General features: G+C 43.8%; 2 protein-coding genes across 2 annotated transcripts; one reads left to right on the top strand and one right to left on the bottom strand.

The window, feature by feature from the left end:
• Positions 1 to 29,765: 29,765 nt before the first annotated feature.
• Positions 29,766 to 37,353, top strand: LOC123144865 (casein kinase 1). The gene is made up of 14 exons (XM_044564117.1): positions 29,766 to 30,206; positions 30,318 to 30,358; positions 31,455 to 31,524; positions 31,631 to 31,779; positions 31,932 to 32,027; positions 32,831 to 32,901; positions 35,089 to 35,150; positions 35,433 to 35,496; positions 35,655 to 35,739; positions 35,845 to 35,971; positions 36,046 to 36,113; positions 36,199 to 36,259; positions 36,355 to 36,488; positions 36,709 to 37,353. Exons 1-14 carry the CDS (start codon positions 30,131 to 30,133, stop codon positions 37,003 to 37,005), a joined length of 1,401 nt encoding a protein of 466 aa, XP_044420052.1. The 5' UTR covers positions 29,766 to 30,130; the 3' UTR covers positions 37,006 to 37,353.
• A 2,042-nt stretch (positions 37,354 to 39,395) lies between these two features.
• On the bottom strand, positions 39,396 to 40,749 carry LOC123144864 (phosphatidylinositol N-acetylglucosaminyltransferase subunit C). The gene has a single exon (XM_044564116.1). The coding sequence runs from the start codon at positions 40,442 to 40,444 to the stop codon at positions 39,539 to 39,541; it is 906 nt and encodes a 301-aa protein (XP_044420051.1). The 5' UTR covers positions 40,445 to 40,749; the 3' UTR covers positions 39,396 to 39,538.
• Positions 40,750 to 72,089: the final 31,340 nt, after the last annotated feature.

Below are 72,089 nucleotides of genomic sequence, written 5' to 3'. Positions count from 1 at the left end.
GTCACTGCAAGCATGTACCACGACACTTGGGGGCTAATGCAAGTTGCTTTTCATCACATTCTCAACAGACCCGGTTATCTCAGGGAGATGAGCCGGCCTTCCATCATTTTCTAAGTCCCAACCCAGTATTATCTTACTGAGTCGACCCTTGGGGGCTACACATTGCTCTTCAAGTATATATAATCAGATCTGCAAAAGTCCCTGCTCATTATTGCATAATGACCCGGCCCTTGGGGGCTACACTAGCTGAAATTTTATAAGCATAAGATAGTTACAAGTCCCAGGTTGTTGTAGGCAAGACAACCCGACACTTGGGGGCTACACATGTGAAGTACAAAATGTTCAGACTGGTGACTTAATTAGATGAACAAACCAGATTTCTCCAAGGTTGCAGCATTTATATTTAAGCAAGTCTTAAGCTATCACTTTGTTCTACTCAAGACTTGGGGGCTACGGGTCAGGGAGAACACCTTCAAAAAATTTAGTGTTGAGCAAACCAGGTCTCATATTTTTTGGTGGAAAAATTTGCAAAGATTATCTCCTCCAAGCTATTCGGACAAGTCAGTCCAACATCATTTGGATTTATTCTTTATCAAAGTTTGAAGCATTGAAAGTTGGTTCAACATCAGGCAAATTTCTCTATTTATCAAACCAAGGTGTTTTTAAGACAATTCAAGATATCATATGCGTTGTTTTTTCTGCACGGAATTACCATTGGCATATTGATATGAGACCCAGATTTTCACGAGCCGGTTCACTACTTGTTCCTATTTCAAGAAGCTTGGCATGAATGCACGACAAGCCTGTATTCAAGCATAACTTGGGGCAAATGTCGGGGGAATTACCCGCGGTTAAACCATCATGACGTTAAGTCATCTCTGGACTTAACCCGACAGATTGTAACCCGGCAGATCCTAATCGACAGATTGTAACTCGGCAGATGGTAACCCGGATCCTAACCCGGCATCTACTTAGCCATGAAACTGAGTCGCCTGGAGATAGGAAGCCCAGGTGTCAAGAAGCCCACGTTAAGAAGCCCAGGGTTAAGAAGCCCGCGAGAAGAAGCCAAAAACAGGCTAAGTCCTAATCCTACTAGGACTCTACATGTAACCTGCCCCTTCAACTTATATAAGGAGGGGCAGGGCACCCCAAGAGGGTCAGGTTTTACAAGGATAGACAGGGCTTAGACAGACAAGTCTTAGACAAGATCAAAGTAGATGCTCTCGAGAGAGGAGTAACGAGACATCGCCCTTGTAATTGTGAGTATCATCATCATCAATATAATCAAGCAGGATGTAGGCTCTTACCTCCACCGTGAGTGCCCGAACTGAAGGAAATATTCCCTAGAGGCAATAATAAAGTTGTTATTTATATTTCCTTATATCATGATAAATGTTTATTATTCATGCTAGAATTGTATTAACCAGAAACTTGATACATGTGTGGATACATAGACAAAATGGTGTCCCTAGTAAGCCTCTACTAGACTAGCTCATTAATCAAAGATGGTTAAGTTTCCTAACCATAGACATGTGTTGTCATTTGATGAACGGGATCACATCATTAGGAGAATGATGTGATGGACAAGACCCGTCCGTTAGCTTAGCATAATGACTGTTAAGTTTTATTGCTATTGCTTTCTTCATGACTTATACATATTCCTTTGACTATGAGATTATGCAACTCCCGAATGCCGGAGGAATACCTTGTGTGCTATCAAATGACACAACGTAACTGGGTGATTATAAAGATGCTCTACAGGTATCTCCGAAGGTGTTTGTTGGGTTGGCATAGATCGAGATTAGGATTTGTGCTACCTCTTGAGCACTGCGTTGGTTTTCCCTTGAGGAGGAAAGGGTGATGCAGTAAAGTAGCGTAAGTATTTCCCTCAGTTTTTGAGAACCAAGGTATCAATCCAGTAGGAGACCACGCTCAAGTCGCACGCACCTACACAAACAAATAAGAACCTTGCAACCAACGCGATAAAGGGGTTGTCAATCCCTTCACGGCCACTTGCAAAAGTGAGATCTGATAGAGATGATAAGATAATATTTTTAGTATTTTTATGATAAAGAGTAAAAGTAAAGAAAGCAAAATAAAAGGTAATAGAAATAGCTTGTTGACGGGAGATTAATATGATTGAGAATAGATCCGGGGCCATAGGTTTCACTAGTGGCTTCTCTCAAGATAGCATAAGTATTACGGTGGGTAAACAAATTACTGTCGAGCAATTGATAGAACTGAGCATAGTTGTGAGAATATCTAGGTATGATCATGTATATAGGCATCACGTCCGTGACAAGTAGACCGACTCCTGCCTGCATCTACTACTATTACTCCACACATCGACCACTATCCAGCATGCATCTAGAGTATTAAGTTCATAAGAACAGAGTAACGCTTTAAGCAACATGACATGATGTACAGGGATAAACTCATGCAATATCATATAAACCCCATCTTTTTATCCTCGATGGCAATAATACAATACGTGTCGTTTCCCCTACTGTCACTGGGATCGAGCACCGCAAGATTGAACCCAAAGCTAAGCACTTCTCCCATTGCAAGAAAGATCAATCTAGTAGGCCAAACCAAACTGATAATTTGAAGAGACTTGCAAAGATAACCAATCATACATAAAAGAATTCAGAGGAGATTCAAATATTGTTCATAGATAATCTTGATCATAAACCCACAATTCATCGGATCTCGACAAACACACCGCAAAACAAGATTACATCGAATAGATCTCCAAGAGAATCGAGGAGAACTTTGTATTGAGATCCAAAGAGAGAGAAGAAGCCATCTAGCTAATAATTATGGACCCGAAGGTCTGAGTTAAACTACTCACACATCATCGGAGAGGCTATGGTGTTGATGTAGAAGCCCTCCATGATCAATGCCCCCCTCCGGCGGAGCGCCGGAAAAGGCCCCAAGATGGGATCTCACGGGTACAGAAGGTTGCGGTGGTGGAAATAGGGTTTTTGCTCCTCTTCTGATGTTTTCGGGGTACGTAGGTATATATAGGAGAAAGAAGTAGGTTGGTGGAGCTAGGAGGGGCCCACGAGGGTGGAGGGCGCGCCTAGGGGGTAGGCGCGCCCCCTGCCTCGTGGCCTCCTTGTTGATTGCTTGACATCCACTCCAAGTCCTCTGGATCACGTTTGTTCAGAAAATCACGTTCCCGAAGGTTTCATTCCGTTTGGACTCTGTTTGATATTCCTTTCCTTCGAAACACTGAAATAGGCAAAAAAACAGCAATTTGGGCTGAGCCTCCGGTTAATAGGATAGTCCCAAAAATAATATAAAAGTGTATAATAAAGCCCATTGAACATCCAAAACAGATAATATAATAGCATGGAACAATCAAAAATTATTGATACGTTGGAGACGTATCAATTTGTCACTCCGAGTATCGGAGAGGTATCTCTGGGCCCTCTCAGTAATGCACATCATAATAAGCCTTGCAAGCAATGTGACTAATGAGTTAGTTACGGGATGATGCATTACGGAACGAGTAAAGAGACTTGCCGGTAACGAGATTGAACTAGGTATGAAGATACCAACGATCGAATCTCAGGCAAGTAACATACCGATGAAAAAGGGAATAACGTATGTGATATGTCTCCGTCGTAACTACTTTTCCAAACACTTTTGCCCTTGTTTTGGACTCTGACTTGCATGATTTGAATGGAACTAACCCGGACTGACGCTGTTTTCAGCAGACTTTCCATGGTGTTATTTATGTGCAGAAACAAAAGTTCTCGGAATGACCTGAAACTCCACGGAACATCTTTTTGGAAAATATTAAAAATACCAGAAGAAAAATCCACGTCAGGGGGCCCACACCCTGTCCACGAGGGTGGGGGCGCGCGTGCGCCCCTGCCTCGTGGGCCCCCTGACGCTCCATCGACCTCAACTCCAACTCCATATGTTCACTTTCGGGGAGAAAAAATCAGAGAGAAGGATTCATCGCGTTTTACGATACGGAGCCGCCGCCAAGCCCTAAAACCTCTCGGGAGGGTTGATCTGGAGTCCGTTCGGGGCTCCGGAGAGGGGGATTCGTCACCGTCGTCATCATCAACCATCCTCCATCACCAATTTCATGATGCTCACCGCCGTGCGTGAGTAATTCCATCGTAGGCTTGTTGGACGGTGACGGGTTGGATGAGATCTATCATGTAATCGAGTTAGTTTTGTTAGGGTTTGATCCCTAGTATCCACTATGTTCTGAGATTGATGTTGCTATGACTTTGCTATGCTTAATGCTTGTCACTAGGGCCCGAGTGCCATGATTTCAGATCTGAACCTATTATGTTTTCATGAATATATGTGAGTTCTTGATCCTATCTTGCAAGTCTATAGTCACCTACTATGTGTTATGATCCGGCAACCCCGAAGTGACAATAATCGGGACCACTCCCGGTGATGGCCATAGTTTGAGGAGTTCATGTATTCACTATGTGTTAATGCTTTGGTCCGGTACTCTATTAAAAGGAGGCCTTAATATCCCTTAGTTTCCATTAGGACCCCGCTGCCACGGGAGGGTAGGACAAAAGATGTCATGCAAGTTCTTTTCCATAAGCATGTATGACTATATTCGGAATACATGCCTACATTACATTGATGAATTGGAGCTAGTTCTGTGTCACCCTATGTTATGACTGTTACATGATGAACCGCATCCGACATAATTCTCCATCACCGATCCAATGCCTACGAGCTTTTCATATATTGTTCTTCGCTTATTTACTTTTCCGCTGCTACTGTTACAATCACTACAAAACACCAAAAATATTACTTTTGCTACCGTTACTTTTGTTACCGTTACCACCACTATCATATTAGTTTGCTACTAAATACTTTGCTGCAGATACTAAGTTATCCAAGTGTGGCTGAATTGACAACTCAGTTGCTAATACTTGAGAATATTCTTTGGCTCCCCTTGTACCGAATCAATAAATTTGGGTTGAATACTCTACCCTCGAAAACTGTTGTGATCACTATACTTGTGGGTTATCAAAACTATTTTATGGCGCCGTTGCCGGGGAGCATAGCTCTATTCTTTGAGTCACTTGGGATTTATATCTGCTGGTCACTATGAAGAACTTGAAAGACGCTAAAACAACAATTTATCCCTCAACTACGAGGGGAGCTAAGGAACTGCCATCTAGCTCTGCACTTGATTCACCTTCTGTTTTGAGTAAGCTTGCGACGCCTAAACCTGCTTCTGCTATTCATTCTAATATGTCGCATGTTATTGATGATGCCACCTCTGCTATGCATGATACTCATGATGAAACTACTTCTATGCTTGATACTACTGTGCCACTTGGTGAATTTCTTGATGAATAACTTGCTAGGGTTAGAGAGAATGAAATTATTGAAACTGATAACATTGATGAAAGTGATGAAGACTCTCCCCCTAATAAATATGAATTACCTGTTGTGCCCGAGGGCTATGTTATGGATGAAGCAATTGCTAAAGAAATTTTTGCTTGCAAAGATAGATATGATGTTAAGAAATTATTAGCTAAATGGAAGCAGCAATCTCTTAATGCTAAAATGAAACCTGATCCTGCTTTTTCTACTTCACCTATCTGTGTTACTGATAAGGATTATGAATTCTCTGTTGATCCTGATAATTTTACTTTGGTTGAATCTGATCCTTTTCATGGCTATGAATCTGAAACTATTGTGGCACATCTTACTAAATTAAATGATATAGCCACCCTGTTCACTAATGATGAGAAATCTCGCTACCTATATATCCTTAAAATATTTCCGTTCTCATTAACGGGTGATGCTAAGATATGGTTTAATTCTCTTGATCCTGGTTGTGTGCGTAGTCCCCAGGATATGATTTATTACTTCTCTGCTAAATATTTCCCTGCTCATAAGAAACAAGCCACTTTAAGGAACATATATAATTTTGTGCAAATTGAAGAAGAGAGTCTCCCACAAGCTTGGGGGAGGCTTCTCCAATTACTTAATGCTTTGCCTGATCACCCTCTTAAGAAAAATGAAATATTTGAAATCTTTTATAATGGACTAACCGATGCTTCCAGAGATTACCTGGATAGTTGTGCCGGTTCTGTTTTCAGGGAAAGAACACCGGATGAAGCTGAAATTCTATTGAATAATATGTTGACAAATGAAAATAATTGGACACTTCCGGAGCCAGCTCCTGACCCAATTCCTAAACCAACTCCGAAGAAAAGAGGTGTTCTATTTCTCAGCCCTGAAGATATGCAAGAGGCAAAGAAATCTATGAAAGAAAAGGGTATTAAAGCTGAAGATGTTAAGAATTTACCTCCTATTGAAGAAATTCATGGTCTTAATTTACCGCCTGATGAAGAAGTATATGATCTTAATCCATCACCTATTGAAGAAACTCATGGTCCTGATAACCCGACACAGGTAGTAAAGGTAAATTCTCTCTATAGATATGATAAAGCTGAAATCCCTCCTACTAAGTTTGCTAGCCAATGTTTGGATGAGTTCGATAACTTTATGGTTAGGCAAGAAGATTTCAATGCTTATTTTGGTAGACAATTAAAAGAAAATGCTTATATGATTGAACACTTGGGTGATTATATGTCTAGAGTTAAAGGTGAACTTAAACTCATTAGTAAACATGCTTCTATGGTTACCACTCAAGTAGAACAAGTACTTAAGGCTCAAAATGATTTGCTCAATGAATTGAATAGTAAGAATAATGATTATGATTTTAGAGTGGCTACTAGAACTGGTAGAATGACTCAGGAACCTTTGTATCCTGAAGGCCACCCTAAGAGAATTGAGCAAGATTCTCAGAGAAATAATATAGATGCACCTAGTCCTTCTAAAGGAAGAAAAAGAAAAATGATAGGACTTTGCATGCTTCTAGTGAACCTATTGCTGAACCACTTGAGAATCCCAATGATATATCTATTTCTGATGTTGAAACACAATCTGGTAATGAACATGAACCTAATGAAAATGTTAATGATGATGTTCATGATGATGCTCAACCTAGCAATGATAATGATGTAGAAATTGAACCTGTTGTTGATCTTGATAACCCACAATCAAAGAATCAACGTTGTGATAAGAGAGACTTTGTTGCTAGGAAACATGGTAAAGAAAGAGAACCTTGGGTTCAGAAACCCATGCCTTTTCCTCCCAAACCATCCAAGAAAAAGGATGATGAGGATTTTGAGCGCTTTGCTGAAATGATTAGACCTATCTTCTTGCGTATGCGTTTGACTGATATGCTCAAAATGAATCCTTATGCTAAGTATATGAAAGAAATTGTCACTAATAAAAGAAAAATACCGGAAGCTGAGATTTCCACCATGCTTGCTAATTATATTTAAGGGTGGAATACCAAAGAAACTTGGAGATCCAGGAGTACCTACTATACCATGCTCTATTAAAAGAAACTATGTTAAAACTGCTTTATGTGATCTTGGAGCCGGTGTTAGTGTTATGCCTCTCTCTTTATATCGTAGACTTGACTTGAATAATTTGACACCTACTGAAATATCTTTGCAAATGGCTGATAAATCAACTGCTATACCTGTCGGTATTTGTGAGGATGTGCCTGTTGTGGTTGCAAACGTTACTATTTTAATGGACTTTGTTATTCTTGATATTCCCGAGGATGATAGTATGTCTATTATTCTTGGAAGACCTTTTTGAATACTGCAGGGGCTGTTATTGATTGCAACAAAGGCAATGTCACTTTTCATGTTAATGGCAATGAGCATACGGTACACTTTCCAAGGAAACAACCTCAAGTTCACAGCATCAACTCTATTGGAAAAATTCCATCTATTATTTTTGGAGGTTTTGAATTTCCTCTTCCTACTGTCAAGAAGAAATATGATATTCTTATTATTGGGGATGTGCATATCCCCATTGAGGTAACATAGTGTTATTCAAAATTTCTCCGGTTCCATGTTATTCGGAATGAGTTCGTTAACAAGACTTGATCAACCTTGTTAGTGGATTCCTTTTGATGAGCATGACATGGATGAAACTAGAAGGCACAAACTTCTATACCCTCTTTCTACTTTCTGTTATTTAGTTGAAATAAAGTAAAAATAGTATTTTTCTGTCTGTTTTCTGATTTATCCGTGCAATATAAAAATACCCCGAAAATAAAAGTTCTCCAAATGCCCTGAAAATGGAATATGATTTTTTCTAGAATATTTGAGAATATCTGGCACTGAGAACACAGCAGGGGGAGCAAGCACCTGGCCACGAGGGTCCAGGGCGCGCCCCTGCCTCGTGGGCCCATGGTGGCTCCCCTCCACTTATTCCTGCGCCCACACACCTCTTCTTCCTCCCAAAAAAAATCACCATCCAGCTCAAGCACGAGTTCCAGCTCATTTTGCTGCGATTTTCGATCTCCTTGCTCAAAGCACTTCTCACAAAACTGCTTGGAGGATTGTTCCTTGGTATGTGACTCCTCCATTGGTCCAATTAGTTTTTGTTCTAGTGCTTTATTCATTGCAAATTTGTGCTGCCTAAGTGACCATGTTCTTGAGCTTGCATGAAAAATTTATATGGTTCCAAGTAGTTCTAGTGCATTATATAGGCTCTAGGCACTTGTAGAAGTAGTTGCTATCAATTTTGTTGAGCTTGGTTTACTTTTATTTGAAGTTACTAAAAATTTCAGAATTTTTCAGAAAATAATGAAGAGATTTTTGAGGGGCTCATCGAGCCGAAGCTCGAAGGAAAAGCAAAGTGAAGAAGCACAGAGGCCCAAATATAATCTGCCTCACACCGCAGAGGCCTCACTGACTTCCTCCGGACCAACGCAAACAGTCCGTATCTCATTCCGTTGGCGGCCATTCACGCCTACCGGAACCCTACACCAGCCACGGAGCCGGAACCACAATTTGAACCTCCACGACAGTCTAATTACCAGTGGGATCCGGAGATGATTTCTAACTAGTGGTAATCAGAGTCTTCTTCATCTCAGTACGACCCCGGCTACAACTATGGATATCCGCCAGGCCATCCGTGGCAATAAACCAACTTAGGCCAAAAAGCCTAAGCTTGGGGGAGTACGTATTTCTCACCGACATTACATTTATGTTCACACACTCATTGCTAGATGTCGGTGCTCATACTTTTTCACTGTAATATCCATGCTAGTTTATTTTCTTTTCTTGCTTTCTTCTTGTATGTTTAATAAACCTTAAGAAAACCAAAAAAATAGTAGTAGTTTTTAGTTAGTTTACTTTCTTGCTGTAGTAGTAATAATTAAAAAGAAAACCCAAAAAGATTTCCTGTTCTTCTTTTGCTTGTTGGGAGCTTTCCCGTGTAAATAGTTTTATTTCTTTTCTTTTCTTTGGGGGTCGATAGGAGAAGACCATAATGAAATTGTTGAAGTGGCTATTATATGCATTATTGTTGATTTAACCAAGAGCCCATATTGCCTTTTCTTCTCCTGTTTATTGAATGCTCGCAGATTCCAGCTTAGTCCAATGCACGTGCACTCTTATTATTATTCACATCGTTCGGTCGTGCAAGTGAAAGGCAATTATGATGATATATGATGGACTGACTGAGATGAGAGAAGCTGGTATGAACTCGACCTCTCTTGTTTTTGTAAATATGATTAGTTCATCGTTCCTGGTTCAGCCTATTATGAATAAACATGTTTGCAATGACAATTAGAGATTATAGTTGCTCGTGCCATGCTTGATTAGCTATGAGTTATAATGGTTTACCTTGCGTGCCAACATGCTATTAAAATGGTTGTGATGTGGTATAGTGGGGTGGTATCCTCCTTTGAATGATTTAAGTGACTCGACTTGGCACATGTTCACGCATGTAGTTGAAACAAATCAACATAGCCTTTACGATATTTATGTTCATGGTGGATTATATCCTACTCATGCTTGCACTCAATGTTTGTTAATTTTAATGCATGTTCATGACTGTTGTCGCTCTCTAGTTGGTCGCTTCCTAGTCTTTTGCTAGCCTTCACTTGTACTAAGCGGGAATACTGCTTGTGCATCCAATCCCTTAAATCCCAAAGTTATTCCATATGAGTCCACTATACCCTCCTATATGCGGTATCTACCTGCCGTTCCAAGTAGATTTGTATGTGCCAAACTCTAAACCTTCAAATGAAATTCTGTTTTGTATGCTCGAATAGCTCATGTATCAACTAGGGTTGTCCGTATCTTCCATGTTAGGCGGGTTATTCTCAAGAGGAGTGGACTCCGCTCCTCATTCACGAGAAAATGGCTGGTCACCGGGATGCCCAGTCCCATGCTTTATGCAAACTAAATCAAAATAATTGCAAACAAAACTCCCCCTAGGACTGTTGCTAGTTGGAGGCACTCGTTGTTTCGAGCAAGCCATGGATTGATGCTTGTTGGTGGAGAGGAGTATAAACTTTACCATTCTGTTTGGGAACCGCCTATAATGTGTGTAGCATGGAAGATATCGCCATCTCTTGGTTGTTATGTTGATAATGAAAGTATGCCGCTCAAAATATTATTTATCTCTATTTCAAAACCGAGCTCTGGCACCTCTACAAATCTCTGCTTCCCTCTGCGAAGGGCCTATCTATTTACTTTCATGTTGAGTCATCGCCCTCTTATTAAAAAGCACTAGCTAGAGAGCGCCGCTATCATTTGCATCCATTACTATTAATTTATATTGGGTATGACTATGACTGGATCTCTTTTACCATGAATTACAATGTCTAGTCAGTCCTTGATCTTTAAAGGTGCTCTGCATTTATGTTTTGCGGTCTCAGAAAGGGCTAGCGAGATACCATCTTATTATATCATATCATGATTGTTTTGAGAAAGTGTTGTCATCCGAGTTTTATTATTATCGCTCGCTAGTTCATTATGCCATTGACATGAGTAAACATGAGACCTAAGAGTTATTGCGAATGTGGTTAGTCCTAATCTTTGCTGAAAACTTGAATGCTGGCTTTACATATTTACAACAACAAGAGCAAACAGAGTTTGTAAAAGTTTTTCTTTATCACTTTCAGTTTATCAACTGAATTGCTTGAGGACAAGCAAAGGTTTAAGCTTGGGGGAGTTGATACGTCTCCATCGCATCTACTTTTCCAAACACTTTTGCCCTTGTTTTGGACTCTAACTTGCATGATTTGAATGGAACTAACCCGGACTGACGCTGTTTTCAGCAGACTTTCCATGGTGTTATTTATGTGCAGAAACAAAAGTTCTAGGAATGACCTGAAACTCCACGGAACATCTTTTTGGAAAATATTAAAAATACCGGAAGAAAAATCTACGTCAGGGGGCCCACACCCTTTCCACGAGGGTGCGGGGCGCACCTGCCCCCCTGGGCGCGCCCCCCTGCCTCGTGGGCCCCCTGACGTTCCACCGACCTCAACTCCAACTCCATATATTCACTTTTGGGGAGAAAAAATCAGAGAGAAGGATTCATCGCGTTTTACGATACGGAGCCGCCGCCAAGCCCTAAAACCTCTCGGGAGGGCTAATCTGGAGTCCGTTCGGGGCTCCGGAGAGGGGGATTCATCGCCGTCATCATCATCAACCATCCTCCATCACCAATTTCATGATGCTCACCGCCGTGCGTGAGTAATTCCATCGTAGGCTTGCTGGACGGTGACGGGTTGGATGAGATCTATCATGTAATCGAGTTAGTTTTGTTAGGGTTTGATCCCTAGTATCCACTATGTTCTGAGATTGATGTTGCTATGACTTTGCTATGCTTAATGCTTGTCACTAGGGCCCGAGTGCCATGATTTCAGATCTGAACCTATTATGTTTTCATGAATATATGTGAGTTCTTGATCCTATCTTGCAAGTCTATAGTCAACTACTATGTGTTATGATCCGGCAACCCCGAAGTGACAATAATCGGGACCACTCCCGGTGATGACCATAGTTTGAGGAGTTCATGTATTCACTATGTGTTAATGCTTTGGTCCGGTACTCTATTAAAAGGATGCCTTAATATCCCTTAGTTTCCATTAGGACCCCGCTGCCATGGGAGGGTAGGACAAAAGATGTCATGCAAGTTCTTTTCCATAAGCATGTATGACTATATTCGGAATACATGCCTACATTACATTGATGAATTGGAGCTAGTTCTGTGTCACCCTATGTTATGACTGTTACATGATGAACCGCATCCGGCATAATTCTCCATCACCGATCCAATGCCTACGAGCTTTTCATATATTGTTCTTCGCTTATTTACTTTTCTGCTGCTACTGTTACAATCACTACAAAACACCAAAAATATTACTTTTGCTACCGTTACTTTTGTTACCGTTACCACCACTATCATATTACTTTGCTACTAAATACTTTGCTGCAGATACTAAGTTATCCAGGTGTGGCTGAATTGACAACTCAGTTGCTAATACTTGAGAATATTCTTTGGCTCCCCTTGTACCGAATCAATAAATTTGGGTTGAATACTCTACCCTCGAAAACTGTTGCGATCCCCTATACTTGTGGGTTATCAGTATGTTGTCATTACGGTACGACCGATAAAGATCTTCGTAGAATATGTGGGAACCAATATGACATCCAGGTTCCGCTATTGGTTATTGACCGGAGAGGTGTCTCGGTCATGTCTACATGTTCTCGAACCCGTAGGGTCCGCATGCTTAACGTTCGATGGCGATTTTGTATTATATGAGTTATGTGATTTGGTGACCGAATGTAGTTCGGGGTCCCAGATGAGATCACAAATATGACGAGGAGTCTCAAAATGGTCAAGAGGTAAAGATTCATATATTGGACGATGATATTCGGACACCGGAAGTGTTCCAGGGGTACCGGGTGCATATCGGGTCACTGGAAGGGGTTCCGGGCATCCCCCCGGCAACTACATGGGCCTTAATGGGCCAAGAGGGGGACAGACCAGCCCCTAAGGGGCTGGTGCGCCCCTCCCATATGGGCTGGCCAAATTGGAGTAGAAAAGGGAAAGGAGGAAAGGAAAAAGGGAATAGGATTCCCCCTTCCCCCTCTTCCCTTCCTACTTCGAATATGAATAGGAAAGGGGGGAGGCCGAATTGGGAGGACCCCAAGTAGGATTCCTCCTACTTGGGGCGCCCCCTTGGCTGCCTCTCCTCCCCTCCAACCTATATATATGAAGGGGGCACCGCTAGAACACACAACAAACATTGTTAGCCGTGTGCGGCGCCCCCCTCCATAGTTTACGCCTCCGGTCATATTCACGAAGTGCTTAGGCGAAGCCCTACGCGGATCACTTCACCATCACCGTCACCACGCCGTCATGCTGACGAAACTCTCCCTCGACACTTTGCTAGATCAAGAGTTCAAGGGACGTCATTGAGCTGAACGTGTGTAGAACTCTGAGGTGTCGTACGTTCGGTGCTTGATCTGTCGGAACAAGAAGTTTGACTACATCAACCGCATTGTCAAACGCTTCCGCTTTCGGACTACGAGGGTACGTGGACACACTCTCCCCCTCTCGTTGCTATGCATCTCCAAGATAGATCTTGCGTGAGCGTAGAATTTTTTTGAAATTGCATGCTATGTTCCCCAACAGTGGCATCCGAGCCAGGTCTATGCGTAGATGATATGCACGAGTAGAACACAAAGAGTTGTGGGCGGTGATCGTCATACTGCTTACCACCAATGTCTTATTTTGGTTCGGCGGTATTGTTGGATGAAGCGGCCCGGACCAACCTTACATGACCACGTTCATGAGACCGGTTCCACCGACAGACATGCAACTAGTTTTGCATAAAGGTGGCTGGCGGGTGTCTGTTTCTCCAACTTTAGTTGATTCGAATTTGACTACGGCCTGTCCTTGTTGAAGGTTAAAACAGCAAACTTGATAAATCACCGTTGTGGTTTTGATGCGTAGGTAAGAACGGTTCTTACTAGAAGCCCGTAGCAGCCACGTAAAACTTGCAACAACAAAGTAGAGGACGTCTAACTTGTTTTTGCAGGGCATGTTGTGATGTGATATGGTCAAGACATGATGTGATATACGTTATTGTATGAGATGATCATGTTTTGTGAAAGTTATCGGCAACTGGCAGGAGCCTTATGGTTGTCGCTTTATTGTATGAAATGCAAACGCCATGTAATTGCTTTACTTTATCACTATGCGTTAGCGATAGTTGTAGAAGCAATAGTTGGTGAGACGACAACGACGCTACGATGGAGATCAAGGTGTCAAGCCGGCGACGATGGAAATCATGACGGTGCTTTGGAGATGGAGATCAAAGGCACAAGATGATGATGGACATATCATGTCACATATTTTGATTGCATGTGATGTTTATCTTTTATGCATCTTATTTTGCTTAGTACGGCGGTAGCATTATAAGATTATCCCTCACTAAAATTTCAAGGTATAAGTGTTCTCCCTGAGTATGCACCGTTGCGACAGTTCATCGTGTAGAGACACCACGTGATAATCGGGTGTGATAAGCTCTACGTTCACATACAACGGGTGCAAGACAATTTTGCACATGCGGAATACTCAGGTTAAACTTGTCGAGCCTAGCATGTACAGACATGGCCTTGGAACACTAGAGACCGAAAGGTCGAACGGTAATCATATAGTAGATATGACCAACATAGAGATGTTCACCATTGAAGACTACTCCATCTCACGTGATGATCGGACATGGTTTAGTTGATTTGGATCACGTGATCATTTAGATGACTCGAGGGATGTCTATCTAAGTGGGAGTTCTTAAGTAATATGATTAATTGAACTTAATTTATCATGAACTTAGTCCTGATATTATTTGCATATCTATGTTGTAGATCAATAGCTCGCGTATAGCTCCCCTATTTTATTTTGATATGATCCTAGAGAAAACTAAGTTGAAAGATGATAGTAGCAATGATGTGGACTAGATCCGTGATCTGAGGATTATCCTCATTCCTGCACTGAAGTATTATGTCCTTGATGCACCGCTAGGTGACAGACCTATTGCAGGAGCAGATGCAGACGTTATGAACGCTTGACAAGCTCGGTATGATGACTACTTGATAGTTTAGTGCACCATGCTTTACGACTTAGAACCGGGACTTCAAAAATGTTTTGGACGCCATGGAGCATATGAGATGTTCCAAGAGCTGAAAATGATATTCCAGACTCATGCCCGTGTTGAGAGGTATGAGACCTCTGACAAGCACTTTGCCTACAAGATGGAGGAGAATAGCTCAGCTAGTGAGCATGTGCTCAGAATGTCTGGGTACTACAATCGTTTGAATCAAGTGGGAGTTAATCTTCCAGATAAGATAGTGATTGACAGAATTCTCTAGTCACTATCACCAAGTTACTAGAACTTCGTGATGAACTATAATATGCAAGGGATAAACAAAAACGATTCCCAAGCTCTTCGCGATGCTGAAATCGGCGAAGGTAGAAATCAAGAAATAGCATCAAGTGTTGATGGTTAACAAGACCACTAGTTTCAAGAAAAAGGGCAAGGGAAAGAAAGGGAACTTCAAGAAGAATGGCAAGCAAGTTTCCACACCGTGAAGAAGCCCAAAGCTAGACCCAAGCCTGAAACTTAGTGCTTCTACTGCAAAGGAAATGGTCACTGGAAGTGGAACGGCCCCAGATACTTGGCGGATAAGAAGGATGGCAAAGTGAACAAAGGTATATTTTTATATACATGTTATTGATGTGTACTTTACTAGTGTTTATAGCAACCGCTCGGTATTTGATACTGGTTCAGTTGCTAAGAGTAGTAACTCGAAATAGGAGTTGCAAAATAAACAAAGACTAGTTAAGGACGAGGTGATGATGTGTGTTGGAAGTAATTCCAAGGTTGATACGATCACCATCACAAACTCCCTCTACCTTCGGGATTAGTGTTGAACCTAAATAAAAGTTATTTGGTGTTTGTGTTGAGCATTGATATGATTAGATCATGTTTATTGCAATACGGTTATTCATTTAAGTCAGAGAATAATTGTTGTTCTGTTTATATGAATAAAACCTTCTATGGTCATACACCCAATGTAAATGGTTTATTGAATCTCGATCATAATGATACACATATTCATAATATTGATGCCAAAAGATGCAAAGTTGATAATGATAGTGCAACATATTTGTGGCACTGCCGTTTAGGTCATATTGGTGTAAAGCACATGAAGAAACTCCATGCAGATGGGCTTTTGGAATCACTTGATTATGAATCATTTGATGCTTGCGAACCATGCCTCGTGGGCAAGATGACTAAAACTCCGTTCTCCGGAACAATGGAGCGAGCCACTGACTTATTGGAAATAATACATGCCGATGTATGCGGTCCGATGAGTATTGAGGCTCGCGGCGGGTATCGTTATTTTCTGACCTTCACAGATGATTTGAGCAGATATGGGTATATCTACTTAATGAAACACAAGTCTAAAACATTTGAAAAGTTCAAAGAATTTCAGAGTGAAGTAGAGAATCATCGTAACAAGAAAATAAAGTTTCTACGATCTGATCGCGGAGGCGAATATTTGAGTTACGAGTTTGGCCTTCATTTAAAAACAATGTGGAATAGTTTCACAACTCACGCCACCTGGAACACCATAACGTAATGGTATGTCCGAACGTCGTAACCGTACTTTATTAGATATGGTATGATCTATGATGTCTCTTACCGATTTACCACTATCGTTTTGGGGTTATGCATTAGAGACAGCTGCATTCACATTAAATAGGGCACCGTCTAAATCCGTTGAGACGACACCGTATGAACTGTGGTTTGATAAGAAACATAAGCTGTCGTTTCTTAAAGTTTGGGGTTGCGATTCTTATGTGAAAAAGCTTCAGCCTGATAAGCTCGAACCCAAATCAGAGAAGTGCATCTTCATAGGATACCCAAAAGAAACTGTTGGGTACACCTTCTATCACAGATCCGAAAGGCAAGATCTTTGTTGCTAAGAATGGATCCTTTCTAGAGAAGAAGTTTCTCTCGAAAGAAGTGAGTGGGAGGAAAGTAGAACTTGATGAGGTAACTGTTCCCGTGATGCCTACACCAATTAGAGAGGAAGCTAATGATAATGCTCATGAAACTTCAAATCAAGTTACTACCGAACCTCGTAGGTCAACCAGAGCAAGTTCCGCACCAGAGTGGTACGGTAATCCTATTCTGGAAGTCATGTTACTAGACCATGACAAACCTACGAACTATGAGGAAGCGATGATGAGCCCAGATTCCGATAAAAGGCTTGAGGCCAAGAAATCTGAGATAGGATCCATGTATGAGAACAAAGTGTGGACTTTGGTGGACTTGCCCGATGATCGGCAAGCCATTGAGAATAAATGGATCTTCAAGAGGAAGCCGGACGTTGATGGTAGTGTTACTACCTACAAAGCTCGACTTGTCGCAAAAGGTTTTCGACAAGTTCAAGGTGTTGGATACGATGAGATTTTTAGCGATACTTAAGTCTGTCCGAATCATGTTAGCAATTGCCACATTTTATGAAATCTGGCAAATGGATGTCAAAACTGCATTCCTTAATGGATTTCTTGAAGAAGAGTTGTATATGATGCAACCAAAAAGGTTTTGTCGATCCTAAAGGTGCTAAGAAAGTGTGCAAACTACAGCGATCCATTTATGGACTGGTGCAAGCATCTCGAAGTTGGAAGATACGCTTTGATCGTGTGATCAAAGCATATGGTTTTATACAGACTTTCGGAGAAGCTTGTATTTACAAGAAAGTGAGTGGGAGCTCTGTAGCATTTCTAATATTATATGTGGATGACATATTGTTAATTGGAAATGATATAAAATTTCTGGATAGCATAAAAGGATACTTAATAAGAGTTTTTTGATGAAAGACCTCGGTGAAGCTACTTATATATTGGGCATCAAGATCTATAGGGATAGACCAAGACGCTTAATAGAACTTTCACAAAACACATACCTTGAAAAGATTTTGAAGAAAATTCAAAATGGATCAGTTAAAGAAATGGTTCTTGATTGTATTACAAGGTTTGAAGTTGAGTAAGACTCAAAGCCCGACCACGACAGCAGATAGAGAGAGAATGAAAGTCATTGCCTATGCCTCAGCCATAGGTTCTATACGATATGCCATGCTGTGTACCAGACCTATTGTGTACTTTTCCATGAGTTTGGTAAGGGGGTACAACAGTGATCCATGAGTAGACCACTGGACAGCGGTCAAAATTATCCTTAGAGGACTAAGAAAATATTTCTCGGTTATGGAGGTGATAAAGAGTTTGTCGTAAAGAGTTATGTCGATGCAAGCTTTTACAACGATCCAGATGACTCTGAGTCTCAATCTGGATACATATTGAAAGTGGGAGCAATTAGCTAGAGTAGCTCCATGGAGAGCATTGTAGACATAGAAATTTGCAAAATACATACGGATCTGAATGTGGCAGACCCGTTGACTAAACTTCTCTCACAAGCAAAACATGATCACACCTTAGTACTCTTTGGGTGTTAATCACATAGCGATGTGAACTAGATTATTAACTCTAGTAAACCCTTTGGGTGTTGGTCACATGGCGATGTGAACTATGGGTGTTAATCACATAAAGATGTGAACTATTGGTGTTAATCACATGGCGATGTGAACTAGATTATTGACTCTAGTGCAAGTGGGAGATTGAAGGAAATATGCCCTAGAGGCAATAATAAAATTGTTATTTATATTTCCTTATATCATGATAAATGTTTATTATTCATGCTAGAATTGTATTAACCGGAAACTTGATACATGTGTGGATACATAGACAAAAACACAATGTCCCTAGTAAGCCTCTACTAGACTAGCTCATTAATCAAAGATGGTTAAGTTTCCTAACCATAGACATGTGTTGTCATTTGATGAATGGGATCACATCATTAGGAGAATGATGTGATGGACAAGACCCATATGTTAGCTTAGCATAATTATCGTTAAGTTTTATTGCTATTGCTTTCTTCATGACTTATACATATTCCTTTGACTATGAGATTATGCAACTCCCGAATACCAGAGGAATACCTTGTGTGCTATCAAACATCACAACGTAACTGGGTGATTATAAAGATGCTCTACAGGTATCTCCGAAGGTGTTTGTTGGGTTGGCATAGATCGAGGTTAGGATTTGTCACTCCGAGTATCGGAGAGGTATCTCTGGGCCCTCTCGGTAATGCACATCATAATAAGCCTTGCAAGCAATGTGACTAATGAGTTAGTTACGGGATGATGCATTACGGAATGAGTAAAGAGACTTGCCGGTAATGAGATTGAACTAGGTATGAAGATACCGACGATCGAATCTCGGGCAAGTAACATACCGATGACAAAGGGAATAACGTATGTTGTCATTACGGTATGACCGATAAAGATCTTCGTAGAATATGTGGGAACCAATATGAGCATCCAGGTTCCGTTCTTGGTTATTGACCGGAGAGGTGTCTCGGTCATGTCTACATAGTTCTCGAACCCGTAGGGTTCGCAGGCTTAACGTTCGATGACGATTTTATATTATATGAGTTATGTGATTTGGTGACCGAATGTTGTTCGGAGTCCCGGATGAGATCACAAACATGACAAGGAGTCTCAAAATGGTCGAGGGACAAAGATTCATATATTGGACGATGATATTCGGACACCAAAAGTGTTCCGGGGGTACCAGGTGCATATCGGGTCACCGGAAGGGGTTCCGGGCATCCCCCCGGCAACTACATGGGCCTTAATGGGTCAAGAGGGGGACAGACCAGCCCCTAAGGGGCTGGTGTGCCCCTCCCATATGGGTTGGCCAAATTGGAGTAGAATAGGGAAAGGAGGAAAGGAAAAAAGGAATAGGATTTCCCCTTCCCCCTCTTCCCTTCCTACTCTGAATAGGAATAGGAAAGGGGGGAGGCCGAATTGGGAGGACCCCAAATAGGATTCCTCCTACTTGGGGCGCCCCCTTGGCTGCCTCTTGATAGGCACAAACTAGCGAGATGCTAGATTGTGCGAGGGACAGTCCGATCTTTCACGGTACTAGATGAAACACGATGAACGATAGCAGCAGTAGTTGAAGATAATTAGTAGCAGAAGAAGAAGCCTTCGGATCTTACTAGAGAGAAGAAACCGAAAGAAAAGGGCTTGCGTCAAAAAATTAACACCAGGTCAATCTCGACGTAGCAGCGACGAATCCCTTGTCATGGATCGCAAAAACTCATCACGTTGGTCCCCTGACACAAGGCGTTTTCTGGTTTCTTTATTTGACTGCTCCGAAACTAATCTCTGTACACGGCTGAAGCCAGCCCATTATATAGGCGAGACGTACGTATAGACCAAACCGACTCATAGTTCTAACTTTAGATTCTAACAGACTCTATCTCTGATTTGAACTAATTACAGATTAACTAATAAAATATTCGGCCACATTGATCACCTGTAGGATTATAAAACGAACTAGTACTCCACTTTACAACGCAACTACTAATATGACTACATAGGAAATAAGGACTATGTGCACATCCTTCCCAAATAGCCTTCAGATGTGTGATGGCACTTGGATTAGAATTGCACCGGTCATCACCCAGTTTGGCGTACGAAAATTTGGTTTGACCTCCTCTGGCACTACTAACTTGACAGGGATTTTGCCACAACAATTTGTGCTAGCAGATTGAGCACACATGCAATTCCCAGTATCCCTTTATCATTCTTCTTCTCCGGCACAAACACCACTTTATTACTGACATGTTCTCGATTCTGCTTCGCAGCCAAAGAATCTCCAATGGCCACATCATCCCCTCCCTCTTGAAATGAAGCCGTCCTCGGTTTTGTGGTAGGTCCATGAACCTTGTTCGGATTTGAAATGATAGCATCCACCTTGATAGCATTGGCAAACATTGGTTGCAACACATATCGTTTTCCTTTATTCCAAAATGAATAAGTGTTGGACCTTCCGTCATGTGTGGCTCCATGATCATATTGCCATGGTCTTCCTAACAATATATGGCACGCATCCATTGGCAAAACATCACAAATCACCATATCGGTATAATCTCCAACAGAAAAATTCACACGGACCTTATGAGTAACCTTCAACTTCCCTGTATGATACATCCACTCAACACGGTGTGGCTGAGGGTGCTTCCATGTAGGTAACCCCAAAGCTTTCACCAATCCCTTGTTGACCGCGTTGGTGTAGCTTCCTCCATCTATAATCAACTTACAATTGGTGTTATTGACTTTGCACCGAGTCTGAAACATATTCCAACGCTGTCCCTTATTCTCAATGCGATCCTCTTGTACTCGTTGCACCATTAGTGAAGGATATGATTCAGCAGCTTCAAAACTCGCAACCACATTTTCAGCATCCTTAGATTTTTCACTAGAAGTGTCAGAAACTGCCTCTTCATCACTAGCGGATGCATAGCCATCTCTCGTGAGCAACACTTTTTTCTCATTAGGACATTCACGCTTCATATGCCCCCTTCCTCCACACTTGAAACACTCTATGTCACTAGTGCGTCCGGTCAACTGTGCACTAGAATGAACCATCGACGGTCCTAATTTTGAGGCATCCTTTTGCACGGAATCATGAGAGCGATTTGATGATGTCGCCCTCGAGCTAGGACCGACATCCTCATTCTTATGATGCGAGCATCGCCATGTGTTCAAACTGTTACTGGGAACTGTGCTGACTTGGCGCCACTTAATCTGTTGTTCCGCACGCACAGCTTGGTGCACAAGATCTTGCATGTTGTAGTAGACCACCATCTCAACACGATCCTGCACCTCTATATTTAGCCCGTTAAAGAAACGTGCCATGGTCGCCTCCGGATCCTCCGTTGTCCCTGTACGTATCATAAGCAATTCGATCTCCTTGTAATATTCATCAACACTCATATTACCTTGAGAGAGTCGCTGCAACTTGTTGTACATATCTCTTTTATAATTCTCAGGAACAAAACGTCGCCTCATGAACTCTTTCATCCCTCGCCAAGTCGTCGGGCGATGTCTTGAACGACAAATTTGATTCCACCATATTACCGCGTAACCGGTAAACTCAATGCCAGCAAGTTGAAATTTCTTCTCCTCGCTATAATGATGGGCATAAAAAATTTGATCCACACGCATCTCCCACTCTAAATAGCCTTCTGGTTCGCACTTGCCGGAGAATGAAGGGATTGAAATTTTTATGCGCCCAATTCCATCATCCACAGGCACACGCACAGCCTGACCAACTCGGTCATGCACTTCGCCACGAACAGAAGTTTCAGGACGAGGCTCATAGTGTCATGGTCGTGGCGCGTACCCCACCTGGTCAACGCCGTCATCGAGACCATCATCTCCAGCATGAGGTTGTGCCGCCAAACGGCGATCATGCACGCCGGCATGTCCGTCGTGAGCAGGTGGTGCATAATGCAGTGGAGCCGCTGGAGCAGTCTGTGGTGGGGCAAAATTCGTCGCTGGCATATTGATGATGTCCGCCAAACCATCAAACCGAGTGATCAGGACATCTATCCTTTTGTCGAGCGCATCATGACATTGCTTGATGTAGTTGCATGTGTGGTCAAAACCATCCCGAATATTTTGCGGAATATCATCCGCATACACTGGACGTACTATTTCCTCAGAATCAGCGGCAACCTCATCACCCTTGTTGATCGAGGTTGACATCTTGATCAACACAGTACCGTGAACAACCTTAGCTCTGATACCACTTGATAGGCACAAACTAGCAAGATGCTAAATTGTGCGAGGGATAGCCCGATCTTTCACGGTACTAGATGAAACACAACGAACGATAGCAACAGTAGTTGAAGATAATTAGTAGCAGAAGAAGAAGCCTTCGGATCTTACTAGAGAGAAGAAACCGAAAGAAAAGGGCTTGCGTCAAAAAATTAACACCAGGTCAATCTCGACGTAGCAGCGACGAATCCCTTGTCATGGATCACAAAAACTCATCACGTTGGTGCCCCTGACACAAGGCGTTTTCTGGTTTCTTTATTTGACTGCTCCAAAACTAATCTCTGTACACGGCCGAAGCCAGCCCATTATATAGGCGAGATGTACGTATAGACCAAACCGACTCATAGTTCTAACTTTAGATTCTAACGGACTCTATCTCTGATTTGAACTACTTACAGATTAAGTAATAAAATATTCGTCCACATTGATCACCTGTAGGATTATAAAACGAACTAGTACTCCACTTGACAATGCAACTACTAATATGACTACGTAGGAAATAAGGACTATGTGCACATCCTTTCCAAATAGCCTTCAGATGTGTGATGGCACTTGGATTAGAATTGCACCGATCATCACCCAGCTTGGCGTACGAAAATTTGGTTTCACCTCCTCTGGCACTACTAACTTGATAGGGATTTCGCCACAACAATTTATGCTAGCAGATTGAGCACACGGTGCAATTCCTAGTATCCCTTTGTCATTCTTCTTCTGCGGCACAAACACCACTTTATCACTAACATGTTCTCGATTCTGCTTCGCAGCCAAAGAATCTCCAATGGCCACATCACCTCTCCTCCCCTCCAACCTATATATATGAAGGGGGACACCACTAGAACACACAACAAACATTGTTAGCCGTGTGCGGCGCCCCCCTCCACAGTTTACGCCTCCGGTCATATTCACGTAGTGCTTAGGCGAAGCCCTGCGCGGATCACTTCACCATCACCGTCACCACGCCGTTGTGCTGACGAAACTCTCCCTCGACATTTGTTGGATCAAGAGTTCAAGGGGCGTCATCGAGCTGAACGTGTGCAGAACTCGGAGGTGCCGTACGTTCGGTGCTTGATCGGTCGGAACGAGAAGAAGTTCGACTACATCAACCGCGTTGTCAAACGCTTTCGCTTTAGGTCTACGAGGGTACGTGGACACACTCTCCCCCTCTCGTTGCTATGCATGTCCTAGATAGATCTTGCGTGAGCGTAGGAATTTTTTTGAAATTGCATGCTACGTTCCCCAACACGAACCTAGGTAAAAACTCGCGTCTCTCGATTCCGATCAACCCCGTTTAAGCTACTACCTAGTTGCAATGGCCTCACGACTAAGTCCTAACACTAGGACATCTGCCATGACAAAACCACGACAGAGACCATAGAGGAGAGCTTCATACTCAGCTGCATTGTTAGTACAGGGAAACATTATCCTCAGGACGTAACAAAATGTATCACCTGCTGGGGAAGATAATATAACTCCAGCCCCTGAGCCCTCCAACTGTCTGGAACCATCAAAGTGAATTGTCCAATAATTTTTGTTTGGCTTCTCTTCGGGACTTGAAGTTCAGTCCAACCGTTGATGAAATCCACCAGTGCTTGGGACTTGATGGTTGTTCGGGGCACATATTTCAAATGATGTGGCCCAAGCTCGATGACCCACTTAGCAATCCTTCATGTGGCCTCCCTGTTTTGGTTGATGTCGCCCAACGGGGTAGAGCTAACCACATTTATTGGGTGTTCCAAAAAATAATGCTTCATCTTACGACTCGCCATGAAGACCCCGAATAATTCCGCCAATGTAGATATTTCTGTTTGGACTCTGTCAAGACTTCGCTGATATAGTTGACTGCCCGTTGAACATGATATTCTTTCCCTGCCTCCTTGCGCTCCATGACAACTGCAACACTTATCGCTTTATTATTAGCAGCAATGTACGGGAGTATAGGCTCTTTATCGATAGGGGCGGCTAAGATAGGCGGCTCAGCCAACTGCTTCTTGAGGGCTCCAAAAGCTTTATCCGCGACATCACTCCATACGAAGTTGTCAGTCTTTTTCAACATCTTATACAGAGAGATTGCCTTCTCACCGAGGTCTCTTATAAACCGGTTCAAAGCAGTTATACGACCCGCCATACGCTGAACATCATTGATGTTGGCCGGCTTGGCAAGGGAGGTTACTGCCTTGATTTTCTCTGGATTAGCTTCGATACCTCTTTCAGACACCAGAAAACCCAATAACTTTCCTGTTGGTACTCCAAAGACACACTTGGTTGGGTTAAGCATCATCTTGTACCGCCGAAGGTTGTTAAAGGTCACCTTGAGGTCATCCAGCAAAGTTTCCTTCTTACGAGACTTGACGACGATATCGTCAACATAAGCATGAAAATTGTGCCCAATCTGATTGTGAAAGCAACTTTGCATGAAACGCTGGTAAGTCGCCCCTGCACTCTTAAGCCTGAAAGGCATCGAAATATAGTAGAAAGCCCCAAAAGGTGTGATGAAAGCCGTCTTCTCCTAGTCCTCAACGGCCATCTTAATATGATGATAGCCGGAGTAAGCATCCAGGAAACATAAACTCTCACAGCCAATAGTGGAATCGACGATCTGATCAATGCGCGGGGGGGGGGGGGGCAAACGGGTCTTTCGGACAAGCCTTGTTGAGATCTGTATAATCAACACACATAAGCCAGGTACCGTTCTTCTTTAGAACAAGTACTGGATTGGCCAGCCGCTCAGGATGGAATACTTCCACGATGAACCCGGTAGCTAGGAGCCGGGCCACTTATTTCCCAATAGCCTTGCGCCTCTCCTTGTTAAAACGACGGAGGTACTGCCGGACTGGTTTCATCTTAGGATCAACGTTAAGGTGGTGCTCAACGAATTCTCTGAGTACACCAGGCATGTCAGAAGGTTTCCATGCAAAGATGTCCTGATTCTCACGGATGAACTCGATGAGCATGCTTTCCTATTTGGGATCCATGCCAGTCCCAATAGTGAACTACTGAGATGAGTCACTGGGATAAAATCAACCTGCTTTGTGTCTTCGGCCGACTTGAACTTGAGGGGTGGGCCAGACTTTGTGGTGGGCTTCTTCAGAGACGTCATGTCAGCCGGGTCAACATTGGATGTGTAGAACTTCAACTGATCCCCTACGCAGACCGACTCAGCATAAGCCGCGTCCCCTTCTATACACTCACGAGCAATTTTTCTGTCCCCCTTGATCGTGATAGTTCCCTTCGGCCCATGCATCTTGAGCTTGAGATACACATAACAAGGCTCCAAACAAAGTATGATAAGGGATCTTGATCTTGACCACCTCAAATGTCAGAAACTCCGTTATGTAGTTATACTCATCGCCAAACACAACCTCTAGCTTGATCTGCCCGATGGGGTAGGCATATTTTCCGGGGACAATCCCGTGAAAAGTAGTTGAAGAACGTGAGAGTTGCTTCTCAGATAAGTTCATACGTCTGAAGGTGTCATAGTATAAGATGTTGATACTGCTTCCTCCATCCATCAGTACCTTCGTGATCTTATACCCATCAACTTGAGGCGCCGCCACTAAAGCCAGGCCATCGGGGTTATCAACCCATGCCGGGTGATCAGCCCTGCTCCAAGTGACCGGTTGTTCTGACCAATTCAAATATCGAGGAACCGCAGGCTCAACCAGATTAACATCATGTTTCCGCTTGCAGGTACTAGTGGTGAAGACGTGATACTACCCACTTTTTAACTGCTTAGTATTGCTCTGATAACCTGTCTGGTTGCTCTGATGTTGATTGGCGCCTCGGGCGGAATGTTGACTGCCACCATGATTGCCAAACCCTGATATCCAGACCCTGAGCCGCCCAAGCCTTGATAACCCCGGTTGTGATAGTTACCCGATGAGCCGCCTCCTGGGAAATTTGAGTCGCCAGCCCCATCTCGGTGAGACCGAGATCCATATCGGTGAGACCGAACTGTTAGGGTTTCTGGCAGTGGTCATATGAACTCGGTGGCTCCGGATAGAAATAATCGGTGGGGCCGAGTTGGAGTTTAGGTTTTGGACATATTTGGATAGAGAAAGTGGCCAAGGGTTTTGGAGCAATATCACTAAGCATTTGAGCAAGTAGACCATTAAGCAACACCTCATCCCCTTTTAATAGTATTGGCTTTCCTATTGACTCAATGTGATCCTGGAGCACTAAAATAAAGATGAAGAGTCTTGAGCTTTTGCCAGTCTTTATCCTTAGCATTTTGAGGGGTCCACATCTCTAGTCCAAGTCATGCCAATCATTGAACATCCTGAAATATTTATCTTGAATGGATATTAGTTCAATGAGTTATATGTTGTTATGAATTACCAACACCACCCGGGTATTAGTTGCACTTTCACGTGGGGGGAGTGGGATCGTTTGTGCCCATGATCCCCACTCCCGTGCAGCGTGTGGGCGCATTGCACGAGCGTAATAACTACATTGAGAAGTCCAATCGATGGGCGTTGCCACAATAAATCCTGTGTGCGGCCGGGCGGGGCCCAGCCCGTCGTCGCGTCCCGTCGCGCGCGTGGCCTGGCAGGGCCTCGCCCGCCGTTGGGCCGCACGTGGCGCCCCTTCAGACCGTGGCGTGCACGAATTATCACGCCAGCTTGGCCGGCTGGCCCTTACACTCTTCGATCCGGCCGGGCGTCGCGACCCAGCCGGGGCCATGAGCTTCATCGCCAACCGGCTTCTCTTGTGTGTGTGTGTGGGGGGGGGGTAAGCTGCAAAGCCCCCCCGCTTGAAGCCAGCGAACCTTTACAGCTTCAGAGACTGCTCTCGGGGGGATGACCCCAGGGTAGGCACCAGGACCCGGATCAAGCAGAAGTACCTTTTCAAAACATCGGGCCGGTTGGCGCCCTTCAGTCCGGCTGGTCCTTTGGCCGGCTTTCCGATGCGGGTCGACTGGATGTGGGAACACGGCCGGCCGGCGGCGGGTTAGCGACCGTCCCATCCATCCATACGACAAGACCACACCCACGTTGGGAGAGCGCGGCTATAGTGCAGCCGTGTCCGCTGATCGCGGTGACCGGCGTCAGCGCGGCTCGCCACTATAGCTCCACAAAGTCAACCACTCCGTGACGCGGGGCGAGGCGTGCCACAGTAACGCGCGGCCGGCAGGATCCGCGCCAAGCTTCGGACGATGACAGCAGGGCCCCGCGCCCATGTAACTTTACCATTGTATCCATGGGGTCGGCCTATAAGACCCCCAGGAGCCCTCCATGCAGAGGGTTTTCCTTCGTTTCACCTAATTAGAACACACACACACCCACGAGTGGCAAGAATGGAGAGCTAGCTCCTTCTTCCTGCTCCACCATACAACTCCAAGAGCACCATTGTAGCCCTTGTGCATATCATCCCATTTCGGCAGGACTAGGGGTGTTACCTCTCCGGAGGGCCCCGAACCTGGGTACATCTTGTGTCTCACACTCGCGCGTGCCGACCTTGCCTCCGGAACCCACTAGCGTCCTCACATAGCCCCCCACTTTTAGCCATCTCATGGCATCTGCCGTGATTTCACCACGACAACCACTTATCGGTACCACGAGAAAAATCACCGCGTCTTTATTGCGTTTGATCTTCTCCAAACTTTACCCCTCTACTTTCTTGCACTTGCATGTCATTTACTTTCCGCTGCCCATGTTCTAGATATGTATGTGTAGGTTGTATTGCTTTGCCACTTAACTTGTGGTAAAATCTGCCTAAGTATCATGGAAATTAAAAATTGCGCCTTTTGCCATGTTAGTGTCTATTCACCCCCTTCTAGACCCGTCCTTTTGATCCAACATCAAGCTTCCATACAAAGGGCGTGACCTGATGGCAACAAGCAGTCGAACATGCAGGTGGCCTAATCGCTAGCTTTTTTTTCGTTCCTTCGTCACAGTAGCTTGATAATATGGATGCCCCTAGCAGTTGTCCAAGAAGTGCATCTTAATCTCTAGTATTACTAAAGAGGACTTCGTATATCGTCCGTCCCCCTAGGGCCCCACCGATCGAAGGATCTTCATATGATTCTCTATTTTCTGTTACTGACCGCAACCCATCTAGTTTGGTAAGTGTTGATTCAATCACATCTCCTTTTTTTTCTAGGACACACCCTCGTGTCTCCGTAGGAGATCCATCGTCATAAAAATAAATCAATTATCAATAAAAAACGTCTCTAGCAAACCAGTCGATTCACTACCATACACGACAAACCAATCTATCAACATCATCAACACTATCTAAAAAATACATAACGTTCCCATTTCGCTCAATCTTCGTTCGCCTCCATCTCATGCTTAGCACGCAAGAAAACCGACTCGCTAGAATCCACACACACGTCCATCTTCCCACTATTCCCTCTTTGCACCGGGTCTATTTCTTCAAGGTTAGTGAAGTCTTTGTTTTTCAAAGAAAGAGACAGGTTGATGGCGGAGGAGGAATTATTTAACAGTAAATAAACTGAGTCGACAATACATCGGTATATATTCTAAAATAGTAATACTATTCATCATCCAGGGTGCAGAATAAGTCATTCTTCACCCGAGATAATCTTACGATCCTTTCATAAATAAATTACATTTCAAATACAATATTACATTCATATTGATTCACTATGTAAAATTTGGCATAACAAAACAAATATATAGGTTATAAGACCAGAAAAATTGCATTTTATGTATATTTTATACTATGTTTTTACGTTTGTAATTTTACGTAACATAAAGTATTTTTATGGTGATTATATATTTTCTTACGTTCTCTTTTTACATCTGAAATAAGGCAACGCTCAGACAATTAGCTAGTGGGTTTAGTGATCACACATTTTGGCAGGTCTTATATGGACTAAAACAAAAACTCTATTTCTTGAGAAAGTAACTTATAATAGATCTAATTTTTTCGCAAAAAAAAAGCTCCATTTCTTGAGAAAGTAACCCTACTTGGCAGGCAGCAAGAGTACAAGTAGGAGAACTTTTTTTAGAAAGAAACACAAGCAACAAAAACCGGAGATAAAGCAAAAGAGATGAACCAAAGAACGGGAAACTGGAAACCATAAATAAAAGGAAAGAAAGAAAGAAGAAAAGCGTAGCCCTAGTACCGCCCTATCCCTCGTTCTCTCCTTCCATCCGTTGTACGGTCCCCGTCCGTTTCCCACATTTTCCGCTTCCCCCCCATCCATCCCTCCATTAACTCGTCCCCCGATCCCAACCCCCACGAAAATCCCAAAAATATTCAGAGAAGCAATCCCTAGTCCCCGAATCCCACCCCGAGGAGTATCCCGATTCGCTTCCGATCAGCGCCAACTCGATCTGCGGCTCCATCTCAGGCGGTCCCGGGCGCGCAGTCTTGGCTCGGGAGATCCGGGATCCCGTTCTTGGGTGTTCTGGGCTCAAATCTCGCGGCTTCCGGGCAATGTGATTAGGTCAAGGGGCGATTTTAGGCGCAGCCGTTGCTGAATCTCTTGCGGGGTTGCAAAGATGGAGCATGTGATCGGGGGGAAGTTTAAGCTGGGTAGGAAGATTGGGAGCGGATCTTTCGGGGAGCTGTATCTTGGTACGGTCCTCGTGGTGTTCTTAGATCTCTCATCTGTTTCTGTCCGTTCGTGTTGCCAAGCTTCATATCTTGTTAGCTTATTTTTTACAAGGGTGATTAATTTGGTTGCAGGCGTGAACATACAGAGCAGCGAGGAGGTGGCTATCAAGTTGGTATGTGATGAAAAAAAACTGATTCTGTTGTAAACCTTTTCCTTTGTTAATATGCATATGCATGTTTTCATCTGGTGTTAACTTTTATATGTATGTAATTTGTGAATACATTATGGTGCATCACTAATCAGAAATGTTTTGGACATCTTATTTAGTATCATGCTCTTTTCATATGAGTAGCAACTTGCAACGAGGAGTCCAGGATTTCTGAACACTATAGGTTCGTTCGCTACAGGCAAACTGATCTATTAGAGATACGCAGAACTAGGGAACTAGAAACGGGACAAAGTGTTTGCTGCTCCCAGTTGGAAGTTCAATTTTTATTATCTGTTCATTTAAGTATGTTTGTACACCTTTGTGTGGGTTACAGGAGGGCAGACACATACGAACACCATACAACATTCTTAGCATGTTGTGTACTCTTTCAACATTCTACGAGTCAGGAATGACAACAGTACTGTTACATCAAGTAATAGTTAACAAAAGAAACACTATCCTTTTCAAGTAAATCTTTGGCTCGATGGTAGTTTAAATCCATCTATCTAGTTCAATCTTTCAAGGAAGAGTGAATTGAGCAAAACCCCATGTTCAGCGAAACTTATAAGTTATAACACTTCACCACACCTGTTGGACTTTTTCGCAGCAAAAACTCATCTCCGAAGAACCATGCTCTGAACATGCGATTCTATACTTTCTGCCGTTCAGTTATTTCAGTACAATGTGCAGTTGTTTAGTAGAATTCTCCGTGGAAGTAACATCTTCATAAACACCGTTAGTTGTTTTCTTAGAAAATGAGCCAACGGTCCCTTGCTGTCTGCTAAACGCTGGTGTTTTATTATAGAGCCTGATGAAATTTGTGGTTTCTTAATTGCTTAATTTCTACCTCCGCATGTCTTGGATTGTGGGCATAGATGAAGCAACAACTATGCTCTGAGAAAGTGTAGGTAATATTGAAATAATAACAGTTTTTTATAACTTGAACATATAACTTTGCATGGGCTTGAATTTTGAGTGTTATAGCTGGTTACTGCCCGTGCAACTGCTAGCATCTGGACATCCTAACTGACTGTCCTTATCATCTCACGATATTTGGTAGGAATCTGTCAAATCAAGGCATCCCCAGCTTCATTATGAGTCAAAACTATATATGCTTCTGCAAGGGGGGAGTAAGTAGCAATACAGTAACTTCCTTCTGAACGAGAATCAATACAAGAGCTTGCTTTTCATCCTTTTTTTAATGATTTTGATTTAATGTTCAATTTCAAACTTCAGTGGGGATTCCTCATCTGAAATGGTTTGGAGTGGATGGGGAGTACAATGTCATGGTCATTGATCTTCTTGGTCCAAGTCTGGAGGACTTGTTCAACTATTGCAACAGAAAATTTACCCTTAAAACAGTACTTCTGCTTGCTGATCAGATGGTGAGTGCTTACTGTATAACTTCATTTTGGCTGTTAATATTGGCCACCTGTCTTACAGAATGCCAATGAATTCTTTTATCTGCAAACTCAAATCTCTGAGTTCTTACTTGTCTGATCCTGACAAGTTGATGTATTCCTTTATTTTTAAACAGATCGCTAGGGTAGAGTACATGCACTCGAGGGGCTTTCTTCATCGTGATATAAAGCCAGACAACTTTCTTATGGGATTAGGCCGTAAAGCAAGCCAGGTTTGTGCCATCATGAACGTTTTTACTGGTACAAGTGATTTATCATTTTTTCTTCACTTTAGAAATTGTTGGTTGCATAATTCATTGTGAAACTGTACTGATTCTAGTTTTTGGCCTGGTTCTGATACGATACATTAAAGACTAAAGGTTTATCAGCTGGCAGCCTGGCAGCACAAACAACAGGGGCAGCGCCAGGGCTGGGCCAAGTTTGTGGCTAGCCTAGCCTGATCATACTCTCTATGACCCTTTAGCTTTTAAATGGGCTTCTGGGACTGCCTGGGGCTAAAGCCCTAGCTGCCCAGTCCTGTCTCCACCCCTGAGTTCAAAACCCTCCAAATAAAGAGAGGCTAAAATGGCTAATGTACAAGCTCTTTTGCATCAGCAAATAAACAATTGCGTGATAAACCAAATTCCTGTGTTTTAGCAAGAGATTCACCTTGAAACTGTTTCAGCTGATGTTCATGCATTATAATTATAATGACTGTAATGGTGCTGTACCACTCTATTTAATTATTGACTGTTCTTAGTCAGTGTTGATTAAATATTTTAAGACATTAATTATAAATGTTCAAGTCTTGAAGGTACAAAAGTACTGATCATTCTGCATTTTGTCTATAAGTGCTCGTGGCTCGTGTATACTTTTAGAACAAAGATATCCATATTCTCTTGTTAGTCAAATAAGTTCTGATGTTTGCTGCAATGAGCATGTCCCTTTCAAACACATTATTTGAGTGATCTCGATACTTATCTTTGCTGTGAACTGAGATATCTGCTTAGAAAACTGATTGCAGTTACTGTAACAGGTTTATGTTATTGACTATGGCCTTGCAAAGAAGTACCGGGACCTCCAAACTCACAAGCACATACCATACAGGTACCTGCAACTGTTGTTTAAAAGGAATTCTCGTAATGTCCTGAAGATTGTCCTAGACTTCTAGTACAGAATCTAGCTTATAAAAAAACAAACCCTTCCTGCATTTGAGGTCCTTAACATATTTGCGCGTTGTTCAGTCTGACACATAAGCTCGATGTTTTGCTCATCCTAGCACAAAGCTCGTGCGTTGCTATGAACTACGAAGCCATAAAAAACAAGGAATTATCACTGGCTTAGGAGGTCTCCAAAAGATCATGGTGTCTTGCAGCTATTGCATGGTTCATGATTAAAAAGAGTGTGAATATAATAAAAGATCATGTTGCAGTCGCTAAAGAGTCTCAAGCGACCATAGCTGGTCCTTTGCAAGATTTATAGTGAGAGAACATTTTGAATTTGGAACATAGGAGAATGGGTGTGAGTAAGTCGAATGCACAAATCATGGATTAGGTAGGAGGACAACATCTATCGCCGCGTTGAATTGTAATTCCTTTGCCCTCTTCTGCTATGACATGGAACCAAAATAATTGGTTGGGCAGAGAAACTAAAATCAGGACCATGATTTTGAATTGGAGTGGCATACTTGCATTTATAATTTGTGTTTTTACAAGGAGTGTTATTCTCACATTACTTCATTAGGGTAGCAGTGTATTTGTTTATTTGGGATTGGTCTCACAACTAGTAAAAGTAACATTTGTTTATTGATGTCTCACAACTAGTAAAAGTAACATTTGTTTATTGATGTCCCTTGGAAGGTTGCTAGTCTCACATGTTGTAGAAGAGCATTTGTTTATTTGTGTGGTCCCACATGTGAACTCACCACCAACTCCAACCTTTATAAGTAGGAAAGACAACATTGTTAACAGCTTTTGGCATAGTGTGATGTAACTTTGCTTGGCACACGACCTGTGGTACAACATCGGCTACTAAATGTCTAGGTTCAAAGCTAAATTTTCACTATTGTGCTTTGTAATGCCTGAAATTTGAGTTGATTAGCAGTACTAGGACAAAGGGAAACGTTGAAACCAAAATATCACTAGCAATCCTACTGGAGGAATTTGTAATAATGGGCATCACATAATTCTTCACAGTTGTGCACTAATAAATCTGGGTATTCGTCCAGCCGGGTTGGGCTTCAAAAAAGCCTGGCATGCAGGAACCAAGCTTGAGGCCTGAAAATTTACTTTCACCAAGCATGAGGCTGGCCCAGTGTAGAAACCCGAAGCCAGAGGCCCAGCCCGAAAACTCGAAGTTCCTGCTCCCCCAATTGAAAGTTCGCTGCTTGTACAGATCGATCCAAGATCCAAAAGAAATTCCATTCGTACCACACGTTTGTTAATTTGTAGCTTGACAAGATCAACTCACCGACACATATATATCAGATTGAAAAGGTATCTATTATCCGTGTGCTACTGTGAGAAGATCCATTCACCACTAAGATACAAACAAAATATTTACATTGAATTTGAAACATTGAAAGTGTGTGCTACGGACATGAGCCAAACTTAAATAAGTTGATTGATTCACAGCTATAAACCAGGAGACAATTAACTCGTAGATCAAAGCAGAAGCAACGGGTGTCCTCAGTGGCTCTACACAGCCGCGTGGAAAGTATAGGCGGCCTCAACACAGCTCCGTGGGAAGGCGGTGGGAGGACACGGCCTTGACGCAGCGCCTGGTGACAGCAGCCGCCGCGGTGCATGGTGACCTCTGCTGCTGTGCGTGGTGAGCGACGCCATGTAGAACGTGGCGTTGTAAGGGACTAGGGGAGCTGCCATGGACGGACAGGGCCGCGGCAGCTTGGAGCCTTGTGTGTGGGGAGGGCTGCAGGCTAAGGGCAAGTTTGGAACACAGGATTCCAAAACACAGGAATAGGAAGGGTTGCAGGTGGAAAACAGAGCATTGTGAAACATAGGAACTTTTTACAAGAGTCTATTTGGAACATTGGGCACAAAACCTGTCTTTTTTCATGAAACTACATGCACAGAAAAGACATGAACATGTACATGTGTCCTTTTTTTTGGAACATTTTTTGCGTGCTTATTGTTCATCCAGTGTTCATGGGAGCTAGTTCGTGGCCCCATAAAATATGCAGTTTCTCTATTGAGATATTTCTTTCGTGTATGATTCTATCTTCATACTTATTTGGATATGTACGGATCTTACATGTTTTTTTCTTTGCTGCCATAGGGAGAACAAAAATCTTACAGGAACAGCACGTTATGCTAGTGTAAATACCCATCTTGGAGTAGGTGAGTGTTGCTACTTCTGAACATGCGTTATGTCGACATCAGCATAGATTTCTTTGTTCAATTAACAAAGATCAAGGCGTATTCTGTAAAGTTGTTGAACAAAGCATAGTTCTTTTGAAACCTTAAGTTTTGCCGTTATCACAAAGTTAGTCAGCAACAATGTACACCTGATCATGAAATTCTCCCCAATATGTCTGAAATGCCTTAATTTTCTAGCTGTGATTAAGCATGTCTCTTCCGCTGATTGCTGGTACATGTTATACTAATGGGTTTTCTCTACAGAACAAAGCAGGAGAGATGATTTAGAATCTCTCGGTTATGTGCTGATGTACTTCATAAGAGGAAGGTAGGACATGTATTACTCCCTCCTTCCCATAATATAAGAGCGTTTTTTGTCAAAAATGCTCTTATATTATGGGACGGAGGGAGTACTTTTCTAGTGGTTTAAATTCCTTTTTGGTTGTCGAATATATTTCACTGACCTATATAACTTGTCTCTCACAGCCTTCCTTGGCAAGGTCTGAAAGCTGGCACGAAAAAACAGAAGTATGATAAAATTAGTGAAAAGAAAATGTTAACTCCAGTTGAGGTAATTAAATGTGGTTTCGTTGACAAACAATTCTACAAAGAAGTTTGGTATATCTTTCACTTGTAATATAATCTTATGTATCACTATTTGCACAATTTTGGATAGGTCCTTTGTAAATCTTATCCATCGGAGTTCGTTTCATACTTCCATTACTGCCGATCCTTGCGATTTGAAGATAAACCAGATTACTCCTATCTGAAGAAACTCTTCCGAGATTTATTTATCCGTGAAGGTACTATCAATAAATATAGTAGTTTGAAGTTTCTATGCATCTACATCTTATACACTGTCTGATGGATCTTATAGGGTACCAGTCTGATCATATATTTGACTGGACTGTGTCTAGGCAAGTAGCAGAGAATAACAGATTGCGAGTATGTCCTCCATTCCTCTTTCCAGTTGTTTTTAGGAGTGCAAGCCTGACTGTACTGAATGTGTAGCATTGTTTTCCTCTGTCAGCCAAGTGGAAGGACAGCTGGGTTGGTGGGGCCATCTGCAGAACGGGCTGAACGGATTGCAGGTTTGTCAGTTGCATGCACATTTGCGAAAGTTTATATTCAAGAAATAAGCTATGCAGGGAGTGTAATTGCTTTTTGTTTCCTTCTTGTTTAACAGCAAGACAGGATGTTCCTGATAGACTCTCTGGTTCAGTGGACACGTTTGCCAGAAGAACTGGCTCCGGTTCTGGCCATCATGGAGAAAACACGAAGCACAGAACTCTGTTGGATACACTGTTGGCACCTAAGATGGTTAGAAGTGCTCAATTTTAGTTTAATATTTGATTTATTTCAACACAATGTCTGCTTGGTGACCATGCACGCACTTTCGATTGCAATTTGCCATGTTTGTACAAAGCAGCATTTGATTGTCGACACTTATACTTACAATGGCATACCTATGGCTTTAGAGGACCAATATGGATGTATTGGATAACTGAAAGTCTTACAACGTTTTTACCATGTATGCTAGGCTGCTGATTCGGATAAAAGAAGGCCTACATCATCCCGGAATGGGAGCACATCGAGGAAGGCTCTCCTGTCAAGCAGCAGACCAAGTTCTGGAGAGCCCAGTGACCCCACTCGCACTAGCCACCTAATCCCAACCAGCAGTGGCAGCAGTCGTCCATCAACCACTCAGAGGCTTCACCAATCAACTGGACTCGAGGCCAGGTCGTCATCGCTGTCGAAAACTGCGAGAAATGTCCATGATGATCCCACTATAAGGACATTTGAGCGCCTTACAATTAGTGCAGACAGGAGGAAATAAAAGTTTGAAGAGTAAAAAGATGTCAGTTGCTGTCATGAGTGTGGGCACTTGGATTCTTTCAGCTCCAGATGATGCTCACTGATCAGCAAGATAAATGATGTTGTGCTACACAAGATGCCGAGGAATGCATATAGCGAAGGCGGCTCATCGAATCTTGGCATGAATGATCGAGCACTGTTATTTCAATGTCTGTTATTTTGAATGGTTAAAGAAAATGTTTTACACCATTCTGATGGGCCTGGATCGGCTGCATGGATTGGCCGTGCTGGCCCAATTGATGTTAATGTTGAATCAGACACTTGTGGAAACACTATTCAAATAAAACAGTTTATCAGACATTCAAAATTATTCATGTGTTTGTTATGGTTATTGTACCTGTACATGAAAGTGTTGACGCATGAGTTGTTATTAGGTTTTAGTACCTTGCATCATTGAACTCGCAAAATCCGAAGTCATTATGTTGTTGCTCTTCTAGCCTTACTCGTGCAAAAAACATGGCCAAATATGCCTCAGACTGAACTTATTTCCTACTGGCAATTTCTGTATTGCCCGCCATCTGTTCCTTGACATGTGTCTCGCAGCTTTGTAACTAACCGTAAAAGCCCCCTCCCTCTCAAAAATACTCCCTCCGTTCCCAAATATTTGTCTTTCTAAAGATTTCAACAAATGACTACATATGGAGCAAGATGAGTGAATCTACACTCTAAAATATGTCTACATACATCCGTATGTTGTGCCCATTTAAAATGCCTAGAAAGACAAATATTTAGAAACGGAGGGAGTAAAATAAAATAAAAGACCAAGCCTTGGTCCTACTATCGATCAGTATTCCAGCTAACTTGCGGTTACCACACGGTAGTAGCTGCAATTTAGTCAGTCAAGCAATCATAAGAGTATTGAGGATGACACGACACTATCATCGTGTTTCTCATATTCCCATGTTTTAGAAATCATGCGAATCCAAGAGGCCCTTAGGCGATCTACATTGCAGGAACTAGGTTCGATATCCTGGTCGTTTCACCCAAATCCCCTTCCGATTCGAGATTCTGGCTTGCGTTGATGCCACTTCTGTCGTCGGGCTCGGGCGCCTCAACTCTTTTTGCAGAAAAAAACCTGTTACATGATTGTTCAAATGCATTGGGGAAACATACTCCTACACTGCTGCCACTTCCTTAATTAATTCTTGTATTGTCTAGGCGTCCAAACAGGCGCCCCTGCCTTGTAGATGCCCAAAAAGTGTGTTACATTAGTGGTGACAATGTTTGGCATTTTGGCATAGACCACGACAAGATGCATTATTTTCAAAAAAAAAAGGAATGTTTTCAAATAATGGAAGAACCAATCCCGACCCGTACATCATAAGATGCATTTCATAGAGTTAGAGCTATATGACGTGAAGTTGCAAATGTTGTTCTGGTCGGCATCAGGCGCCTCAACACTTACCAGAACAATATTGCTTTGACATATGGAACAAAACCTTTCCGAAAACTAACAAGAAACTGGTACTTGTTGGGATTTCTGCACTTTTTTGGTCTCTCGCGATGTAGAAACGATATAATCTTTGATCGAAAGAATTACTGACCCTAAGATGCTTGTGAAACTAATGTGCAATTGAAGCAATGATTGGTCCGTGCTGGGAGCAAAGCTGGTAGAGCGGGTAGCAAATGAGGCGTACCACGCATCGCAGGGGGTGGAGACCTGGAGTTCGGCGGCCGGGCAACTGACGGGACCTAGAGCAGCAGCTCGCTGGCTTCTTCACTTCGACAGCTGCCTATGCTATTTTCATACTTCGGGCTGTTCTAAGGCGATGCCTTTCGCATAGTTCATGTCTTAGACTCCTCTGAATTTGGGATCACTGCGTGATCCGGTAGACTCTTTAAGATTCGCGTGGCCCTCGTGCCCCTGGTCTGTAATTTGTCTCGACTCTGTCTTAGGTTCGAGTGTGTGTGCGTGGGTTTGTAGTTCCTTAAGGCATGATGGTTTCAGTCATTTTGAATCGGAGAGGGCGGCCTCTCTTTTGATCCAAGAAAAAAAAAAGTGCCCCAACTGATTGAGCACAGGAGATTGTGGAGCCAACCCATCAACAGAGTGCAGAGTAGGGTTGAGTTGCAGTTCAGTTCCCGCAAACATAGAACTGAATACAGCATAAAATGCACAGGCTGTTTCTTTTTCCTAAAATGAAAGAAAAATCGTCATTATTTTTCGACGAGAGAAAATAATCAGTGTTGCTAGAATGAGCAAGACACCCTCTTTGACTTGATCAAAGATTACAGAATAATGTTTCACTATATATTTCAACACTGAATTTGGGGCCTTGAATGCCTCAGAGAAAACACATCACCAGACCAGAGTGCAGAATACAAAATTTTGCAAAGCATTTAGAGCCACAGTAGCAAAACAAGTTAACAAGTCAAGAGTATGTACATACACATGGAAACTTGCAAAAGAGACTAGCAGTACATCAGTCATAGATACATACAGTGAGATCAATCTTGTGCACATGTAACTTCCTGATTAAGCCTAGTGCTGCTATTCATTCAGTTATATCAAAGCAGAGTTTAGCTTCATCCCAGGGGCCATTGATCTCAAACTTGTACTCCTGAATCCTGATAAGCCAGTAGGGGCAAACAAGCGAGATGAAAACGACCAGAGCCAGCAGTAAAATGAAGAGCATTCGATGCAGCTGGTACGTGACACCCAGGGTCATGACCATGAGAGCAAAGGAGAATATCAAATGGAGTCTACAGGAGTACTTCTTGATACAAAATGTGACCAGCGGCGCAAACAGGAAGACCTGCAATGAGAAGAGCATGATTGCAAAGACGTGCAGCCAAGACGGCAGGCGCGACGCCACAAGCACAGACGCCACTATCGACGCGTTCAAGGAGATGTTGCTGGTCAGCTTTGGGTTGTTGAGTGCACCTGGAGGCCTTATAGTGGAGCCAGAGTAGTCATGCAAGAAGAGATGAACCAGCAGAAGGAACACAGCAAGTGCCCAGATTGAATCTGAACTGATGGACCTAGTGAGGGTATGGCAAATTGGCGCTAGAACATAAAGGCCACTGGTGAAGAATGATATGTTGAGGACATACTTCAAGAGTAGATTCAGCGAGAATGGGCTGGTGGTGAGCAGGAGGACCAAGAACCCAACAAGCAGCAGACCAATGTCGAATTTCAGGAGAGTGATCTCGTCGATGGCCAAATTCAGTGTATGTGTCCATGTCGAAACCACAAGGGCGACGATGCAGAGATACTGGGAGATGGAGACAGAGTCGACCATCACCCTCAGGAAGTCCCTCTTGACGACATTGGCGTTCATGACCATCTCCTCCAGGAAGGAGTCGTCGGTGTAGTTATCATCGTAGCCAGGCTGCATGCCCCCATAGGCTACTTTTCTCCACTTTGTTCGACAAAGGGTCGGATTTCCAGCGCTCTTCATGCCTCCTCGCTACCATGCCTTACCCATTGCCACCGGATTTGATCGATCTATCGATCCAGATCGGGGTCCGGATTCGCACCCTTGATTCGCCGTGGTCACTCGGCCATGCTGTCGCCGGAGTCCAAGGGAGCGCGCCGCAGGGGATATGCTTGGGTGGATGGCTGGGCGGGGAGGCGGCGCGTCGGGAGAGCGTGAGGGCGGCGGCGTGGAAGGAGCAGGCGGCGGCGGCAGGGCAGGGAGGAGAATTGGGACGCGATGGTGGGAAGCGGGGGAGAGGCCGTGGCCGCTCACTGCAGGGCTGGCTCAAATATTATTTTTGCCTCCACCTAGCTGGCACGCTTAAGAGTTTGAGCCGTACTTTTTTGTTCTTATTTCTTAGAAACACATGTAACTTTATTTATACCCGCGATCATTTTTTTTTACAGGTACACTACTTTCTTAGTTTCATTTCATAACTTTGCGTATATTTCACAAATATGAATATCTTCACTGTGAATTTGAAAATATTGACGTGATATTAGTTATTTTCTAAATGATTAAAGATGTCGAATAAAGCATGTGGTGAATACGCGACGAATTTTACTAAAGTGTTGATTATATATGAACGGTTTCTTGTGCGAGTGGATTTTAGACGAACTGCGGATATAAAGTTTTTTAAAATGCTAGTTCTTTCGTTTGAAGAGAGTTCATACATCGTACTGAACCGATACAAATAATTTTTTTATTATTGGTACCAACACGGTGTGGCCACTTATAATCAGTTGACATATGATTTTTTGTACAACCTCTGTAAAAACGGTTTATCGGGGCTTCTCAAGCAGATTCTTTAGGCCCTTGTTTTACGCATATGATGCTATAATTTTTGCCAACTTGGGCATTGATGAGATGCGTACCATTGTTATAACTTTCAAATGCTTTTGGTGATGCTAGTGGACCGCTTACAAACCTGAAAAAGAAAGATCGAAAATTCTCCCGATTAGATGCTAGGCGGCCGACTTGCAAGAGTGCCTCCCTTATTTTGTGGTAAAATTGAGATCTTAAAAGCTCATAGTTTAGAAGGGAAGAAACATTACTCGTGCTAGGAGAGTTACTCTTGCTAAGTTAGTTCTCATAGAAACCGGGATCTTCCACATGTTGATCCTCCATCGTGTCAAAAGGGTCGCAAAAGGATTTATAAGATTCGTCGGGCATCCATCTGAAAATGCGATGATGGTGAGCACTCGTGGTGGCCACTCACTCATCAGCCCGGACGTAGTTTGTCGTTCCAGGGGGATTGGCGGCCACATAATTCTTTATTTTGAGTGGTTTGGGAGGGCGCTCTACATTCGATGGTTGTGGATCCATTAGACCGCCCCTATAGGTCGTGTGTAGGGTCTACGCTATGCAAAGGATATGTACCTCTTTAGGACTTCCATCAAAATCACAATTGGAAAATGATACAAAGGCGAGTTCTTAACTTGATAGGTGTTTTGTTGGCAAAAATTGACCGCACAATGTATTTTTTTGCGAGAAGTCTTTTTTTAGAATAACATGGAGAGCTCTCCGGCTCCATTCACAGAAAGAAGCCTGAATGAAATAGGTCCGGCATAAGGTTTTATGTAAAATAGAGTAAAAACTAATAGTTCCGACATCAAACTAAAACAACTACAACATAAAAGGACTAGCGGGAACATTCTCAAGGAGCATTCACAGTTTTGCAGCCAAAACACAATAATATCATACCAGAAGCTGGGAGGCTAGGCATGCTGCCTCCAGGCTGGAGAAAGGGCTCTCCGTGACAACGCCAAAGGACTGGGTCATGCTTGCTGTGTAGCCATCTATGCATGCTCCAGAGCTGGCATTAGGGAGGTCATCAAACATAGCTGCACCTAAGTCCAGGGTCACCCCACTCTATCTGGAATGGAGTATGAATCAAATGTTGCACATGTAGGAATAATTGTTCCACCTGGTCTAACATATTATCCTTGAAGATCTGTCCCCATTCTTTGACCAACCTTAAGACCAGTCACTATGTTTGATTGAGAGAGCTCCATGAAACACCATTAAACACAATGTTATTCATGTATTTCCACCGTGCCTAAAGAATAGTAGCACATATAGTATTTAAAATCATCAAATATCTTTCCAGCAACCCAAAGAGAAGCCATAGATTCTATGTTACTTATAGGTGGTCTGCCAAATATATCACTAACTTTCCAAGAGCCACAAGAAGACATGAATCCTAGGGGTGAGGGTCACTAATTTCCAAACGGAAGGTATGAAAACAGGAGCCACCACCCATCTAAAATTAATTATTGCATGCATAGAGCTACATGAATATTGTTGTGAGCTTTCATACTGCCAAACCAATGAATCACTAGAATCCATGAAAGAAATGCTCTTGGAAATCTTAGCAAGCTCAAGCCAGAGGTTCATCATGCTCTCGTCAAAGTTTCTCCTAAAGGTGAACTTAAGAGTGTGACCATCCCAGACTTTCTGGGTGGTTTTGGCATTGCTCCCTGCAATCACAATAAAGATCTCAGAACTGCATATCTAATGGAGTTGATCCAAACTAGAGATCCTCCAAAAATCTAATGCTCTTAACATCCACATGGATCTAAATTTTATTGCTTTTGTTGCCCACGTTACTCCTTTCCAGAAGTTAGAGGACCCAAGAGCATCACTATGGGGGAGGTTGCAAGGTACTTGTCATCTACAAATTTCCTCCAGACCCCCTCTCCTACCATGCACATCTTAACTTAGGAACCTAAGAGGCAAATATTGAGGTCATGCAGGTTAGGAATCCCAAGCCCTTCAAACTCATGTTTCATATTACCTTCGTCCAAAATGACTTGTCCTAGATTTGTGTAGATACAGATGTACCTAACACTAAAACGTGTCTAGATACATTCGTACCAAGAAAAATCTAAGACAAGTAATTTGGGACATAGGGAGTACATACTAGCCGCTAGTTGCCCAAATGAATCTTTCTATGTCCCTCAAAATCATTCCATAGATAGTTAGCCATTTGGTAGTTGATGATATCTAAAGCCCGCTTAGGGAATTAAAGAAATATAACAAGTATAAAGGGATGCCGGCTAAACATGACTTACTTAGGACTACCCTGGGTTTGTAGGACAATAGCTTCCCCCTCCATGTAACACCCCTATCGTTAAGCTACAATGATTTCATGATAATGATGCCATGTCATCTCTTTCGCTTAGCTTAATTACCACTTGATCAAAACTCAAAGTCAAATTCAAATTGCAAGTCAAAATAATATTTCTTAAAACATTAAAAAAATGTTGGTGGTGTTGCAAATATTCCTAAGTAATTGTCATGATGAAACCAACATCATTTGGATTCCCAAAATGCCCCTAAAATTATTTAAGTGTGTCAGCATCAACTAAATGGGCCATTTCAAAATAAACAAATATTTTAACATTTCAAATAAATTAAAACTTCATGGGTTATTGCAAAATATCACCAAGTATTTATGTGATAAATTTCAAGTTCAAAAAATTCATTTGATATAAAATTAAATGCAAAATAGAGAGAAATACATGAAACACAAAAAGAAAAAGAAAAAGGACTAAAGCCTACTACTACACAGGGCCTAGTGGCCATAGTGCAGCCCATCCCACCTAAGACATCCCCTACCTCACGCTACAGGAGGCAGAGCCATCCCCTACCTCACGCTACAGGAGACAGAGGAGGGTGTGGCGTGGATCCAAGGCGCCATGGCCATGGATGGTCACCACGTGCCCTCCCGGCCTATAAGACATATAACAAGTATAAAGGGATGATATCTAAAGCCTACTTAGGGAATTTAAAGAAATATAACAAGTATAAAGGGATGCCGGCTAAACATGACTTAATTAGGACTACCTTGGGTTTGTAGGACAATAGCTCCCCCCTCCATGTAACACCCCTATTGTTAAGCTACAGTGATCTCATGATAATGATGCCATGTCATCTCTTTTGCTAAGCTTAATTGCCACTTGATCAAAACTCAAAGTCAAATTCAAATTGCAAGTCAAGATAATATTTCTTAAAATAGTAAAAATGTTGGTGGTGTTGCAAATATTCCCTAAGTAAATTTCATGATGAAACCAACATCATTTGGATTCCCAAAATGCCCCTGGAATTATTTAAGTGGATCAGCATCAACTTCATGGGCCATTTCAAAATAAACAAATATTTTAACATTTCAGAGTAAATTAAAACTTCATGGGCTATTGCAAAATATCACCAAGTATTTATGTGATAAATTTCAATTTCAGAAAAATTCATTTGATATAAAAATTAAATGCAAAATAGAGAGAAATAAATGAAACACAAAAAGAAGAAGAAAAAGGACTAAAGCCTACTGCTACACAGGGCCTAGTGGCCATAGTGCAACCAAGCCCACCTAGGCCATCCCGTAGAGGGAAAAGAATAAGTGGCCAGGTTCCTTCACTTGTACGAATGAGTACGACTACGTCGCCGACGACCCGTCCTTCTCAGCAGAGCTTCCATGCAAGCAAACCCCCTTGATCATACCGATATCACATATTATTTTCCCCCTACTTCTTGCATTAGAGAGTCGATTCAGTTGATGCTGATCCTATTCTGTTGCATAGCCTGCTTTTGTTAAACTGTTGTTGATACTTTACGTGCAATCCTATTATGCTTAGTATAGATATGCTAGGGTCTCATCAGTGACCCTACACCTTGTCCGTTTGCCATGCTATATTATTGGGCCGTGATCCCTTTGGGCGATGATCGCGGATATGCTATATAATACTACAATTCTTATGATATTATTCGGACTGGAGGCTGAAGGGACAGGTGGTTCCATCCAGGTAGTGTTGGGCCTAGGTTCCTGACGTTCCCCCGAGTGATTCTTTGTGGCAGAATGACAGGGCAGGTAGGGACCACCTAGGAGAGAGGTGGGCCGGGACCCTGGTCGGTGTCCGCTGTTATTTAATAATAACACGCTTGATGAGATTTGGGTATTTGATCAGAGACTGCCACTAACATATACATACTAACCATTGCACGGGATAACGGTTTATGGGGACCTCGACGTCGTTAGTTCCTCTCGAAAGCTCTGTCAGATGTCATAGTTGAGCAGCACACGCCCGGGTGAGCGACATGCCTACTGTGTATACAAAGGTGGGCTTGGTCCCGGCCGTCCTCGCAATGTGCAGGAGTACTTAGGGTGATTGGCCCATGACCCCTTCGTGCTTAAGTTGTGGACCAGTGTGTTGACCTCTCTAGAGAGCCTAGGTAGGACTTCGGTGTGTCGATTATCCGAGGCCGAGCATTACCCAGAAAAGTGTGTCTTGCCAGAGGTAATCGAGCATATCGGGAAATGTGGTGCAACCCTGCAGGGAAGTTAAACTATTCGAATAGTCGTGTCCATGGTAACAGGACGACCTGGAGTTGTATCCCGACCTCTTACAACTAAAATCGGATACTTGATAAAACACACCCAGACAACAGACAAAGATACCCGATGATCGCTTTCTCTCAGGGAGATGAGGAGAGGATCTCCGGGCAGGATATTGCTATATGTATGTACAAGTTGATACTGAAGGAAATATGCTCTAGAGGCAATAATAAAGTTATTATTTATTTCCTTATTTCATGATAAATGTCTATTATTCATGCTAGATTTGTATTAACCGGAAACTTAGTACATGAACGGGATCACATCATTAGAGAATGATGTGATGGGCTAGACCCATCCGTTAGCTTATCATTATGATCATTGAGTTTTATTGCTATTGCTTTCTTCATGACTTATACATGTTCCTCTGACTATGAGATTATGCAACTCCCGAATACCAGAGGAACACCTTGTGTGCTATCAAACGTCACAACGTAACTGGGTGATTATAAAGATGCTCTACAGGTGTCTCCGAAGGTGTTTGTTGGGTTGGCATAGATCGAGATTAGGATTTGTCACTCTGTGTATCGAAGAGGTATCTCTGGGCCCTCTCGGTAATGCACATCACTATAAGCCTTGCAAGCATTGTGACTAATGAGTTAGCTGCGGGATGATGCATTACGGAACGAGTAAAGAGACTTGCTGGTAACGACGATCGAATCTCGAGCAAGTAACATACCGATGACAAAGGGAACAACGTATGTTGTTATGCGGTTTGACCGATAAAGATCTTCGTAGAATATGTAGGAGCCAATATGAGCATCCAGGTTCCGCTATTGGTTATTGACTGGAGATGAGTCTCGGTCATGTCTACATAGTTCTCGAACCCGTAGGGTCCGCACACTTAACGTTCTATGACGATTTGTATTATGAGTTATGTGATTTGATGACCGAAGTTTGTTCGGAGTCCCGGATGAGATCAGGGACATGACGAGGAGTCTCGAAATGGTCGAGATGTAAAGATCGATATATTTGAAGGCTATATTCGGACATCAGAAATGTTCCGAGTGATTCGGGTATTTTTCGGAGTACCGGAGAGTTACGGGAATTCGTATTGGGCCTTAATGGGCCATACAGGAAAGGAGAGAAAGGCCTCAAGGGTGGCCGCGCCCCTTCCCCATGAACTGGTCCGAATTGGACTAGGTAAAGGGGGCGCCCCCTTCCTTCCTTCTCCTTCTCCCTTCCCTTTTTCCATTCCATGTGGGAGGTGGAATCCTACTAGGACTCCACACTTTGGGCGCGCCCTATGAGGGCCGGCCTCCTCCTCCCTCCATCCTTTATATACGTGGCCAGGAGGCACCCCATAGACACACAAGTTGATCATTGATCTCTTAGACGTGTGCGGTGCCCCCTTCCACCATAATCCACCCCGGTCATATCGTTGCAGTGCTTAGGCGAAGCCCTGCGCCGGTAGCTTCATCATCACCGTCATCATGCCGTTGTGCTGACGAAGCTCTCCCTCGACACTCTGCTGGATCATGAGTTCGTGGGACGTCACCGAGCCGAACGTGTGCAGATCGCGGAGGTGCCGTACTTTCGGTACTAAGGATCGGTCGATCGTGAAGACGTACGACTACATCAACCGCGTTGTCGTAACACTTCCGCTTACGGTCTACGAGGGTACGTAGACAACACTCTCCCCTCTCGTTGCTATGCATCACCATGATCTTGCGTGTGCGTAGGATTTTTTTTTTGAAATTACTACGTTCCCCAACAGATACCATATATGTTGCTCTCTTCTACTGCTGAAAGATGTAGTCTTCGATAGGATAAGCTTCTCTCCCTTATTCTGGCATTTCTGCAATTTAGTCCACCGATATTACCCATCCCTTTGATACCGATGCATATCTAGTATAGAGCTGATGTAAGTCTTATGAGTACTTTGTATGAGTACTCACTGTTGCTTTGCTACTCTTTTCATTCGACCTAGTGCTGCAACAGCTGGTAGCACCACGGATGCAGGTTACCCCGATAGTGCTTAGTACGTGGAGACCGACGACCAGGAGTAGTCCGAAGGTCCCAGGCAGGAGGCCTCGCGTTTCGATCTAGTGTCATTGTTTTGCTCAACCTTCTTAAGGAAAAACTTGTCTAACTATATCTGTAATTAGATAATATTTGCTTTCATGACTAATGTATTATGGGTCCTTGTGGCCCTAGCTTGAAATATAAAGTTTTATGTTTAAATTTTGTCGTAGAGTTGTGTTGTGATATTGACGTAAGTCATCGTTCATGATCATGCATGATGCATGCATGTTAGTGCACGATCACAAACGGGGCGGCGCCCAGCAATTCTCTTCATTATTTTATCCAACAAGAACTACAAGTCCTCTTTGGACAGTGTATCAAAATCCAGTGGAACTTCTAAATGTTTAATAGGGAAAGTACCAACATGACACCCAAAAAGTTAGCTCTTCAGCTTCCCTTGGGGTCAAGTTGAAAGGGATGCGCTCACTCTTATCATAGTTGATCTTCATCCCAGATACTTGCTTCAAGCAGATAAGAAACTATCTCATATTAACTACTAAAGTGGTGTCAGGCTACGTCATCTACATAGTGCAGACTAATCACACAACTATTCTAGACATTATGACACAATCCCTTAATCAAACCAAAACTAGCTGCTTTAGGAAGCATTCTAGTCAACACATCTACCACAAAATTTAAAGAGCAAAGGAGAGAGAAGATACTTTTAACGCGACTTCTATCACTGTGTTCAACATGGCTTATCGAAGACATTAACCAGAAGTGGTTGCTTCTCATGTGGAGATGTATTCGTTCTCTATCTTCGTTTTCTTCTTTATTTTACTTGCCACTATGTAAATAATTGTATGCTCTCTTTAATACGTTCTTACCTTTAAAAATAGGTAGCGAAGTATGTACTTTCCGTGTAAGAAAATTCAACTGACCCGAATAAAATCATTTTTTCCTGATAAAGGGTAGATTTTATTGACTCGGAATGAAGCATCAAAAGGACACAAACACAATAAGCACACACCTGACCTCTTTATGATTAGAATGCACACAACTAACACACACACACACAAAGAGTCACACCAGCAAAGAGCAAAGTCATACAAGACGAGCGCCATGCCTAGACAGATGAAAAAGAAAGCACTCTGAAGTGATCATAACAACAATCGACGGACTACAACAACGACCATTTGCACCAACTATATCGTGAAATGACAAAAACAACAAGAATGGTTCTACAATAGCGACGCCTCCAAGAAGGAAACGATGCTCAAGCGCCACAGTAGTCGAATCCAACACCGAAGGTTAGATCCTAAGTTTTCATCCTGAAGATCAAGTTCAAACAAATCCGAGGATTGCCTTCAACAAGATAACGACACAAAAACACCACCATTGCCAGGTATAACCAACTAGGGTCAAACAGAAGGTTTTCATCCCAAAGATTGAGACTGGGTACTCAATAAACACCACCATCTTGTGTTTCCGCCATCATTTTTCATGAACCCAGCAGCTACATGCGTAACACGGGATGTCACACAATTGAAGACTGATGTCTACTACACAACTTTCTCCTTGTAGACACGTGTTGGGCCTCCAAGCACAGAGTTTTGTAGGACAGTAACAATTTTCCCTCAAGTGGATGACCTAAGGTGTATCAATCCGTGGGAGCCGTAGGATGAAGATGGTCTCTCTAAAACAACCCTGCAACCAAATAATAAAAAGTCTCTTGTGTCCCCAACACACCAGATACAATAGTAATTTGTATAGGTGCACTAGTTCGGCGAAGAGATGGTGATACAAGTGTAATATGGATAGTAGATATTGATTTTTGTAATAAGAACAATAAAAAACAGCAATGTAGCAATTGATAAAACAGAGCACAAATGATATTGCAATGCTTGAAAATGAGGCCTAGGGTCCGTACTTTCGCTAGTGCAATCTCTCAACAATGCTAATATAATTGGATCATATAACCATCCCTCAACGTGTGATGAAGAATCACTCCAAAGTTCTTATCTAGCGGAGAACATAAGAAGAATTTTTTTGTAGGGTACGAAACCACCTCAAAGCTATTCTTTCCGATCAATCTATCCTAGAGTTCATACTAAAATGACACCAAGCTATTCTTTCCGATCGATCTAACCAAGAGTTCGTACTAAAATAACACCATATGATACACATCAACCAACTCTAATGTCACTTAGATACTCCAATGTCATCGCGAGTATCCGTGAGTTGATTATACGATATGCATCAAACAATTTCAGATTCATAATACTCAATCCAACACAAAGAACTTCAGAGAGTGCCCCAAGATTTCTACCGGAGAAACAAGGACGAGAACGTGCATCAACCCTTATGCATAGATTACCCCAATGTCACCTCAGGAATCCGCGAGTTGAGTGCCAAAACACATATCAAGTGAATCAATATGATACCCCATTGTCACCATGGGTATTCATAGCAAGACATACATCAAGTGCTCTCAAATCCATAAAAGTATTCAATCGGATAAAACGAAATCTAAAAGGGAAAACTCAATTCATCACAACAAGATAGATAGGGGAAAACACCATATGATCCAACTATATTAACAAAGCCCCCGATACATCAAGATCGTGCCATCAAGAACACGAGAGAGAGAGAGAGAGAGAGAGTAAACACATAGCTACTGGTACAAACCCTCAGCCCCGAGGGTGGACTACTCCCTCCTCATCATGGTGGCCACCGCGATGATGAAGATGGCCACCGGTGATGATTTCCCCCTCCGACAGGGTGCCGGAACGGGGTCTATGGTTTCTCATGGCTACAAAGGCTTGCGGCGCGGAACTTCTGATCTAGGGTTACCCCGAGGTTTTTTGGAATATTTGGGAATTTATAGGATGAAGAGGGGGTGCGGGAGGCCACCGAGGTGGGCACAACCCATCGGGGCATCCCCCAGGTGCTGCTCTGGCTCATTGGATGTCTTCTGGTCCATAAAAAATCCACAAAAAGTTTCGCTGCGTTTGGACTCCGTTTGGTATTGATTTTCTGCGATGTGGAAACAAGGAAAAAGCAGCAACTGGCACTGGGCACTATGTCAATAAGTTAGTCCCAAAAAATGATATAAAGTTGCTATAAAATGATTGTAAAACATCCAAGCATGATAAAATAACAACATGAATACTTCATAAATTATAGATACGTTGGAGACGTATCAGCATCCCCAAGCTTAATTCCTACTCGTCCTCGAGTAGGTAAATGATAAAAGAAATAATTTATGAAGTGTGAATGCTAGCAAAGTGCATAAGTTTGATCAATGATAATTTAAATCACTTTTACTAGCATCATAACAACAATTCTTTTTCATAAAACTCATCATGACAAAGTAGCAACCAATTCACATGTTAAGGTTCAAACAATGAATTCTCTTGAAACTCAACAACCTGTATTCTTGGTCACCAAACAATTTCAATTCAACTTATTCAACATAGTCTAAGTAAGAGCTCCACATACTCAACCATCATATAGTCTTCTATGATTTTTTTGAGGAACTGAGACAGTGGGAGAGGCTCCCACTGTTATATATTAACCATCAAAACACTTTACAGAGTATAGTTACATATCATGTACATGTCTCTCCCCATCCCACTTTGTGGTGGGGATGGTAATGATCTAGAGGATTACTTAATCAGAGGGTAGGGAGTCTAAAAGTAAGAAGATAAACCCTTTCTTATTATCTTTAACCATATATTGTATAATAGACTAAAGTCTTCTTTGAATCCGGCCAGCCAAGATTGGTATGAAGGGTTTATATCTCTGAATAGTTTGTTATTTCTCTCTTTACATATACTCCAAGATGCTTGCAAGATAATTTCCATGAAGAGTGGTCGGCCCCAAGTGCTTTTAGCTTGTTCTAGCCAGGACAGTCGAGTGGCTTGACTACCAGGGTCCAGCCCAAAGGTGGACCAACAGTTCCTGCTGAATGGACATGTGAGGATCATGTGGTCTATGTCTTCTTCTTTTTGGCCACATAACAGACAGTTGAGGTCATTGCCAACATTATAGTGCCTTCTTTTCAACATGTTTCTTGTGTTTAGTCTATCTGAGAGCATGAGCCAACCAAAAACCTTGATTTTGGCAGTGACCTTTGATTTCCATAACCAGTGGTATGTTTTATGGGCCTTCATATCTCGGAAGTAGAATTTGTAGTATTTGCTCGCTGAAAAATCTCTTGCCCCCCAAGTGTATGACCAGACATCCTTTGTGTTTTGATTGCTGTCCATGGTAATGTGAGCCATCAGTCTTTGCATATCTTGTACTCCCTCAAGTGCTTGTCTTGACAGTGGTAGCATGAATGCTTCATCAAGGGAAGTGATACCCAAGAAGTCCTTGACTGAGCAATCTTCATTCTTCACATAGGAAAAGGCCCTAGGATGTGTGTCTGTTAGGATTTCATCAAGCCACATATCTTTCCACATTAGTACATTATCTCCATAGTGCATTTCAAATTTTGAGATTCCTCGAAATATAGGAGTTAACTTTAGGATATCTTGCCACCAGAAGTATCCACATGGGTCGGAGGCATGTGGTATTTTGTTGGTGTAGTAGGTGGACCATAATAACTCCACCCAAGGGAGATCATGACGATTGTAAAATTTGTGTAGGTATTTTAGCAAGAGTGCATCACTTTGTATCTTAATGTTGATGATCCCAAGGCCTCCACTTTTTTCGGTCTGCAAACTCTATCCCATGCAGCTAACGAGTTACATTTTTCTCCTTGGTCCGTCTTGTTTGTCCAGAGGTATTTTCTACGCAGTTTGTCCAGTAACTCAATTATTTTTGGTGGAAATCTTAGGGTGCAGAGTGCAAAAATTGTTAGCGAGGTAATAACTGTGTTCAGCAGAGAAAGCTTGGAGCCGTATGACATCATTGACAGTGTGGATGTGAGCCTTCTTTCCATGTTACATACAATAGGTATTAGGTCCTGGACAAAAGGTTTGGAGGTTCCAAGGGGTACTCCAAGGTACGTGAAGGGCATTTTTCTAATAGTGCAGCCAAAATTTTGTGCAATATCTTTACTTAGGTTGTCATCACAATTCATAGGCATCAAGGTTGATTTGTGGAAATTGATCTTGAGGTCGATTGAGGTAGCGTAATCAGTGAGAATATCCTTCACTGTTTGTGCTTGAATGGGACATGCAGGCATAATGATTATAGTGTCGTCAGCGTATTGAATGACTGGGTAGTCAGTTTGATTTTGTCTTGGGAAGGGTAGATGTATTAATCCTTGTCTGAAGGCATCATTAATCGCAACTTGTAGAAGATCTGCTGCTAGAACAAAGATTAGTGGAGAAATGGGTAGTCTTCTATGATTGCCAACACTCACCGCATACACATGAGCAAAACGTCTCAACCGGACACAAAGAAATATAGGGTCTTATATTTTCGCCTCCCAACATATTCACCCCAAGGGTGATGTCAACAATAATAACTCATGCTACCCATATCCAACTGGATATATGCGCCTAGATCTTTCCCCACCACATGGTGCTTGCCAAAAGAGAAAAACAAAAAAGGAATAGAGAGAAAAACTTTGACTCTTGCATGAAAGTAAATACATAAAAGTAAAAGGTAGGCCCTTCGCAGAGGGAAGCAGAGGTTGCCATGCGCTTTTTGTTTGTATACTCAATCCCTTAGTGCAAAAGAATGTCACGTTATATTGCCCCTTATGATAGCAACCTTTATTATGCAGTATGTCGCTTTTATTCTTTGCCATCACAAGTTCGTACAATGCTCAATTTTCTCTTACACTAAATGATCTAACACTTTTAGAAGCAATTTTTATTGCCTTATTGCACCGATGAAAACTTACTTGAAGGATCTTACTCAATCCTTAGGTACGTATGGTGGACTCTTGAAAATGAGATTTGGGTTTAAGGGTTTTTGGATGCACAAGTAGTATCTCTAATTGATGCGGAATTTTTGGCTAGCAAAGATGGCGGCAAGCACCACATGTTGAAGGATCTATGACAATATAACTTCTATGTGAATATGAACAAACAGCAATCATTATGTTGTCTTCCTTGTCCAACGTCAACAATTTTGGCATATAATATTTTGATGGGGGCTCACAATCACATAAGATTTCCAAGATAGTGTATTTGCATGTGAAAGTTCTCTTCCTTATAGTAATCATTCAGGAATTGCTTGTATGACCAACATTGTGATTGTCAAGCTTCAAAAGATTTCACTTTCTAAAGCCAACGTGAAGCTACCACTAGGCATGATATGAACATATAGTTTCGACTTCATGATATTCAATTCATTCAACAATTTACTCATAGGATATAAGTGAAGCACAAGAGTAAATGACAAGCTACTCCAAAAAGATATAAGTGAAGATCAAACGAGTAGTTAAGTAAATGGGTAGCTATTTGAGGACTCTCTTATTTAAAAACTTTCAGATCTAAGTAATTTATTAAAACAATAAGCAAAACAAAACAAAATGACACTCCAAGAATAGCACAACTCATGTGAAGAAGCAAAAACTTAGGCTCAACCGATACTAACCGATAATTGTTGATGAAGAAATGTGGGATGCCTACCGGGGCATCCCCAAGCTTAGATGCTTGAGACTTCTTGAAATATTATCTTGGGATGCCTTGGGCATCCCCAAGCTTGATCTTTTTTCTCCTTAATTCCTTTTATATCACGGTTTCCGTAAATCTTAAAAACTTCATCCACACAAAACTCAACAAGAACTCATGAGATAAGTTAGTATAAACCAATGCAAAAACCTTATCATTCTCTACTGTAGAAAATCACAAAAATTATTATTCAACATTGCATACTAAATGCCTCTGCATATTTAATACTCCTATCCTCAAATAGAATTATTAAACAAGCAAATGTATGCAAACAATGCAAACATAACAACAATCTGCCAAAACAGTATAGTCTGTAAAGAATGCAAGAGTATCAATACTTCTTTAACTCCAAAAATTATGAAAATTTACCACACTGTAGAAATTTTATCAGAGCTTACTGTGCGAAAAGTTTCAGCATTTTATCACATTCTGACTTTTCTCGGGAATTTTCGCAACAACGACAAACTTTCTGTTTTGAAACAACAACTCATATACTTGCAAAAAAAGCATGGTAAAGGCTATCCTTGCCGCTTTTATTGAAATAAAAGATACAAAACATTATTCTAAATAACAGCAAGCAAATCCTAGTAAAAGAAATGACGCTCCAAGCCAAACACATATCATGTGACGAATGAAAATATAGCTCCAAGTGAGGTTACCGACAATGTTGGAGACGAAGGAGGGGATGCCTTCCGGGCATTCCCAAGCTTAGTTGATTGGATCTTCCTTGAATATTATCTTGGGGGTGCCTTGGTGTAACACCCCGAGAATCATGATACAGTAACTCTCTGTGATTAAGCTAATCATGTTGCTAAACAGGGCTTGATCACATTTGAATCACATTTCTTTTCAAACTCCTAATTCAAACTTCAATTAAATTTAAAGTGGAAAATAAAAGTTTTCAAAAATTTAAACAAAAATGTTCAGGCCATGCCAGAAATTGCACTGATAATTATTGTGGAGAAAACACATTTTTATAAAATGCCTAAATACTTTTAAATGAAATAAAACAGAAAAGAAAATAAACAAATAAAAGGAAAATACAAAAGAGCACAGAACAAACAAACAAAAAAAGAAGAAGGAGAAGGCCCCCCCACTGGACCCCTGGCCTAACTGGGCCGACCCCCGGCCCAGCCGGCCTAGCCCACCTCTCCCACTCGCCCTCCCCTTCCCTGTTCCCCCGACCGGGGTCGGAACAGGGGCCGGTCCCCGCCGCACCCCCTCGCCGGCGACGGGGGAGGATAAGGACGCCAGCGCCCCCCGCCTCCTCGGGCCCCTCTCCCACTCGCCCCCCGCTCACCTCTCGGCCTCTGCGCCTCTCTCTCCCCCCCCAGATCCGCGCCACTCCTTCCTTCCCCATGCCCGACGCGGTCGCCGCCGTTCTCCGTCGTTCACACGGCCACCGTGCCCACCTCGCCGCCCCACGGTGTCTCCAAGTACCGCCGTCGCCCGCTGCTTCGTCTGGTGCAGCCCATTGGAGACCGGAGCCCCTACAATGAGCACACCGAGCTCGTCTTCAACTTCGGTCGCCGGCGACCCCTTTCTTCCCCGGCGCCGACCTGCTGCTCCTAAGCCTCTCACGGGCCTCCGTGTGCCGCGCGGTGAGCTTCTCCCCCTCCTCCCCTGTCCTTTCGCTCTCGCGCGCCCCCTAGCTGCTTCCCCACGTGCGCCCGAACGCAGCGCCGCGGAGCTCGTCGCCGGCGGGTCTCCGGTGACCATTTGGTCATGGGCGTATGCCCGTTAGCTTGACCGCATCATGCAGCACCCGCCTAGCTGGTTAGTTTGGCCGCTCGCGCGCTCTAACGCCGCACCCGCTCCAGCCCGAACTCCGGCTCCGCTTTTGCTCGTCGCCGGCGCCGTTTCCGGCAGCTCCAGCTCCGGCCGGTCTCACCACGCGACGCGGCGGGCTCTCCCCGTTCGAACGCACCCACCCGCGCCCGTGTAGGCCCCCTGTAGACGAATCCCGACGGGGCCGAGCGCCCTCCGCCGCGTTTTCGTGCTCGCCGGCGTTCAACCGCCGGCCTGCTGAGCTGGCACACCTGGGGCCACCCCTGGGTCACTGCCAGCGGGCACCGCAGGCCCCGTTGACTGGGTCAACCCAGTCAACGTGCTGACTGGGCAGGCCCAGCCACTGACATGCGGGCCCCGCCGCTTAATTAACAAAAAAAATGTTTTTTATAATTAAAACTAATTAATTAATCTAATTAGGCACTGACAGGTGGGGTCCAGTAGTTAATTAACTAAAATTAGTTAGTTTAATCTTCTGATTAGCCCACTGTCTATGACAGGTAGGGCCCACTGGTCAGTTTGACCTGGTCAGCCGCTCTGTTGACCTGCTGATGTCAGCATTACCTCATGCTGACGTCATAATTCATTTTTGCTAAATTCAAATAATTCCAGAAATTCAAATAATCTTTGAAAATTCATATCTTTTAAACCGTAACCCGGATGAAAATGTTTTCTATATGAAAGTTGCTCAGAACGACGAGACGAATGCGAATACGCAGTCCGTTTGTCCACCACACCTCCCTAACCTGTCGATCTAGCAACTTTTCCCCTCCGGTCCGTCTGTCCGAAAATGCAAAACATCGGGAATACCTCCCGGATGTCCCCCCCCTTCGCCGGTACCACCTACTGTCGCGTTAGGACACACCTAGCACCGCTCATTGTCATGTCACGCATCGTCATGCTTATGTTTGCATTGTATTTACTGTTTCTTCCCCCTCTTCTCTCCGGTAGACTACGAGACTGACCCTGCCGCTGCCCAGTTCGACTACGGAGTCGACGACCCCTCCTACTTGCCAGAGCAACCAGGCAAGCCCCCCCCTTGATCACCAGATATCGCCTATTCTTCTCTATACTGCTTGCATTAGAGTAGTGTAGCATGTTACTGCTTTTCGATATCCTATCCTGATGCATAGCCTATCCTTGCTACCACTGTTGATACCTTTACCTGCAATCCTACATGCTTAGTATAGGATGCTAGATTTCCATCAGTGGCCCTACATTCTTGTCCGTCTGCTGTGCTATACTATCGGGCCGTGATCACCTGGGCGGTGATCACGGGTATATACTTATATACTATATACATGACACATGTGATGACTAAAGTCGGGTCGGCTCGTAGGAGTACCCGCCAGTGGATCTTTGTGGCGGAGCGACAGGGCAGGTTGAGACCGCCTAGGTGAGAGGTGGGCCTGGCCCTGGTCGACGTTCACGGTTACTTAACACGCTTAACGAGATCTTGGTATTTGATCTGAGTCTGGCCATTTGGTCTATACGCACTAGCCATCTACGCGGGAGTAGTTATGGGTATCCCGGCGTCGTGGTATCAGCCGAAGCCTTCGTGACGTCAGCGACTGAGTGGCGCGCGCCGTGTTGGACCGCTTTGACGTAACCGCCGTGATCGTGTGGGTTGCTAGGTCTGCTCGCGGCCGCGTTCGCAACGTGCAGGTGTGCATAGGGCGATGGGCCCAGACCCCTGCGCGCTTAGGATTAGACCGGCGTGCTGACCGCTCTGTTGTGCTTAGGTGGGGCTGCGACGCGTTGATCTTACGAGGCCGGGCATGACCCAGAAAAGTGTGTCCGGCCAAATGGGATCGAGCGTGTTGGGTTATGTGGTGCACCCCTGCAGGGAAGTTTATCTATTCGAATAGCCGTGTCCCTCGGTAAAAGGACGACCCGGAGTTGTACCTTGACCTTATGACAACTAGAACTGGATACTGAATAAAATACACCCTTCCAAGTGCCAGATACAACCCGGTGATCGCTCTCTAACAGGGCGACGAGGAGGGGATCGCCGGGTAGGATTATGCTATGCGATGCTACTTGGAGGACTTCAATCTACTCTCTTCTACATGCTGCAAGATGGAGATGACCAGAAGCGTAGTCTTCGACAGGACTAGCTATCCCCCTTTTATTCTGGCATTCTGCAGTTCAGTCCACTGATATGCCCCTTTACACATATACCCATGCATATGTAGTGTAGCTCCTTGCTTGCGAGTACTTTGGATGAGTACTCACGGTTGCTTCTCTCCCTCTTTTCCCCCTTTCCTTTCTATCTGGTTGTCGCAACCAGATGCTGGAGTCCAGGAGCCAGACGCCACCGTCGACGACGACACCTACGACACTGGAGGTGCCTACTACTACGTGCAGGCCGCTGACGACGACCAGGAGTAGTTAGGAGGATCCCAGGCAGGAGGCCTGCGCCTCGTTCGATCTGTATCCCAGTTTGTGCTAGCCTTCTTAAGGCAAACTTGTTTAACTTATGTCTGTACTCAGATATTGTTGCTTCCGCTGACTCGTCTGTGATCGAGCACTTGTATTCGAGCCCTCGAGGCCCCTGGCTTGTATTATGATGCTTGTATGACTTATTTATGTTTTAGAGTTGTGTTGTGATATCTTCCCGTGAGTCCCTGATCTTGGTCGTACACATTTGCGTGCATGATTAGTGTACGGTCAAATCGGGGGCGTCACAAGTTGGTATCAGAGCCGACTGCCTGTAGGAATCCCCCTTTCCACACTCCTTGGCCGAAGTCGAGTCTAGACATTACAAAACTTTTACTAACATGGCTGTGTGTCTTACGGGCCCACGTCGCCATTGGGTGGTACTAGGATCTTTTACTCCTCGACCTTTACTCTGGGACTCTGAACTCTCTTCTACTCGGGTTAAACGAATTTACTAACTCTAACACTAGGATCCCGTGACCGCATTCACCCCAAAGTTGGATAAGCCATAGTTGTTTCTTAGAGTAGTATTTTGAACAATTCACACACTGTCATTTGACTCCTTTGAAACGTCTTTGCTTTCAGATGGAACCCACGAGGCAGGTCGTTCGCCACACGATGGCCATTGGTGCCTCGGGATCACCTGCGGTGCTAGCTGAGATGATGACCTATCTGGGTTATCGCTGGCACCCTGAGTACACCGTCTACGAGGAGTACCAGGACTTTAACCAGGAGCAGTACCGTGCCATCGTCCACCTCTACTCTCGGGAGTACGACTCCACTACTGTGCTGCACACCGCACATGGTGTTGGTGTGACCATCGATATGGCTGTCCACGATGCTGCCTATGCTGCTCTGACACGTCTTCGTGGAGAGTATCAGGAGTTGGACACCTCCCCTTTCAGGCACATTGCTATCGCCTCTGATGTTGGTGCGGAGGGATACTATACTGCTGCCTACTCCACTGTCACCCGAGAGCCCTTCTACCATCAGAACCTGGTTCTGCATGCTGATGGGCTGGATCGAGCTAACCGAGCTCTTCGCCACGAGATGTACACCACCCGTCAGCACCTTTACCATGCCCTGATGCTACTGCACCCCTTTGTCCGATCTGGACAGGTACCGCGTACTGCGATCTACCCAGCCAGGACCGTGATGCCCCACGGTGTCGGTTGGCCAGAGGTGGGAGGCTACTCTCCCGCACTTGGTCCTCTTCTGCCACCTGAGCGTCGGGCTCTACACCTGAGTATCCGCGGCCCCCAGTCTGCTGACGTGGAGGGCTATCCGTTGCCTCACTACCAGCTGTCGGGCTACGATTACCTTCACAGTACCTCTTGGGACTGATGTAGTCTTGCTTAGTTAAGTATTAGTTGCAGTCGCCGCGAGCCTGTGTGCCGCCTATGATGTTTTAGTCTATGTACTGAACTCTGTGTGCTGAACTCTATGCATGACCCCTTTTGTAAGTTATGCCGACTACTATGTAGTAGCTATCGTGCTCCTCTCGTTATGCATGTTTCATCATGAATGATTCTTGTCTTTGCAATATTTCCCAATGCTGAACTACCCCTGTTATATATTAGCAGGATGGTTAGACCAGGTGGTCGTGGTCGTGGTGGCGATGCCCCACCACCACCTGAGTACATGGCTGGTATGATCCAACAGTTTGAACTGAACCGCCAATTCATGGAAAATATGATGGCTCAGTTTCCTCGCCCCAATATGAACCAGCAGCCAGCCCAAGTGACTCTTCAAGATTTCATACGCCTCAACCCAACCATCTACCGCAGCTCAACTCAGCCTCTGGATGCTGATGACTGGCTCCGTGACATCACCTATGAGATGGAGTCTGCCGATGTAGCCCCTGCCAGCTATGTCAACTTTGCTTCCTTCTTTCTGAAGGGACCCGCAGCTCAATGGTGGGACAGCCACAGGCGTACTCTGCCAGCTGGAACAATCATCACATGGCCAGACTTCCAAGCAGCTTTCCGTGCCCGCTTCATTCCTCAAGGAGTCATGGACCGGAAGAAGCGTGAGTTCCGCAACCTCACCCAAGGCAACAAAACTGTCGAAGCTTATCAGCGGGAGTTTCTGGACTTGTCCCGCTATGCTGAAGAAGACATTGCAACTGATGCACGCAGACAGGAGAAGTTCCGTGATGGACTACAAGCTGACATCAAGCTCGCACTTCTAGTGCATGACTTCGCCGATTTCGCCACCTTGGTGAATAAGGCCATCAATGTCGAGACTGGTCTGCAGGAATACCAGAGCTCTCAGAGGCGCAACCGTGACACGGGCTCATCTTCGGGCTCGCCCTCACAGAAGCGTAAGATATGGATCCCGAACAGCATGTATCGTCCAAATGCACCTGCTCCAAGGAAATCTTATGCTGCACCGCGTCTGCCTCCTCCACCATCTAGGCAGTCAAAGCTACCAGCTCCCCCACCTGGGGCTCCTGTTCCCACTCCCGATAATGGTCTGTGCTTCAAGTGTGGTCAACCGGGTCACTTTGCCAGGAACTGCTATCAGAACCAGAATCAACTGGCCCTTCCAGCAGCTGGCCGTGGTAACAACCAGCCCCGCAACAACAATGCTAAGTCTTATGGTCGTGCTCATGCCAACCACGTTGATCTCAGCGAAGCTCAAGACCAGCCTGCTACTGTGATGGGTACACTCCTCGTAAATTCAGTACCAGCATCCGTTTTATTTGATACAGGAGCATCCCATTCATTCATATCAGCAGAATTTGCATTCCTGCATGGCATTAATTACGAAGAGATAAACACTCCGCTAGTGGTACACACCCCTGCGGGCCAATGTCAAACCTCTATGGTTAGTCACGATGTTACTGTTGAAATTGAAGGACTGGAATTTCTTGTCTCTCCCATCGTACTGAAGTCCTGTAGCATTGATCTCATTCTGGGAATGAATTGGTTAAAAGCGCATACTGCTTCAATGTTTGCACCACTAAGACCGTCCATCTGCTACACCCTTCAGATGAGATAGTTACTTACCAAGCCCATCTGGTGCAAAATGCCGAGGCAAGGCTCTATGCATTGAATGCATTGAACGCTGCACCACTCGAGGGCATTGAAAACATTCCCGTCGTGCGTGAATTCCTCGACGTCTTCCCTGAAGAACTTCCAGGGATTCCCCCTGCTAGAGCTGTCGAATTCATCATCGACTTGAAACCAGGCACCACTCCTATAGCCAAGCGACCCTACAAAATGCCGCCGCATGAACTCCTTGAGCTTAAGGAGGAAATCGACAAATCTCTTCGCAAAGGATTCATTCGCCCAAGTTGCTCTCCTTGGGGAGCACCTTCTCTCTTTGTCAAGAAGAAGGATGGGACAAACCGGTTAGTTCAAGACTACCGTCCTATAAACCAAGCTACCATTCAGAATAAATACCCCCTTCCTCGGATCAATGATCTGTATGATCAACTGGCGGGTTCGTCAGTGTTCTCTAAGCTCGACTTGAGGTTGGGCTACCACCAGATCCGTGTTCGCGAAGAGGATATCCCAAAGACCGCCTTCGTGACTCGCTATGGTTCATACGAGTACACCGTCATGTCTTTCGGTTTAACCAATGCTCCAGCCACCTTCTCTCGTCTGATGAACTATATATTCATGGATTACCTCGACAAGTTCGTCGTGGTTTATCTGGATGATATCCTGGTATTTTCCAAGAACGAAGAAGAACATGCTGAACATCTTCGACTTGTGCTGGAAAAGCTACGAGAGCATCAACTATATGCCAAGTTCTCCAAATGTGAATTCTGGCTACCGGAAGTAACCTATCTTGGGCATGTCATCTCTAAGGATGGTATTGCCGTCAACCCTGAGCGAGTTCAGGCTATTCTTGATTGGACTCCTCCCAAGAACGTTAAGCAAGTCAGAAGTTTTCTCGGTCTCGCCAGCTATTGCCGTCGATTCGTCGAGAACTTCTCTAAGATCGCCAGGCCTCTGACTAACCTGTTGCATAAGGGTGTCAAGTTCCAATGGACAGACAAATGTCAGGAAAGTTTCCAGGCACTCAAAGACAAGTTGACTTCTGCTCCAGTTCTAGCTCCACCTGATACTAAGAAGGACTTCGTCATTTACTGCGACGCTTCCCGTCAAGGATTAGGCTGTGTCCTAATGCAAGACCGCAAAGTGATTGCTTATGCCTCTCGGCAATTGCGCCCTCACGAAGAGAACTACCCAGTTCACGACCTCGAACTTGCTGCTGTCATTCATGCGCTGAAGCAGTGGCGACATTACCTTCTCGGTAATCGTTGCGAGATCTTCACTGACCACCAAAGTCTGAAGTATCTGTTTACTCAGCCAGACCTGAACCTCCGTCAGCAGAGATGGATGGAGCTTGTTGCAGACTTTGACTTGGGTATTTCCTATACGCCAGGCAAGGCTAATGTAATGGCTGATGCCTTGAGCCGCAAGTCTTACTGCAACCACCTCCAGGTTCACAAAGTTCAGCCCTCGCTTGTTGAAGAATTCAGGAAGCTGAACCTCCATATTGTTCCTCCGGGTGCACTCGCTCCCCCTCCTAAGGAGTTTGGCAAGGTGAACCTCCACGTTGTTACCCAGGGTTCCCTCAATACCCTAGTTGCTAAACCAGATCTCGTGGATAGCATCAAAAGGCTACAGAAGTATGACTCTGAAGCCCACAAGATTAAGCGCTACCTCGCAGAAGGAAAGCCCTCATTCTTCACCATTGCTGAAGATGGCACCCTATACTTCAAGGGCCGCCTAGTGGTGCCATGTGCAGAGAAAAACCTGGATATGACACAGGAAGTTATGAAAGAAGCTCATGATACGCCTCTATGTATCCATCCTGGTAGTACAAAGATGTACCAAGACATCCGTCAGAGATTCTGGTGGTCTAATATGAAGCAAGACATTGCTCGTTATGTTGCTGAGTGTGACGTTTGCCGTCGTATCAAAGCAGAACATCAAAGGCCTGCTGGAACTCTGCAACCTATCTCTATTCCTGAATGGAAATGGGACCATGTTGAGATGGACTTCGTCACTGGATTTCCCAAATCACAGAAAGGTAATGATGCTATTCTTGTCGTCATTGACCGGCTTTCCAAAGTTGCACATTTTCTGGCAGTCAAAGAAACGATCACTGCTAGCCAGTTGGCAACGCTCTATATGTCCAGGATTGTTTCACTCCACGGTATTCCATTGGTTATCAGTTCAGACCGTGGCAGCTTATTCACTTCAAGATTCTGGGCAAGTTTCCAAGAAGCTATGGGAACTCATCTGTCATTCAGTACTGCGTTTCATCCTCAATCGCAAGGACAAGTTGAACGCGTCAACCAAGTTCTCGAAGATATGCTTCGAGCTTGTGTTATTTCCTTCGGCAAGAAATGGGAGGAATCTCTCCCGTATGCTGAGTTCTCTTATAATAATAGCTATCAAGCTAGTCTGAAGATGGCCCCCTTCGAAGTGTTATATGGACGAAAGTGCCGAACCCCTCTGAACTGGTCAGAAACTGGGGAACGTCCACTCTTCGGTCCGGATATTATCCAAGATGCCGAAGAACAAGTCCGCATTATTCGCGAGAATCTCAAGACTGCTCAGTCACGTCAGAAGAGTCAGTATGACCGTCATCATAAAGACATGGTCTATCAACCTGGCGAAAAGGCTTATCTTCGAGTCACACCTATGAAGGGTGCTCACCGCTTCGGGATCAAGGGCAAACTAGCTCCTCGCTATATTGGCCCATTCCTATTCTCGAAAGGCGTGGAAAAGTGGCATACCAACTGGAGCTACCGCCGAACCTTTCTCAGGTTCACGATGTGTTCCATGTGTCACAGCTCCGCCGTTGCTTCAAGGACCCAATCCGAGCTGTGGATCATGAAGTGCTCGAATTGCAGCTAGACCTCTCCTATAAGGAGCATCCAGTCCGCATTCTCGACCAAGCTGAACGCCGCACACGTCAGAAGGCGATCAAGTTTCTCAAAGTCCAGTGGTCGCACCATTCTGAAGATGAGGCCACTTGGGAACGAGAGGATCGTCTGCGTGAAGAATACCCCGCACTGTTTCCTTCTACCTCCTAAATCTCGGGACGAGATTTCTTGTAGTGGAGGAGATTTGTAACACCCCGAGAATCATGATACGGTAACTCTCTGTGATTAAGCTAATCATGTTGCTAAACAGGGCTTGATCACATTTGAATCACATTTCTTTTCAAACTCCTAATTCAAACTTCAATTAAATTTAAAGTGGAAAATAAAAGTTTTTAAAAATTTAAACAAAAATGTTCGGGCCATGCCAGAAATTGCACTGATAATTATTGTGGAGAAAACACATTTTTATAAAATGCCTAAATACTTTTAAATGAAAATAAACAAATAAAAGGAAAATACAAAAGAGCACAGAACAAACAAACAAAAAAAGAAGAAGGAGAAGCCCCCCCCACTGCACCCCTTGACCAACTGGGCCGACCCCCGGCCCAGCCGGCCTAGCCCACCTCTCCCACTCGCCCTCCCCTTCCCTGTTCCCCCGACCGGGGTCGGAACAGGGGCCGGTCCCCGCCGCACCCCCTCGCCGGCGACGGGGGAGGATAAGGACGCCAGCGCCCCCCGCCTCCTCGGGCCCCTCTCCCACTCGCCCCCCGCTCACCTCTCGGCCTCTGCGCCTCTCTCTTCCCCCCAGATCCGCGCCGCTCCTTCCTTCCCCACGCCCGACGCGGTCGCCGCCGTTCTCCGTCGTTCACACGGCCACCGTGCCCACCTCGCCGCCCCACGGTGTCTCCAAGTACCGCCGTCGCCCGCTGCTTCGTCTGGTGCAGCCCGTTGGAGACCGGAGCCCCTACAACGAGCACACCGAGCTCGTCTTCAACTTCGGTCGCCGGCGACCCCTTTCTTCCCCGGCGCCGACCTAGTGCTCCTAAGCCTCTCACGGGCCTCCGTGTGCCGCGCGGTGAGCTTCTCCCCCTCCTCCCCTGTCCTTTCGCTCTCGCGCGCCCCCTAGCTGCTTCCCCACGCGCACCCGAACGCAGCGCCGCGGAGCTCGTCGCCGGCGGGTCTCCGGTGACCATTTGGTCATGGGCGTATGCCCGTTAGCTTGACCGCATCATGCAGCACCCGCCTAGCTGGTTAGTTTGGCCGCTCGCACGCTCTAACGCCGCACCCGCTCCAGCCCGAACTCCGGCGCCGCTTTTGCTCGTCGCCGGCGCCGTTTCCGGCAGCTCCAGCTCCGGCCGGTCTCACCACGCGACGCGGCGGGCTCTCCCCGTTCGAACGCACCCACCCGCGCCCGTGTAGGCCCCCTGTAGACGAATCCCGACGGGGCCGAGCGCCCTCCGCCGCGTTTTCGTGCTCGCCGGCGTTCAACCGCCGGCCTACTGAGCTGGCACACCTGGGGCCACCCCTGGGTCACTGCCAGCGGGCCCCGCAGGCCCCGTTGACTGGGTCAACCCAAACAACGTGCTGACTGGGCAGGCCCAGCCACTGACATGCGGGCCCCGCCGCTTAATTAACAAAAAAAATGTTTTTTATAATTAAAACTAATTAATTAATCTAATTAGGCACTGACAGGTGGGGTCCAGTAGTTAATTAACTAAAATTAGTTAGTTTAATCTTCTGATTAGCCCACTGTCTATGACAGGTAGGGCCCACTGGTCAGTTTGACCTGGTCAGCCGCTCTGTTGACCTGCTGACGTCAGCATTACCTCATACTGACGTCATAATTCATTTTTGCTAAATTCAAATAATTCCAGAAATTCAAATAATCTTTGAAAATTCATATCTTTTAAACCGTAACTCGGATGAAAATGTTTTCTATATGAAAGTTGCTCAGAACGACGAGATGAATCCGAATACGCAGTCCGTTCGTCCACCACACCTCCCTAACCTGTCGATCTAGCAACTTTTCCCCTCCGGCCCGTCTGTCCGAAAACGCAAAACATCGGGAATACCTCCCGGATGTCCCCCCCCCTTCGCCGGTACCACCTTCTGTCGCGTTAGGACACACCTAGCACCGCTCATTGTCATGTCACGCATCGTCATGCTTATGTTTGCATTGTATTTACTGTTTCTTCCCCCTCTTCTCTCCGGTAGACTACGAGACCGACCCTACCGCTGCCTAGTTCGACTACGGAGTCGACGACCCCTCCTACTTGCCAGAGCAACCAGGCAAGCCTCCCCCTTGATCACCAGATATCGCCTATTCTTCTCTATACTGCTTGCATTAGAGTAGTGTAGCATGTTACTGCTTTTCGATATCCTATCCTGATGCATAGCCTATCCTTGCTACTACTGTTGATACCTTTACCTGCAATCCTACATGCTTAGTATAGGATGCTAGATTTCCATCAGTGGCCCTACATTCTTGTCCGTCTACTGTGCTATACTATCGGGCCGTGATCACCTGGGCGGTGATCACGGGTATATACTTATATACTACATACATGACACATGTGATGACTAAAGTCGGGTCGGCTCGTAGGAGTACCCGCAAGTGGATCTTTGTGGCGGAGCGACAGGGCAGGTTGAGACCGCCTAGGTGAGAGGTGGGCCTGGCCCTGGTCGACGTTCGCGGTTACTTAACACGCTTAACGAGATCTTGGTATTTGATCTGAGTCTGGCCATTTGGTCTATACGCACTAGCCATCTACGTGGGAGTAGTTATGGGTATCCCGGCATCGTGGTATCAGCCGAAGCCTTCGTGACGTCAGCGACTGAGTGGTGCGCGCCGTGTTGGACCGCTTTGACGTAACCGTCGTGATCGTGTGGGTTGCTAGGTCTGCTCGCGGCCGCGTTCGCAACGTGCAGGTGTGCATAGGGCGATGGGCCCAGACCCCTGCGCGCTTAGGATTAGACCGGCGTGCTGACCGCTCTGTTGTGCTTAGGTGGGGCTGCGACGCGTTGATCTTACGAGGCCGGGCATGACCCAGAAAAGTGTGTCCGGCCAAATGGGATCGAGCGTGTTGGGTTATGTGGTGCACCCCTGCAGGGAAGTTTATCTATTCGAATAGCCGTGTCCCTTGGTAAAAGGACGACCCGGAGTTGTACCTTGACCTTATGACAACTAGAACTGGATACTGAATAATATACACCCTTCCAAGTGCCAGATACAACCCGGTGATCGCTCTCTAACAGGGCGACGAGGAGGGGATCGCCGGGTAGGATTATGCTATGCGATGCTACTTGGAGGACTTCAATCTACTCTCTTCTACATGCTGCAAGATGGAGATGACCAGAAGCGTAGTCTTCGACAGGACTAGCTATCCCCCTTTTATTCCGGCATTCTGCAGTTCAGTCCACTGATATGCCCCTTTACACATATACCCTTGCATATGTAGTGTAGCTCCTTGCTTGCGAGTACTTTGGATGAGTACTCACGGTTGCCTTTCTCCCTCTTTTTCCCCCTTCCTTTCTACCTGGTTGCCGCAACCAGATGTTGGAGCCCAGGAGCCAGACGCCACCGTCGACAACGACACCTATGACACGGGAGGTGCCTACTACTACGTGCAGGCCGCTGACGACGACCAGGAGTAGTTAGGAGGATCCCAGGCAGGAGGCCTGCGCCTCGTTCGATCTGTATCCCAGTTTGTGCTAGCCTTCTTAAGGCAAACTTGTTTAACTTATGTCTGTACTCAGATATTGTAGCTTCCGCTGACTCGTCTATGATCGAGCACTTGTATTCGAGCCCTCGAGGCCCCTGGCTTGTATTATGATGTTTGTATGACTTATTTATGTTTTAGAGTTGTGTTGTGATATATTCCCGTGAGTCCCTGATCTTGGTCGTACACATTTGCGTGCATGATTAGTGTACGGTCAAATCGGGGGCGTCACACTTGGGCATCCCCTATCTTAGAGTCTTGTCACTCCTTATTCTCCTCATATCGATATCTCACCCAAAACTTGAAAACTTCAATCACACAAAACTTAACGAAACTTTGTGAGATAGGTTAGTATGATAAAGAAAAATCATTCACTTTGGTACTGTCAAAGACAAGATTCATAATTGTTCCCACACTATACCTACTGCACCTTATCATTTCCACAATTTATATTGAGCAATATAAGCCATAGAAACTTGAAAACAAGCAAACTATACATTGAAAACAGAATCTGTCAAAAATAGAACCGTCTGTAATGATCTGGAAAACTACCATATTTCTACTACTCCAAAAATTCTGAAAAATTAGGACAACGTAGAAAATTTGTATATCAATCATCTGTAAAAAATTCAGAATTTTATCACGTCCAGTGAATTTAAACAATTCTGTTTCTTGAAGCAAAAGTTTCTGTTTTTGCACATAATCAAGTCAACTATCATCCACACTATCCCAAAGGCTTTACTTGGCACTTTATTGAAACAAAAGCAATAAAACATGATTACTACAGTAGCATAATTATGTGAACACACAAAAACAATAGGTAAAAGTGTTGGGTTGTCTCCCAACAACGCTTTTCTTTAATGCCTTTTAGCTAGGCATGATGAGTTCAATGATGCTCGCATAAAAGATAAGGATTGAAACCTAACAAGAGCATCATGAATCATAAGTTCCTCTATCATAATAATTTTTAGTAGCATCATGAATGGATTCATCAATATAACCATCACATACAACATTCTTTTCATCATCCAAAAGCATAGAAAATGTATTACTCTCCATATAAGCAATTTTACTCTCATTCACAATAGCGGGAATATCATATGAAACTCGAATACTAAAAATTGTTTCCACACTAAAAGAGTAATGTTCAGGAAAACGATAATCAAAATTATGACAATAATTATCACTACTTTTTATAACATAAGTATCATCACAATAATCATCATAAGTAGCAACTTTGTTCTCATCATAGATAGGGGCCATGCGATCATCATAGCAAGTTTTCTTATCGAAAGTAGAAGGAATCAAAGGATCATATTCATTACGCAAAGCATCCCCAAGCTTAGGACAAGCATTATTTCTAGCAAATAAATCTTCAAATATTTCATATTCATCAAACATAGCATCCCCAAGCTTGTTGTTTTGCATATCATCACAATCATTCTTATCAATAGCATGAATGGCACCAATAGTATAGCAAACATTATTATCATATTCTTCCAAGCAAGTGCTAAAAAGATTTTCAAGATCATAAGAGACATCATTGTCTTCCCAATCATAATCATTACAACTAGTAGTAGTCATCACAAAATCATACTCAATATCATCATCCTCCATAAATATATTTGATTCACTTTCATGACGCACAATGGTGATAGGAGCGATATTACTTGGGAGAGTTACCTTTTTACCTGTACTTCTCCTTCTTTTCCTTTTTTTATTCACCACCTCACGTATGGATTTAATCAATTTTTTCGAGCTTCTTGTTGAAGAGATTGATTGGATAGAAAGCTCCTCCTCATTACCTGATTCATCATAATAAACACTAGGAGGGTATTGGGAAATATTTTCCCTTTCATTAGTACTTTCTTCATATTCTATTTGTTTTCTTGTCTTTAGATAGTTGGCAATATAAGAATTCTCAATGCAATTTACCGCACAAAACATATAAATTTCCTGTAGATCAAAATCAAGAAATCTCTTGAGATTAAATTTTGGAATACCCTCAGTTATACGTTTCATTTCTTCATACCCCAAAAGAAGACTAAGCTCTTTATGATGCTCAAGGGTAATCAAGTTATCACAATTTTTTGACACAATTTGATCATAAAACAATTTGCATTGGAGATTTAAATGACCACCTTCATTGCAAAGTTCACAAGGATGGCGAGAAAAATCAAATCTTTCAGCACAATCATCTAGCCTCTCTTGCAACTTTTTCGTTTCTAAATATTTATGCTTCTTACAAAATCTATCTTCCCTTTTTGGTGTGCATTTGCACTCCCAATTCACTCCGCAAAAAATGACATTCTTATAGGAGACATCATTATCAAGACTAATGCAATCATCATTAACATCATGGATATTCAAAGAATTCATACTAGCAATATTGCAATCATGCCCATCATCCAATGTTTTTATGCCATAAATTTTGTTGAATTCCTTTTCTAGCAATTGAGCACAATTATCGGAATCCTTATTATCAAGATAGACATTATAAAGATAAAGAACAACCTGAGGTAACCCAATCTCCATTTTTTGTAGTTTTCTTTTTATAAAGCAAACTAGTGATAAACAAGAAACTAAAAGATTCGATTGCAAGATCTAAAGATATACCTTCAAGCACTCACCTCCCCGGCAATGGCGCCAGAAAAGAGCTTGGTGTCTACTACGCAACTTTATTCTCGTAGACACGTGTTGGGCCTCCAAGCGCAGAGTTTTGTAGGACAGTAACAATTTTCCCTCAAGTGGATGACCTAAGGTTTATCAATCCGTGGGAGCCGTAGGATGAAGATGGTCTCTCTGAAACAACCCTGCAACCAAATAATAAAAAGTCTCTTGTGTCCCCAACACACCAGATACAATGGTAATTTTTATAGGTGCACTAGTTCGGCGAAGAGATGGTGATACAAGTGTAATATGGATAGTAGATATTGATTTTTGTAATAAGAACAATAAAAAACAGCAAGGTAGCAATTGATATAAGGGAGCACAAACGGTATTTCAATGCTTGAAAATGAGGCCTAGGGTCCGTACTTTCGCTAGTGCAATCTCTCAATAATGATAATATAATTGGATCATATAACCATCCCTCAACGTGTGATGAAGAATCACTCCAAAATTCTTATCTAGCGGAGAACATAAGAAGAAACTGTTTGTAGGGTACGAAACCACCTCAAAGCTATTCTTTCCGATCAATCTATCCTAGAGTTCGTACTAAAATAACACCAAGCTATTCTTTCCGATTGATCTAACCAAGAGTTCGTACTAAAATAACACCATATGATACACATCAACCAACTCTAATGTCACCTAGATACTCCAATGTCACCGCGAGTATCCGTGGGTTGATTATACGATATGCATCAAACAATTTCTGATTCATAATACTCAATTCAAAAAGAACTTCAAAGAGTGTCCCAAGATTTCTATCGGAGAAACAAGGACGAGAACGTGCATCAACCCCTATGCATAGATTACCCCAATGTCACCTCGGGAATCCGCGAGTTGAGTGCCAAAACATATATCAAGTGAATCAATAAGATACTCCATTGTCACCACGGGTATTCATAGCAAGACATACATCAAGTGCTCTCAAATCCATAAAAGTATTGAATCCGATAAAACAAAATCTAAAAGGGAAAACTCAATTCATCACAACAAGATAAAGAGGGGAAAACACCATATGATCCAACTATATTAACAAAGCCCCTGATACATCAAGATCGTGCCATCAAGAACATGAGAGAGAGAGAGAGAGAGAGAGATTAAACACATAGCTACTGGTACAAACCCTCAGCCCCGAGGGTGGACTACTCCCTCCTCATCATGGTGG

Source organism: Triticum aestivum, chromosome 6D, assembly GCF_018294505.1.
Source record: "Triticum aestivum cultivar Chinese Spring chromosome 6D, IWGSC CS RefSeq v2.1, whole genome shotgun sequence".
NCBI classification, from domain to species: Eukaryota; Viridiplantae; Streptophyta; class Magnoliopsida; order Poales; family Poaceae; genus Triticum; species Triticum aestivum.
The sequence above is the reverse complement of the archived record's forward strand: the minus strand, read 5'-3'. Positions and strand labels throughout refer to the sequence as shown.

Excerpts from the sequence above, each read along its gene's own strand:
- LOC123144864 (XM_044564116.1), bottom strand. The coding sequence starts at position 40,444 with ATGAAGAGCGCTGGAAATCCGACCCTTTGTCGAACAAAGTGGAGAAAA.
- LOC123144865 (XM_044564117.1), top strand. The coding sequence starts at position 30,131 with ATGGAGCATGTGATCGGGGGGAAGTTTAAGCTGGGTAGGAAGATTGGG. Across the intron at positions 30,359-31,454 it reads AGGAGGTGGCTATCAAGTTG|GAATCTGTCAAATCAAGGCA; the intron begins GTATGTGATGAA and ends GATATTTGGTAG. Across the intron at positions 32,902-35,088 it reads CACAAGCACATACCATACAG|GGAGAACAAAAATCTTACAG; the intron begins GTACCTGCAACT and ends TTGCTGCCATAG.